General features: G+C 48.1%; 1 protein-coding gene across 1 annotated transcript; it reads right to left on the reverse strand.

Annotated features, from left to right (window-relative positions):
* Nucleotides 1-21,653: 21,653 nt before the first annotated feature.
* Nucleotides 21,654-54,477, reverse strand: LOC144180022 (uncharacterized). Its single transcript, XM_077708429.1, has 2 exons — nucleotides 54,005-54,477; nucleotides 21,654-21,868 (listed from the first exon to the last, which is right to left on the reverse strand). Exons 1-2 carry the CDS (start codon nucleotides 54,186-54,188, stop codon nucleotides 21,654-21,656), a joined length of 399 nt encoding a protein of 132 aa, XP_077564555.1. The 5' UTR covers nucleotides 54,189-54,477.
* Between the last annotated feature and the right edge of the window lie 17,612 nt (nucleotides 54,478-72,089).

Genomic DNA, 72,089 nt, shown 5'->3' on the forward strand with positions numbered 1-72,089 from the left:
ATTGACTTCAGTGCATTTTGTGTGGGAGGGTGAGAGGAGCCATCCTTCTCTCTGTATTTCAGGTAATAATGACGAGTGAGAGACTGGTGCTCTGGACGCTCAAATATCGCTCACAGCTACCACTAATGAAGCGCACCACACATTTCGGGACCCACGGTAGCACAATAATTAGGTATGATTGTTGCGGTACCAAATAAAAGAGGCAAACTGACATTCAGTGTTAAAGAATGATTTCTGGGTGGTTCGTCTACGGAGCATTTTCAAAATGCACCAGTTTTCTTCAACGTAACCCGGATGACTGTATGCCTTAGGGATAAATTCTTCCACACAGGGGAACTGAGACGCATTAGGTGTAGCGAGAATTTCAACGTGCTTTTTGCTTGTCGCAGGAAGCACACAGGTCCTATTCGATTTGTGGAAGTAGAGGTATATCACTCTTATTAGGGTAACCAATTTGCCGCTTTTATGTTGCGATTACTTTGACAAGATAATAACGGTTTACTCATCTGTTCTGATACTTTTCAGTGACGTTGTTACTAAGGAAGAAGGAAGAAGAAGGAAGAAGAAGTTGGTTACTGACTAATGAACACATACTTCTAGCGAATTTTAACAAAGGACGAAGAAAGAAACGACGAAACACACGCTAGACTTCAACTTGGTGTATGCAAAAGGGAACAGGAAAACAAGCATATATTTACATGGTTCGAAAAAACAAACAAACAAGCTCATAACTCCGCGGAAATGAAACGGCGCAATGTTTGCACTCGCTCTTATCATATTTACATATTTACATTTAGGCACAAACAACGCTTGGAAACATTAAAGGACATGATCTTTACCGACATGTGTGCACACCAGTCGCCGATTGCTCATGATCAATGGACACCCCTTCTCTCACCAAAAAGGGGATTTCTCTGTATGAAGGTGCCAAAGATGGGGCACTGACGCAGTTCTCGCCCTCCCTGTTAAGCACAAAAGCCTCGAAGACTTCCCCATCAGTTTGAGAGCGATATCTAAACAAGACGCTCATCTGCATGAATTTGGGAATGCACCAGCACCAACGGCAATGGTCAGCAAGGTGGCCAGCTCCCATCTGCGCACTCACAGCTGCGCGGTGCTCCATCAGCCTATCATTGGGGCACCTGCCGGTTTGACCGACGTAGCACCCTTTGGAGTACAGACGGATCCGGTAAACCACACCCGTCGCGCACTCCACAAACTTTGTTGCATGTTTTGTGACGCAGCAGGTCACATTGCATGGCTCATTGACATTTCGCACCATATTCTAAAGCTTCTCAGGAGCCGAGAAAAACACCTGCACACCACATTTTTCACCGACCTTGTTCAGGTGGTGGGACACCTGGCGCACGCATGGCACAGCCACGACAGGGATTTTCTCTCTCAGGCCATCCACACCTGGTGCGTTAGCGCTGTTCGCCTCCTTCAAAAGGCTCTCCGCCACGGAATCCACTATTTGTGATGAATAGCCAGCCATTTGCAATCTTTCAGTTTGATGCAGCAAGCTTGACTGCATTTTGTGCGGGCATGACCTAGTGAGTGCCGCATTCGTAGTATTATTTGCTATTCCCCGCTTCACGAGCTTCGCGTGGGCCGACCGGTAAGGTAGGATGCCCTTTTGGCTACGAGGAGAATACTGCCAACACGGCTGACCATCACCAAGGAGCAACCCGGCGCGGTGGCTCAGTAGGTAAGTCGTTGCGCTGCTGAGCACGAGGTAGCGGGTTCGATTCCCGGCCGCGGCGGCCGCTTTTCTGATGGAGGCGAAAAGCAAAAACGCCCGTGTGTACGATATATCGGCGCACGCCAAAGATCCCCAGGTGGTCAACATTAATTAGGAGCCCTCCACTACGGCGCGCCTCATCGTCTGCGTTGCGTCGGCGCGTTAAACCCTACAATCAATCAATTAACCATCCCCAAGCAGCAGGCGCACGTACAAAAACTGCAGAACACCCGATTCCGGCATCTCGTGTGTGAACTTTAGACCCTCTGCACACTCAGCGAAAATGCGGAACACATCCGCAATTATTCTTCCTCGGTCACCATGCTGAGCATGCTCCATAACAACAAGAAAATCGCATACCTTGATAACAGAGCTATTCTTACGGTGACAAGATATCTGTCGGTCGCATTTTGCCAAGAATAGGTCACTCAGGCCCGGGGCAATATATGAGTCAATGCACACGCCCCTTTTTTGCACAACTAGGCTATCTTGGGACATTACCACAGTAGATGACAGGTAGTAGTCTAACAGGGACATGAAGTTATCACAAGACATGCCAGCAGAATTCTGAAAGGAAAGAGCCCACTTTTTCATCATTGCGCTCCTGCACCGCGCACATTATGCCGTTTTTTTGGAATGGAGTAGAACAGATCTTCGCGTCAAGGGAAAAAGCAAAAATACCACCTTCTGCCGCTTGAAGCTCCTAAAAAAAACCAACCACCTCATCTGAATTACGTACCAAAAATGGATCCCTCATATGCAAGCCATTCAACTGCTCTTGTAAAAACCTCGACAACACGCCCTGCCAAGAGTTTTTCTCTGTGACAATAGCTCGAAATGGCATCTCTTCCTTGTGGGTTTTTGCAGTGTAGAACATTTCTAACGAATCACGCTTAGCTCCCACTAAGTCTTTTTTTAGGTTGGTCAGATTCAGCTCATCACACATTCGCAGAGCTTCCCTTTTTACCTGAACAAGATTGGCCTGAGTAAGCACAAAGGTTTTCTTCGGCGCATCATCAACGTTTCCCAAGAACATGCCTTTTTCTATGGCGACAAAGCCACACTCTTTGTCAGACATAGCCGAGGCCACGTCATTGTCACGCAGGAACTTTACAGTATCTTTGACACGACTGCCTCTTTGATTTGGTTTTATAATACCGCGTAGAAGGCGCTCGATCCCTTTAGCAATGCACCTCTCTTTAGCATGATGGCTAGCACAGGCCACCACTTTTCTAACCATGGATACCAAACCGACAGGGTGAGTCTTTGGTGCACAACAACATTTTGGTCCACAATTCAACACTGATTCGGCTTCCTTTTTAGGGTGACATCCCGGAGGCACTTTAGCTTCTGTGGCTGAGTCTTTTTTCCATCAGATGACCGTTTCCAGGAGCACACTGCCGGCAGACAGCTTGACCATAACAAGTCCTTGACAGTTCCGGCCACGCGGATCCAAAGTTGATATAGTATTGCACTGTCTTCAGGGCATGCCGTATGATGAGAAAGTACACGCAGTCAGTCCTTCAGGTGATGAATTTGCTTCCAAATTTCGGAATGAGCCATATTCATGAATCTTCGTGCTCTTAGCCTTAACGGTATTGCAGGCAGAAAAAAGCGCTGCACATCGGACCTGTATTTCACCTTCTTGAAGCAAAACAATTCAACCGACTTCCTTGGGCATGCTTTTCTGCGTTAGTTTTCTGCAGCCGCCTGTTATGGGCAAACGAATGGGTATACAAGTGCTCAATAGTGATACTGTTTGCACTGAAGTACGCTGCATTTAGCACTTTTCAGGTTTGCTTTTATCTTTTTGTAAACTGAATACGTGCATAAAGGTTTGGTATACACGATACCATACATTTCTTAATCCACAAACGGCTTCCAATAGAAAGTAGCAAGAAACAGGCGCTTCTTACAAAGACATCACCAGACACTACAGGGAGGGCAGACGGTGGTATCCCGAACCGCACAAATCGCTCAGCATAGCGCATCAAACGATCTATTGGCGAATACAAGCAGGATCCTTCCAGCAACCCTATCTCCAAAGCCGAATGTACCCCAAGAGATACCAGAAAGTGTGTAGCTTCTGTGGGCAATTGCGCACGCTCCGGCACGTCATCGGAGAGTGCGAGTTCACCAAGACCATCCCCCCACCCCTTACCCAACCCTCCACCACCTTTCCCACACCCCTTCACGAGCGATGGGAGACCTTGCTAACCAGCCCCGCCTTAGAAGACCAGCTTGTCCTGATCTCCAGGGGCCAGGCAGCCGCGGAAGCATATGGGTCCCGTGAAGAGGGAACCACCCCGCCCGGCACGTAGTCACCGCAAGTACGTTTGGTTCAATAAAGTTGTTCTCTCTCTCTCTCTTTTTCTCTCTCAAAGGATATAGCAACTAAGAAGGCTTACCAGTCGGTTTTCAGTGGTAAATGGCCTGTTTTCAGCCTTACGAGGCAAAATAAATCGTTTCTCGCGGCTCTCCGTTTTCTCCGTAACATAACACAGCAACCTCGCAAAAACGCCGTTATGTGCTTAAACACCTTACATAAACATTCTTGAAATCAATCAGAATTGGCGATGACATTTTTTACGATGAATGATCAGGTTTGCTTTTCATTAACAAAGCTGCTCCTGACTGAAATCCACATACCACCCAAATAGCTTTATGAAGCCTTCAGTTGATGAAAGAGTTGAAGGAGTATCTCTCTACAACTAGCTCATGAAACAAACACTATAATTAATGTTGTGCTTCCGTGCTGGCTGGCGTAATATACCGACCAGTATTTTTTTATTTCACGCACTCAACTACTTTCTTATGGCTCTCTATAGCTCTGAAGAAGAAAACCACTTTAGCAAGACCAACGGGTTTTGGAGCCAAACAATTGCCTGCAAGCATTGCACGCACAAAATTGCTGACAAAATATCTACCCTGCAAAATATGTTGTTAACCACGATCGTTAAGCAGATGTATCCGGGACTTCACAGTGTACAACTACTCAGACACACACAGCCCCTTCGAGATGAAGATCTGAAGAAACAAGAGCGTGAGTTTGTTGTGTAACGTAATCGCAAGGCTTGTGCTCGTGGAGCTACAGGCGACAGCCCGATGGAAATGCTCAGAGCCCTTGACGGCCCGGGAAGGCAGCCACGTTGCACTCAAGAGGCTCCTGATAAGGAGCTACTCTGTATGCAGCTCTGACGGCCACTTAATATGGGCGAAGATTATCTAATCCTACGTGTTCGAGGAACAGTACACGCTTTCGATGCACTTGACACCTAATCACACAATGAAGTCTGGCACTCATAGGAGCCAAAAAGGCCTGAAATGGTTCCTCATATTGCGTTAAACAACGACTTATATGTGCAGCCTTACTGCACAGGAGCACGATTGGTCTACGCTTTAATAAGACGGTGCATATTGACGTTACTGTCGATTCACCTTCGCAAAGAAAGTAGACACAGAACCTTAGTCTATTCGCGCTTTCTTTAGTTTGTGTTCTCTTTCTTCTGGAAGTGGGGCACAACAAATAAGCTCTTGTTTTTTATTTTGTGCTTGGAGGAGTATCGCCCGCATTGATATGCAGAGCCCTAGTTCAAAAGGCGACTCTGAAGCAGTGTCCAAACCGCGCGCACAAAATCACTGAAAGGTACACTTTCGGCCGCCGTTAAAATGCGATTATGGGTGTGTACGCGCAACTAAATTTCAAGTACACTTATCGCACTGTATTAGGCTACGACGACCTGCCTTGCGCCGGTTCAGTGACTTCAGCCGTTTGAAGCCGGGAAAAGGCACCTGTTAATAGATAGCTTTGGAGGAGCTCGGAAAAACGCACTACTAAAGTAGTGGCATCTATACGTGCCCCGTGTGTAATTGTTAAGCTCACTATACCATGCAGCACTTTTTTTCATCTTTTTAAAAGGTCTTAACTTCTCACAGACCATAGCCAACCAACAGATCCAGTGCTTAGACCACGGGTTCGAGAAGTGCGTCAGCCAAGAATTACAGCTTTATGCCCATCAGGTAACACAGACACTCTTTCCCGATGTTGGCGTTTTTCAGCCGCTGGAACTATGTCATTGCCGTGCTATAGCGGTTTTTGGTGGCTTTGCTTCTGATGTAGGAATGAACTCCTTCGATAGACACATTAAAATGACGGCCACAAAAGCAAAGCACGAACGGAATGAATATCTCCTGGTACAAGAAAATAATGCGGCGCAGCGATGTTCTTGCGATTACTATAGCTTTTGCAATGGTCCACACCGAGGGCAATTCTTCCGTTGCAGAGTGCCTTTAAACAAAGCACGTCTTAGCTCCACTGCCGCGAACGAGGCATTGGTTTGTGTGCTTATATTTTTGTTATTGCCGCGCGTCCCCGGGCAGCGGTGTTGTCTCTGTGCCAAGCGCAGCGGGTGTTCCATTCTTTCTTTTTTATGTTGCATGGGTTATCTCATTTAATGGTGAGCGTGTTTGTATGCCGTTAGTGCACTAAAATAATATTTGTTGATCTGCAGTTTTCTCAATGTAATTCGACGATTCGAGAAACAATCACGCCGAAAGATAAATGACCGCAGAGCAGAGGTCTTAGTACAAAACTAGTACAAAACTAGCACAGAACGGGGTTCTCAAGCGAGTCAGCCCACGTCAGTTCGTTAAGTCCTTCTGCGCCTCTCGTATGGGCGTTGAGTTTTTGCGGAGCACAAGTTCGCTGCAAGAAACTGTTCTTTGAAGAAAACCTGCATCATCCTCGGATACGTGTCCTAAGGTGGAGGTGCGGTATACACGCACCCTAAACCATCTTCAAGTCTCTAACAAAGAACAATTCGTCCCAGCCGCCTACAGGAAGTCCCCTAACCAGACCTTGCGTTAATAACAGATAAAGTAAAGAAGGGAGATCTCGCGACCAGCGCCATGAACAATATAACCACGATGGCCAAAGTTGCCAGCACTCCTGTATTTCTGCAACGACCCAGGAAACCCGTCCAGTTTCACGGGTCTCCTTCAATAGAACATCCGGACGAATGACTGGAGCACCTGGAGCGGGTAGGAACATTAGACGACGACGCAGCATTGAGGCAAGTGTACTTCTATCTTGAAGAATCGACTCTAATTTGGTTCGATGACCGCGAGCGCCCCTTGCCCACCTGGTAATTATTCAAGTCAGAGTTTTCAAAAACCTTCACTTCTCTGGTACGCACCGAAAAGGCCGAGCAGTTGCTGCAGGCATGCACGCAGCATTCCAATGAAACTGTTCTGTTCATTGAGGAAATGAAGCGACGTACTTGCTGTGCGGACCCAGAAATTACAGGGGAAAAGAAACGAAGGTGTGAGAGGGTTAAAGCCAGAGCTCTTGGCTTGCCTTATTCGTAACCTCTGTTAAACGGTGTCCAAATTCGCGTCTGGGGCTGCCGTGGTGGGGAGGATGCTGGAAATACGTACGGGGAAGTACGGCCCCCCTATCAATTGAGTAGTTTTGAAGACCATCGGTGCTTTGTTCCATTACCTCCGATAGACTACTAGAAAGTGTCCGCGAAGTCGTCAGGGCGGAACTGCTGAAACCTTTCCCAACGACGCCGCTAACTAAAGTCGCCCCCCTGAGTGAAGAGACCCGGGAAAAAATTCAGCAGGCACGGGTACTTCCACGACGCCGGAAATATCTTTCGAGCCGTAAGCCATGGCCTACGTGGCTGTTGTAGGTCATTCTACACCCCCCTTGCACCTCTTCGCCAGAGGCTCCGTACTACCCTCCCTCGTCGCCTGTTCGACGAACTACGGCGCAACCCTCCACTCCGAGGAAGACAGACCGATGTGGGGCGAAAACCAGACCATCATCCGACAGACGCTGAACGTACAAGCTACACGGTCTTCAATTTTCCCTATCTACACACCTCGTGCATTGCCCGGATACCGCACTGACGAGATTGACGATTACCGAAAGTGCAGCACTCGAGGTCCAGCACGCTACGTTTGTTCTCTGTCGCCCTACATGTACGTATCGTTTAGCCACTGCACCAGCTGTCACGTTGCTCATGGAAGATCCCGCAGACAAGGACGTGGAAACTAAACGCAGCAACTTCTGGAAGTGAAGTTGCACTACGCCGGAAAAACGAAAACCATCTTACGACGCAACACCACAACACAGTCCAAGATCACACGAAGTGCCCTCAGCCAGACAACTCGATCTCATAATGTCGTGAGACCGGGACATGACCCAGCGCGCCTACATCGAAACAACGACAACCACGACGCGAAGTGACCGGCAGTCAACACCCGCAAGCCAAGGCACGAAGCCTCGACGCACCCGCAATTCGAAGACGAGGACGTTTGTCGTACGGCTATCCATCGACGGTCTTGAAGTGGTGGCTCTGTTAGACACGGGTGCGGAACAGTCGTTGATCAGTGGATCACTCGCGACCAAGCTAAAAAAAGTTGCGGCCAGCTGGGATGGTCCACCTATCCGCCAGCAGGAGGCAGCCGTAATGCCAAGCGGAACGTGTACACTCCGTGTCACCATAAATGGCACAACGTACCCCGCTGCTTTTGTGATACTTCAAAGCTTCTCCCACGACCTAATTCTCAGAATAAACTTTGTGACGGACAACGGGGCTACTATTGATCTTTAGGCCAAATCAGCAGGTTTCACCGTCGGTCAATCTGGGGCTCCGAAGCCAAGCCCTGGACAGCGTGCTTTTCTGGCGATTGCTGTCCGTCACCTTGCCTCCTTGTGCTAATTTTATTACCACCGCCAACGGCGAATATGCGATCCTTACACCAGAGCTGACACCAAATCGAGAGCTTGCTTCTAGATCATGGCGTCTCCGCCGCAAGAGGCATTGTGCGCTCGCTGCGAAGGAAATATCACGTTCTGGTCTCCAATTTAACAGAGAACTATCAGCATTTCGAAATTGCGTACCTGGAACAAATATCACGAAGCAAGTGGTGTGATAGCACTCGTCGAATTTGAAACCCAGACCGGCAACGCCTTTGACCCCCACCTATTCTTCTACTTGAACCTGGCGCACCCGTAAGAAAAGAGGAAGAATTAGGAATTCGTTGCTCCACTACAGTGACCGTTTTAAAGCAAAGCTATTTACCTCTGCTCCCCAAGGGTTCGGTCCCGACTGTTTGTGTCAACAGAAAACTCCCGCGAACAATTAAAAGATGTTATTGGCCCCGCCAGAAATCTAACTTGAAAAAAATACAGAAACAAAATGAGAGCCCGCAGTCTGAGCGATGAGCTAGGACCCCACATGGCGAGGGCAGAGACAGACCGTGCACTGACCGAGCACGTCTGCGGGTTTACCTCCTCCGTTCTCGCTGAGTTCCACATGAAAGCTTCATGCGACCTCTCACGCCTTTGTGCGCTCCGCCCACGCCACGTGTGGCGGCCGCGTGCGCGCCTTGGGCATGCGCTAGGAGTTAGTAAACATTAAAGTACGCTCACAATAACGCCGTGCACCTCACTTCCCCCCCGGGCTCTGCTGCCGATCTCGCCGCCTCCCTTAGCCCCGGTAGATATTGATAAGTCAGATCGTCGAACAGAGGGTTTGAGCTTTCTTTCATTTTATCAAAAAGAGATACCACTAATGTGCTTTGCCAATACAACTCAACCAACCGCCATTCATGGAGCATGCATTAATTTAGCATTAGCAAGGAATATCTTTTCAAAGTAATTAAGGGTGTGGTTAAGTGCATTTCTCTTGTGTCTGGTTTCGCTCTTTGTAGAGGCACGTGTGTGAATTCAAGTGACGCCACATTGGTTATCGTTGTGGGGGTCGTTTACAGCTTCGCTTTCTAACCACCTTCGCAGGGTGGATTGGCGCGCATTTGTTTCATGTACCTCGAAGCTGCAACAGATGCCTCTGGCGAAGCACCGAATTATAATGGAAGATAGAGCCCCTCCTTCACGACAGCCAATGTACCAATTATCTTCGAAGGATCGCGAAGCTATAGGGATGCAAGTTGGGCATGGTCGACAACGACATCGTAGAACCACCTCAAAGCTCCTCGCCAGCCAAACTTGTGCTCATACAAAATACTCTGAGGTTTTTCATTCACTACCCATGACTGAAGAAAATCACAAAGCAACGCCCTTCCCTACCTCTGTCGCGCGAAGTAGTTCTCTTCGATGGAGCTGAGAACAGGCTACTGGAAAATCCAAGTGGTCGAGCGGGACCCTCAGAAGCCAGCGTTTATAACACCGAACGGACTCTACGAGTTCAAGTTCAATCACTTCGTCATTGCTTCATTCTCAAGCATAAGTACAAAATATTTGCAAGCAGTGCTTGGACTCATAGGCAAGGGCTAGCTGTGGGTCGTAATTTCCAAATGCATACCTACAAGCTGCCATATTATTAACAATCAGTGTACAAACATGCTGTGGTATAACCATGTTAGATAACAGTAATTACAGATTCGATATCATACATGAGATGTAATATCTACTACAAAAGAAGGCCGCAATCTTTGAAATTAGACACAAATAATCGTACTGCGATCGAAAAAAAACGAAGAAGAAGATGTATGCTTCCAATAGAAGGGACAGTCTTTCGCATATAACGAAATAAAACGGTATTTCCGTAGTTTACATAGGTTTTCATTGTTCTTTAGGTCAACAGGGATTTTATTCCCTACGTTTGTACCAACATACTGTATACGTCACTCGCGGTAAACATTATGAGCATGAAGAAGACTGAAATTGTTGAAGCTAAAGCTTTAAAAATTACAGCTGGAGTTTATACCATTACAAACTGTAAACGTGCCCAGTCACGCACATATGCAGGTATATTGCGAGACGTTCCCTACAGGGCCGTGTATGGGGCCCCAGGGTATGGGGCGTATTAGAAGATACCAGAGCGTGTGCCCGCTATGGAGCATATCTTCTATACGTGTTGTTCTCTAACAGAAACGCAGCAGAGATACGCTCAGATACAAAAAAGAGATGCTGGCTATCGTTCACGGTTGCGAAACATTCCAGGACTACTTATTTGTGCAGCCACTAGTTGTAGTGGAATCGGCTCCAAAACCAGTAGAAGTGATTTTCGACAAACTGTTGTATCATTGCGTACTCGGACTGCAGCGCATGCGCCTCGACCTGCAAAATTACGATAAAGTAGTCATGTACACGTTGGGGAAAGGTCTCCTCATTTTCGCTGAGTTATCGCGATTTCCAAATGTTTCCGTTCTAAACGAGCAGGACAAACACATTCATGCCAACAACATCGCAAACCTGTCCCTTTGAGACAGGCGCCCGATACAAGTACGGGAAGGGAAGGCAAGAGACCCAACTATGCTGCAACTTCCTCATTACGCAAACAAGAGTAGTTGGTTGTCGTTGATTTGTACTCCTTTGAAATCTGCGCAGTGCACTTGACCTCCGCTAAAAATGGGATTTTTGCTTTCGCAGACATATTTGTAACTCGCGGATTTCAGCACCAATTCTACACCGATAATAGCCCTCTATTCACCAGCCAGTAGTTTCAGGACTTCATTGGTAAGTTTGGTACCAACCAAGGTTTCTCTAATCCACATCACCCACGCTGAAACGGTGAGACCGGAGGAGCGGTAAGAGACGTCAATAAACTGCTAGAGGAGTACCCATTTGGCTTTCATTGGGAAATTGGCTTTCAAAAAGCATTGCTGGAATGAAGGAACTCTCTTGGTGAACCCTGTTTGCAGTTTCCTATGCAATGACTCATGGGAAGGGTGACCAGGACCACACTGTAGTCCACCCCCTTCTGCGGGTCATACCAACTAAAGAAGTGCAGCAGCGAGTACACCAGATAAGACAGAAAGAACTGACTTTCTAGGACCAAACCTCCACGCCCCCGCCAGAGTTACAAAGTGGATCTAGTGTCACAGTATACGCCGCTATAGCAAGAACATGGTGTCCCGCTGAAGTCCTCTAGACCGCTGGTACTTCATGTGCTTCATGTGCTGGTACTTCATGTCCTGGTAACTGAGGACGGACGTCAAGTTCAAAGCGCCCTGGAACACCTGACACCATCGTATCTGCCATCCGCACCAGTGTGCGCGCATATCAAAGTGTCTGTTCCTGCGTCTGTGTCTTCGCAACAATCCATTCCTAACCCCTGCGGAGCAGGCAGCGAGAACATTTTCCACGGAAAAGATAAACACGAAAAACATTTTAACACCCCTAAACCAAGAGGACTAGAAAATGTGAGATGTAACCATGCGAAGTCACGCACACGTGCCGGTATCTCGCGAAACGCGCCCCACCGGGCCGTGTGTACAAGTGCCCGTGTTTGTCAATAACCGCTGATTGCCAGACCCGCCCTCGGGCGAGCTACATGGTGGCATCAGTGGGTTAGGTAGCACGGAATGAAGGCTGGGCTGGCAATCTGAGTATATTCATAGAGACGGGGGCTTATATACAAGGCCCGGGAGGGGGCGTATCGCAAGATACCGGCATGTGTGCGTGACTGTGCTTGGTTACACAACCATTGCAGATTCCAAAGTTGATGCCATTTGGACTGCGCATGGCACCAGCGATGTTACAAAGAGTCATACATGGTGGTAGCCGATCTAAAGGGGAACACCTGCCTTGTGTATCTCGGCGACGTTGTCATAGTTACACGGGTCTTCGACGAGCACCTTTCAAAGTTGGAGCCGGAATTTGAGGCATACCGGACATCAGAATTAACGCTGAAGCCCGAAGCTGAAACAAAGCAGGCGCCAGAAAAGTGCCGCTTTGCGTACGAGAAACTAAAGAATGTGGGCCACGTCGTCTACGCCGATGGATGCCTTTCTGACTCAGCAAGAACGTTAGCCATAGTGATCTTCCGATGGGCGAAGGGCATTTCTCGGGCTGTTTGAGTACTATCGGCCTTGCGTGTCAATCTTCGCATGCATTGCAGAGTCACTCGCGGAAGACGACGGAAAGCACCTCTTTCTGCTGGGAATACTGCCAATGGGAAGCATCCCTCGAGCTTCAACGATGCCTACAGCGCCAGCCAGTGCTCGCTCACCTCGACGAAAACTCCAAAACAGAAATCCGTATACACGCCAATTATGGAGACACGGCTTCCGTCCTCGTTCAAAAGCAGAGCGGTTGCAAAAAAGTAGTGGCATATGCCGGGCGTGACCTTTCAAAGGAAGGGAAACAGTTCCCAGCCTCGAAGAAGCTATCATAAGAATAATTTCTAAATTCCGCTAGTGCATGTAGGGCCGACCAGTTTAAGTGGTGACGGACCATTATGCGCTGTGTTGGCTCACCCATAAGAAGGGCCCCTCTGGCCATCTTGGGCGCTGAAGCCTCTGCCTATAAGAATTCGGCGTAACCATAGTGTATGAATCGGGAAGGAAGCATTCGGACGCCAGCTGCCTTTCACGAATTACTCTTGGGAGGCCTCCACCGGACTCCCACGAATATGCCTCGTTGCTTAGCAACGCCACCGAGAGCGACCTAGCCGCCGAGCAGCGTGCCGACCCAGAGTTGCGCGTCATCATCGGCCATCTCGAAGGACGCAATGTCGCCGTACGAAGGGCGTTTAGGCACTACTATGCTGAATTTGGATTAAAAAAAATTCTGCTAATCAAGAAAAAATTAACGGAAGCTTACACTCCTGCGCAAAACTTCAATTGCGACGCTGCTGTAGGTGAACATTGTCGGACACACAGTTAAGGTACAGCATTATTGTTTATTCGCCTAGTTGCGGTGCTTTTCCTCGTCATCATATGCATGGAAGAGGTCGTCGTCTTCTCCTGGGCGAGTTTTGAATGCAGAGTTAGCATAGGAGACTTTCGCCAGCTCTTCTTCATTGAATTGAGACAGCTGTGTCGGGATCTGCAAGACGTCTTAGGAATAATTTTGAAACATTTTGTTATGTGGAGTAGGTTTTGATGAGAGCGCTCAAGATTTTTTTGCTAATACAACTGCATGAGCAGCGGACTCGGCGGTCGCCTCGAGGCCGGCGCTCGTTGGCGCTCGCCATTTTCTCACTCCTGGGGGGGGTCTCACGAAATTAATTTCTAAAGCCGCTACGTGCGCCGAGGATGCTCTGTGGTTGTCTCGAGGCATGCACTCTCGAGGTATTTATTCAACAACAGTAAAATTATGGACAGCTGTAAAGGTGTTTTTACCACCTTTAAGGACAGGTCCGGTGCTAAAACGTGGCCCCACAGCGAGGACGAACTACTTCTCGTCATGCTCCGTGGCTTGCGCAACGAAATCTTGGCCCCATGTCATGAAGTACTACTATCAGAGCACCTCGGCATGGAACGTACGCTCGGAAAGGTTAAGGCGAAGTATCAGTGGCCCCAGCTTACGGCTGACGTCTCCCGCTACATTCAGATCTGCCGCAACGGCCAGAGGGGCAAAACTGAGCGGACAAGACCCGCCGGACTTCTGCAGCCTATCGCGGTCCCGTAGAGACCCTTCAAAAAGGCTCTAATGGACCTTCTGGACGTGCTCTCTACGTCACGAGCTGTGAATAAGTGGATTGTCGTAGCGACCGACTACATGACGCGCTATGCAGAGTCCGGAGATCACCCGACGGGACCACACGCAGAGTCGCGAAGTTCTTCAGAAACCACTATGTTCTGCACATGGAACCCATGAAGTCCTAGTCATGGACCGCAGAACGGCCTTTGCGGCGAAGCTCATGAGAGAAATCTTACGCGACCACTGCATCGATTACGGATGAACGACTGAGTACCACTCCCAAACGAAAGGTGTAAAGGAAAGTTTGAAAAAGATAATCGGGAATAAGCTGTCTATGTACGTCTCGACGTTGAACATAGGACGTGGGACAAAGTCCTCCGCTGGGTCACGTTTGCTTACAACACCACTATCCAGGAAACTATTCAGATTCCATCGTTGGAACTTGTCCACCGAAGACGCTACGATGCTTGGCGCCATGCTGTCGCGCTTACAAGACGACGACCTCAACGCTTACGTCCAGGAAACCTTCAGCTTGGTGACGAGCCCCGCCTTCCCCCACCGCTTTCTCGAATTCGTGCAATTGTCCAGCTGCTGGATGATGCCGGGCGCTAGAGCACCGACGCAACATGCCGAGTACTACTTCAAAGAGTCTTGTGTGGGCTTGGATTCCCAACCGACGAACTTCGGCGCTCGTATTTTAGACCCTACTGGATTTACCAACGTGTTGACAAACATGCTTGCGAGATAATCCCCGACGACGCATGCTGCCCCAAATTGTCCCCGTCATTCGAACCCCGCCTCACTACGCAGCATAGCGAAAGTTTTGCGGGTTGCCGTACTGTTGTTTTTTAAATGCAGAGCATTTCAGTAACTCACGATATCACCCGCGTTGAAGTCCGTAGTCCGCACCGTCGTTGTCCCTACTATATAAAAAAAATACTATCCGGCGCCCGGTTTCGATCCCTCGACCCTGAGGGCCGAACGCAATGTACATGGTGCTCTACCCACTGCGCCACAAAGTGGACACAGAATGGGACGCTACGAACGCGCCTTATATTATTGACTCATTCAAATTACTGCTGACGAGCGCTCTCTCCTCAGCAGTTGCCACAAGTGCAACATCATTAACGTAACGCAAACTACTTAACGCCATGCGCCCCCGGAAATGCTCTGCATTTGATCGTGCCCCTCGCGAGGGGGATGTTTCACTGCGTCTTCTCTCGGTCGCGGGACCCGTGGCGCCATCTGGCGGAGGCGCGGCACACCTCGTAGCACTTTGACAAGATGCGGCGCCAGCCAGCTGTGTGTGTGCGTGCCGCACTTGTACAAATGGCGAGTGCATTGGCTGTCCACAGAGCAAAGCATTCGTGCAAGTAAGCCGTTGCAGTCAGTCAGTCAGTTTCAAGGCATCAGGGTTCATCTCTGACACACTTTTTTGTTTACTAAATTCAGCTCAAATGCGCATTTTTTTGCTTTTAAAGTCCATCTGTAAGGTCCCTTTTCGCCAATGTAGTTGGTTTAATTCCAGATTAAGCATGCTGGGGCGCTTACTTCACCCACGATCATTCATCATCGCGGTCAGATAAAGTTGGCTTTCCAACAGGGCGTATTTATGCTGTAAAGAATACCTATTTGCCCAGTAATTACGAAAATCGAACCGAAAGCCGCCAGCCGCCAACACAGAATTAATTATAGCACATTTATTGCAACCAATGTCAAATTTGGTCGCCGCGCGGGAAAATGGCCGTTCGAAGGCCAGGAAGGCCAGCCTACAAGCGGGCGAGCCTTACGTCACGGTCTAACCCGTGACGTCAGGGACGTTTTTCTTTCATCCATGCGTTCGCCGCATCGTCTGCTACGATTGCACATGGTCCGCACTCGCCCGCGCAGTCGACATGTCGTCTGAATCGTCAGACTCGGATGAGTCGCTGCCACCCGACAGACAGAACAACTTTATTTGGCCAGGCGATTAGGCTGGCGATGTCTTCGCCGTCGTCCGTTTTTTTATTTTGGCATCGGGGGGATCGGCTTTCAGGGGGGGGGGGGGGGGGGGAATCGTGCATTGGGTTTGTTTGCTTATGTGTTTATAACTAGAGCACTATTCTAGTGAGGAGAAGGTCTTGGCACTTCACTGTGTATGCTTAAGATCCTGCAGCCAGTGTGTCCCCAGCCTTGAATTACGGAGGAGGCGGGTCCATGTGCCCCCGCCGGAGAAATCAACCAGGACATGGCGTTGCCGGCCGAAGCATGCATCTATCTAGCGCCCCGAGCCTCTCCGCCAACGCGACCCCTGCATTTCCCTGCCCCGACAATAACGACAAAAGGACTGGGTCCCCCCCTTGCCAAAGGGTGAGAACTCACAAAGCACGGGATGATGAAATAAAACTTAATGGCGTAGCGAAATTCTCCGATCTACTTTGAGAACTTCTGGTTTTGTAACCACGAAATTGACGTACAAACTTGGTCCATTCTTGAAGGCCAGTGTACGAAAAATGTGTTCAACCCGCTGTGTTGTTCAGCTTCCGGCTGAACGACTACGGGTGAGATCACAGAAAAACAAGACATAGGGACGCTAGGTCGAGGAAGTCGTGAATATATGCAAACAACAAGTAGACCATAATATGACCGAAGATGCAACGTCTGGCACATTCGAACTAACATTGAGGATTGTTGGTTTAAAATACTGCACCGAAACAACCCGGAAATTGTTAGAGAAATCATGAATACGGTACTGAGTACGACGGCCAGTGATAGCAACGCTTTTTTACTGGCCAGCGCTTGCGCAGATAGAAGGCTTCTCACGGGAATTCATTTGGTGATTAGCGTTTTCTCGCGAACTTCCTTGCCATCTAGCTCACATCGAGCAGTACCCGTTGAAGTTATTCTGATGACTCACCGGCGGCCAGCCGACTGAGTCTGTGTGATAAGAAACGGGGCAGAGAGGAAAGCACATTTGTATGGGTTTTTGTAATAAATAACATCGTGTAAACGCACCCAGAGTGGTAAAAACATGGCCAATGGACTCGACACTACAGTTTCCGCAAGTCATCCCACAATGTTTACGAATCCTTTGATTGTCCCTTTAATGCGGAGGCTATCGTTCTCATAAAAATTAGTTTCGACAAATTTAGATGAAACTACAATTTTTTCACAAACTACTCTTTTATACGCCGAACGGATAAGATTTTAGAACTAAACCATTGCGACAAAATAACAATGAGTGCCGTGAGCTGGTATTAACTTACCTCTAACAAAGAGAACAAGGCGGGTAAATATCAGATAAAAATATAATGACCAATCTCCCAAAATCAGCGTCACGTTTATGCAAACGCCAGCTTTGTTACAGTAAAAACTTTATTAACTCACAAATTTTCTAAGGAAGTGTATCTTGAAAGGTGCAACTTATTCTTTGAAGCAAAAAGCACTCATTTACTAGGAGTCCGGAACTTTAGGCGTATTTTATTTTAGTTTCCATTACAATTATTAATTCTACTAATATCAATACTGCATATTAGCAGATGGAGTATACAAGGATTAGTTATGCAATGTTTGAATATAGAAGCGTATGCATTAGGGAAGAGCATCGTATACATGAAACCATCCTGTAGGCCGCAGCAGCAACTAGCACACACGGTCGTGCATCTCTTGAAAACTCAATTTTGTACCATCTCCCAATCTGATGCCACGATATCCGAGTCACTGGTCCAACACATACCGAATTCTCCAGGAGGTACTTGTGTTATAGTATGGCCAATGGGATTGACACAAGGATATATTTATACGAATGAAAATAGGTTCTGATGCGCGTACACTTAGCTCCTGAGATTACATGACGTTCGATAAGGTTGGCAAGTTATGATCGGTAAACCGCCTCTCAGAGTAATGGATTGCCTATGGGCAACGTGCAGCCTAACAATAAGTGCTGGTATTGCACTGAATCGTCAAAGATGTGCTCGTATTTGAAAGGCCAGTTTCAAAGAAAACATTTACCGCTTTTAGACATGGCGTGGGAGTATGACAATGCCGTTGAAATGATTGTCAAGACCTCAATATTCATTTAGGTTACTGTGTTGTGCTACCGGATTCAAGGATTCAAGGACATGTTAAGGACTAGTTGACGCTGCAGTACATTGTAAAATCTTCCGTCAGATGACTAACAAAGAATGCAGACTTCAGAATATTTAAGGTCTTTTTACCACGTTTTATTAAAATTTTAGCCCATTGAGTAGGTTCAGGTTTAAAGGCAATAGTTCAAAACGCATAAGTTTGAGGATTAATGGTTGACAATAGAAAAAACATCGATCTTCATTTTGGACAAATCATAGTGCATATCTCAACAGTTGGAGCGGTAAACTTTATTATAGGAGCCAGAAATATATATGAACGTGTAGCAGAACGCTGCAGTTGTTTTCGCGTACGGACGTGGAGGGGAGGGCGTTTTATCCGAGAGTATCTTCAAGAGCCACAGGGATCGGACCGACCTCGCTAACAAGGCCAGTGTAGATTTTGGTGTACTTGTGGACGACAGAAGCCCTGAAGAGACACCAAAAAAATCAATTTTGGAACCATTAGCCAAAAATTACGTCATTTGGTATTTATTGATAAAACGACACAAGGGTATTTCTTGAAATTGCTAGGGTAGTCTAAAAGTACGTGACGTAAGATTCTATTGACTACTTAACGCATTTATAGTGCAATGGAGTCGCCGTCAGCTTTCGTATCTTGTTGAGTTCAGCGACGTCAAGACAGGCATCGATGGTTTTCGTACAGGTAGGAAAATGAATAAATATTTCAGAGTCCAAAAAAGTAAGAGCTGATCATTTATTAGGTTACGAAAAATGCACAGCACATCTCGTCACTGATCGAAATAAAATATTAGATTAATGCGCGGAGCAGGATCAACATTTTCCTAGCTGTATTTTTTCCTACTGCATGATGCTTCTTGATGTGGTTTTGCTACGTGATATTGAAAAGTGCTCTTGCTGTTTTTGCGACTAGAACTATGCCAGAACCTGTATGTGAAAATGTTAATATACGGATATAGGTCGTGCTCACTTTTTACTGATTTAACATAATATTTAACTTACACTGGCTGAATAAGGTATAACTTGCCACGTGCCCGGCAGCATAAGAATTCTTCCCTCCCTATAATTATAAGCAACCAGTCCACAGAAAACGAGAGTTAACGAGGAAGTTCCTGCTGAATTTTGGTTAGATGGAGCAAGAACGGAGAAACAGCCGGAGGGATAGGGGCCTAAGATACCGCGCTACGTGCTGTCTCTTCTGTCTCGGTCCAGTGAGTTTCCCGATTTTCCTATATGCAAACAAATTCAGCAATTTAAATTAGATTTCGGTTTAACTGCCATAAACAGATCATCCCCTTCATTGATTCTACGATCCTTGGAAAAGCAGTGCCAGTTTCTCTAAATGTTATGTAATGCCTGAACGCAATGAGACAAGAACATTGCAGCCAGAAATAAATAGGGGAACGGTGCTAGTGCATGCAGCAAAAACAATTAATAACAAATCCTGCACTTCAGTGCTTTTGTATAATGTAGTTGATATACTGGAGGTGGGGGCGCTCAACAAATAAGTAAGATGCGATATTTGCTTAAGTGAACAAAAAAACCCAAATTTTTTGCTTTAGCTTGAGTTTTAGTTTTGTATTACACTGCAGCTTTTCTTATATTTAATTCGAAATACCATAGACGGAGGCGTGAAATAAATATCCCGTGGGACGTTTGACAGGGTCCTAGAGAAGAAACATAAGAAATCTTTGTTGCTTTCTTTCAGTAATATTTTTTGGGTGGTAATTGCTAATGCATGGTGTTGGCTCTTGGTTTAATAATGAAAAACGTCCTGTCAGACAGTAGAACAAATATCATAAATAATATATGTACCCTCAATTATTTCTCACTTTGTGTACACCGGTGTTATATTTCTTTTTCAACCCGTTTGATTTTGTGGCAAAAGAAAAGCATTGCGAAAGCATGTTTATCACAGGGCAGCCAAGGAGGGGGCCCTCTTGCTACAGCGCTTGCTTGGCCTATTGCCGAACTTTCAGAGGTAAGAAAAGAGATGCATGATGACAGTAATGACGGTCAAGCTTTATGATATAGCCTTCCAAGCGTTCAATTTTAGAAGTCTGAATTCACATGTGCTTGTGAGCGAGCAGAAAATTAGCACCAACTTTTATAAGCACTGGTAGGCAGTACCAAACGGAGGTCATCTCTATTGGTTCATTCCAAGACAATAAAGACGCCACATGCGCATGAAGGACAAAACCACCTTACGTGACTTCATTGCTGAATTGATTTAAAACAGTTTACGTGGAATATTTAGGTCGCCATGGGGCCTGCAGCAGAAACGCAATCAAGAAGTGCAGAGTTTCGCTGCAATAAATGCCGAAATCAAAGAAGTTAGAGGGGTATTGATGAGATATGCTGTACTAGTTAAAAAATATTAAAACCTTGATGGTGGCATAACTGTCGGGTCATTTTACAGCAGCAAAAAGGGCCTAGTAAGCTGACTGTTTGGTTGGTGCGAAAGAAGGTCATATTCCAAAAGTATAAATTCCCAGTGGCTCAAACATGTTTTTTTATCGAAAGCACGTGTTTGGAGCAGTGGACTTCCAATGGTGGACTTTCTTGTTCTAGTTTTTCGTGTAGAAGAAAACTGCTCGTATGCACATTCTCTTACTACATTCTCGGTCACCCCTGCGCGGCAGGAAGAAACGAATGGGGTTCTGTTGGAATTCATAACATTCATTTTTTATACTATTACCAATACGTTTTAGCACAGCAACTGCAATATTTGCATTAACTGTAGCTGATGCTTGTCCTGAAGACTTTTTATTGGTTTTGAGAGAACGAGGACTGACTAGCTATATTTTTGAGAGGAGAGCGCTTTCCACTTAAAGGGACAAAGATAAAAACGTTGAGCTTACGGACACGTGAAGGACAGATAACCACTCAAGCCTATTTGATTGTTTGCAGTGTTTAACGCGCCGACGCAACGCAACTCGAACTTATTTATAAGATCGAAAAAATATATACATGAGCCACTATTTTTGCCAACCCCTGTGAACATACGTCAAATCCATTAGATATTCCAGCAAAACTCTGCTTCCCTCACTTACAAGGTTAAAAATTCTCCCGTTGCCACGAAAAAAACGCCACCCAAAATTATCTGGCTCCTTATCTTCTGATTTAAAAAGTACCGTGGCTATGTGAATCGCAGAAACACATTTACAATGGATCCAGTGCATCGCAAGAAGACTGTCCAAATCTGTTTATTGGCAAAGCGTGTGGTGCTCTATACGCTGCTTATAATGAGCGAGATCGTACGGAAACCACCTGGCCCAATATTAGCCGAAGTGTAGCTACATTTCTCTGCAGAGCGGACGCTGCCCTCGCCTGCATATCATGCATTGTTCTCACTTCTTTTTCCTTGAAGACTGGGTCATACACCAAAACACCTCCCAGTGAGCCTAGCACAAATAATCATGAGTGCTCAGAGAAAGTGCACTTCGCCAGACGTGTCGGACGGTGCCTGCCACCGCATCGTCACAAACGTCTTCTCCTGGCGGTCTACATGGGTGGCGGCCGTGCACATTTTCAGCGGCTGGTAGAGATCACCAGGCAAGAAGTGGCCCGTCTCTTTACCATGTTGGTCCACGGCCTTTACGACGAATCCCTTAAAGGTCAGCCCTTTCGTTGACAGTCGCACTGGGTAGCAGAATGAGAGAATGGTTCAATAAATTTGGATTCATAGGCATTACGCAGGGATATTCGACTTCATTTTTTTTCTCCATCAACCAGTACGGCAGAAACAGCAAAAGATAAGCCAAATGCGGCTGTGGATATTTATATGCAAAGATTTTTTCTTTTTCGTAAATATCGCCGTCTATAGAAATCTCAGGTAAAGAAGTTCTAAAGTGTGTAAAAACTGCATAATAAAATATCTTCAAGTGTTTGGAACCCGATGGGCTCTGAATATATCTTGGATCCCCCGCAGTCACCTACTCAGGTGGGGACGAAAACCCACACGACCAAGCACGTGCATTCATTTACATTTACAATATACTTTTCGTACAATATACGTTTCATCATATTTGTAATCATCATCATTAGCATCGCCAGCCTGCCAGTGTGCACTCCACGACGAAATGCCCCTCTTAAAGATTCTTAGCCACGTCTATAGAGGGCTAGCTGAGCGCTAACTGAGTCCTTCCTGTCCCTTCTCAATTTTCGCAGATGATTCTTCCATAGATAACTTGGCCGACCCTTATTTAGAAAACCACTGCAGCCATTTCACTACCCTTATGGTCGACTCGTCTTTCCTCGTGCGTATGATGGGACCCGCCCATGCCCATTTTCTTCGCCTAATTTGAGCTATGATGTATTGCAGACCAGTCCGTTGCCAAATCCACCGAACTGTTTTCTACTCCCAAAGCGTGACCCCTAACAAAGTTTACTTTAAAGTCGCTTAGAGAGACCCCATGTAACTGCGACATAAGTCATTACTGGAAGAACGCATTGGATATACCCCAGCTTGCTGAGTAACAGACGAAGCTTACTAATCAGGATATTAGAATTCCTAACAAAAGCTGGTCGCCCCAATCTTATTCTGCGCGTAACTTCCTTCTCATTATTGGTATCGGAGCCGATGACTTACCCAATAGAGACATAATCGCTTGCTGTTTCCAAATATTTTCTTTGCTACCATGAAGTAACGTTCGTTGCAATGCTTATTTAACGTCACATTGGATGTTTTCTGTTTATTTTTATTACTGCAAACGCGTTGGTTATACCCCAGCTTGGTGCGTAACACCGAAAGGATACGAATCAGGATACCAGAATTCCTAACACCTAGCGACTCTAACCTTCTTCTGCGCGCAATTTACGTCTCATTATTGCTATAGGTACTGATGACTTGCGCAAGAGCGACGTATTTGCTTACTGTTTCCAAATATTTCGTTTGCTAACTTGAAGTAATGTTCCTTGCCATGCTTATCGAACGTCACATATGACTTTTTCTGTTTATTTCTAATCCTTCAACCACACTTTCCGAGCATAATCGGCGACGCATGCTCGTCTTTATCGAACTGGTTTTCCTGAACAATGCAATGTCGTCTGAAACCTTAGGTGGCTCAAGTATTCCCCACTTATTCGCACCTCTGTTTTTTTTCCCACTTCAGATTTCTACCTCAGACTGGCTGTAAATAATTACGGAGATATGTTGCTACCTTGCCGTGCAGCCTTTGGTTTAGGAAAGTTTCGAGTTCTTTCAAACAACCGTATAGTTGACCCGCATGCGTCGTATATATCGTTGAAGAGTTCAATGTACGGCCTGTCGACTCCGTGATCACATGACGGAAAATTACTTCTGAAGTGGGCACGGAGGGAAATACTTTTTTTACAAATTGTAACTGTCATGTACAACGGTTTATTATACGCTGTATTTTACATTCCCCTGTTAAGAGCGTGAATACAGCCTAAAGTTGAGACCCCTTCCGGAAAACAGACCTGAATTCATGGCCGTTGAAGATCAGAGTACAGTTACTTAGTATTACTATTATTGCTATGTAACTGTGCACTGCCAAAGGCAATCTCCTTTGGCGCTACATCAGTAAAACTTTTCTGTGAGTGCTATTGTCGTGTATCCGACTGTACGCTTCTTGTTTGTTTGGTTTTAATTCATTTCATTTAGGTTCAGTACCGTTATGAATAAATCAGGTAGCAAATCGGCTCGCTAACCAGCTTGCGACCCGGTTCGATAAGTTGAGTTATCAGCTAACTAATAGGTGGTGTTGGAGATTTAGGAGAGTGTGCACACAAGAGAGAAACAAAGTTCGAAATACAACTTTCTACCAATAATAGCGGTGTAACTTCAAAAAAAAAACCTTTAAATATTTTGATCACGTATTAGGGAAAAGAGACGAAGTAGTGTATAGCCCAAGTCAGTTTCTCACCCAGTCCTTATGTCGTCCAAAGTATTAGTTCGGTGTGCTCTCACTAGAAATAGTACAGCTGTGTCTGGTCGATATCTTTAGTTTTGTCGAATATGTGTGTGTCGTTTCACGTGCACAGGCAGAGAAATATGTGAAGTTGTTTTGTAAAAAAAAAGTTTCCTTTTATGAAAAAATCTTAAAGCTGGCTGGGGTCAGAGACACGAGTTTGCCCATTCGGCGAAAATATACTTTTATCTCTGTTAATAAAAAGACATTGCAGCAGTTGTCGCAGATTCTTTTTTCCGACAAGACTTTGGGCACTTTTAAACGAAATAACGCATTTGATTTTGCTTTCAGAACAAAATAACCGGAATAAAAATTGGAATAAGACACATTTTCAAGAACTGCCGGCGTGTCAGGTTCTGTTTTTTTGCATCTAAACAAGCTACGGAGTTCTCTTTTTGAAGCATTGGTCATGATTTCTTAATACTAGTGCAAAATTTGGCGCTGTAGAAAAATATTTCAATTTCAAGAAGGCCTTCCACAGCAGAGAGAGAGAGAGAAAACATGTATTGCCCAGTCACCGACCTAAGTCCAGGTCAGCTAAACGACGGATCCTGAGGCGTCACTGTCTTCATAGTAGTTCAGAATGTCCTTGGAGATCTTCTGGATATGAAGGCAGAGAGCCTCCTGGGCGGCCCGAACGTCTGTTCTGGGCTGGGGAGCCAGCCAAGTGTCCCAAGAGGTGAGGCGGGAGAGGGAGGGGGGAGCTTCTGGGGGTAGCAGTCCCAGTAGGAGTGGGGAATAGAGGCGTATGCGCTGCAAGAAGGGCAGGTTGGGGGACCGGAGCACTTGCGAATGCGATGTAGAATGTGGTGAGATGGGAGGGAGCGGGTATGAGCCTGGCGGAGAAGAACGGTTTGGGCGCGAGTGAGGCACGGGTCTGGAGAAGGGTAGACTTGACGGGCGAGGCGACAGGAAAGTAAAGTGAATTTACCGGTCTCGCGATCATGAAGACGTGTGGAAGGAGGATGGTATGAGGTCGGCCAGAGCATAGACGGTCCCGGGGATAGATCTCGGGAAAGCGCGTTTACTCTTGCGTTGCCGTCCATGTTAGCGTGGCCAGTTACCCATACCAGGACAAAGAGGTGAGAAGGATATCTGTTGAGAGTGTCAGTCACTAAGTTAGAAGAAGAGGGGTTGACGGTATAGCGTAAATAATTTCGGATGGCGGATTGCGAATCTGTGAAGATATAAGTGGGGTGTTCGGTGGAGGTTGTGAGAGCAGCTTGCTCTATGGCAAGAGCGATGGAGTGCTCTTCTAGGGAGGTGGCATCTGGCGGGCAGAAAAAAGGCGTTTGGGCGGAAACCAATGACGAGTGGAGTAAAAAGGCTGCGCTTCCTATTTGCGTAGAGGGAAAATGACTGGCGTCTGTAAAATATACCGCTGATCCTTGCTTTTCTAGAAAGGAGACACGTTTGGTGAGGGCTTTACAGCGTAGAAAGCGGCGGGTGGCATGCCTTGAGGGGTTCATATTCTTAGGCAGGGGTTCTATGCGGATACGAGGGAATGTGGCCCAATGAGGGGAGAGAGAGAGAGAGAATAAACTTTATTTAATGAGAGGAGTCAAGCGGGCGGTTTCCTCAGTTCAGGACCCCGTTGGAGCGTCCAGCCGCCTCAGCTCGGTGGATCAGCCGAAGCTGCTCTTCGAGGCTAGAGCTGGCCAGCACTTCCTCCCACTGCTCAATCGAGGGATTAGATATCGGGGAAAGTGAGGGGTTAAGCTGGCACTCCCACACCATGTGATACAAGGGGCAGGGCGCGTTGCAGAATTGGCACTGTGAGTAGTATATTGTTGGCCAGAATAAGTGGAGTTTGGTCGGGTGGGGGAACGTGTTGGTTTGGAGGAGACGCCAGGAGCGCTCCTCTGCCTTGCTGAGGGAGGGGTGGCCAGCGGGTAGCATAAGCCTGGTGAGCCTGTAGAATTGGGTCACCTCCTGGTATGACGTTACAGGGATCGCTGTCTCAAGCCAACTTTCTCGCGGCGCTCGGTTGGTCAGACCTCGAGCAGTCTCATGAGCAAAGACATTACCGCAGAGGGAAGCGTGAGCTGGTGTCCAGACAATCGACACCCTTTTCCTCGGAGGGTTCTGGCCGAGGATCTTCATCGCGATGCACGAGATGCGGCCTTGGAGGTAGCTCCTACACGCTGACTGTGAATCTGTGATTATCACTTCCGCTGGGGTCTGCGTTATTGCCAGCGCAATAGCTACCTCTTCGGCCTGTAGCGTCGAGACGTTGTTGAGAGTGAGGCTCGAGGCGTGGCTATCTTTCTTCGTCACAGTCGCTACCATGGCTCCTCGTCTGGCATAATCGGCGGCGTCCGTATAATAAACCATATCGTTTGAGCCGTAGTTTTTCTCCAGGGCTCTAACTCGCGCCTCTCCCCGACCCCCGTGGAACTGCGGGTGCATGTTTCTGGGCAGCGGGGCCACTCTGATGTTTTGGCGTAGTTCGCGAGGGATGTCTACTGTGGTTTCAAGAGGGCGATCAGGGATGCTTACGCCCAGTCTTAGCAGAAGGGCCCTGCCTGCATCCGTCCCTGCTAGCCGCTAACGTTGACTGAGCAGGTGGCCCTCAATCAGCTCGTCCACAGTGTTGTGCACCCCAAGCTTGAGGAGACGATCCGTGGAGGTGTAGGGGGGCAGACCCAGGTCTTGTTTATACGCCTTTCGCAAGAGCGTATCTAACTTGTTCTTCTCTGCCTTGTTTAGTAGTGCATAGGGCGTCACATAGCAGATTCTCGATACGACGAACGCCTGAACGAGGCGAAGCGTATCCGTCTCCTTCATGCCTCTTCCCTTGGTCGTGATCCGACGGAGCATGTGGGCAATCTGACAAGTCGTGTGTTCCAATTTCCTTATCATCCTGGTGTTTGCGCAATCAGCTTGAATTACCATACCTAGAATCTTCACTTGCGGGGACGGGGTGATGGTAGCACCATCCAGCGTGATCTCCATCGAAGGGACATCTGTTTGCCTACCGCCCTTTCTGCGCACTAGAAGCAGCTCAGATTTTTCTGGGGCGCACGAGGGTCCACAGTTCTTAGCATACTCATTCACGGTATCAGCCGCCATTTGGAGACAGTCCTGCATCTCCCCGACCGAGCCCATACCGGTCCACACCGTGATAGCATCGGCGTAAAGACCGTGGTGTAAGCCCGGAATCGACGCCAGTTGTTTAGGCAGGCCGATGAGGGCAATGTTGAATAGGAGGGGGGACAGGACCGCTCCTTGGGGCGTGCCGCGTCCGCCCGTGCGAGTCGGTTGTGTCTGAATGTCTCCAATCTTGAGGGTAGCTTGGCGCCCGGAGAGAAAGTCTCTGACGTAGGTGTATGTGCGACTACCACACCCGAGCTCGTTCAGATTAGTGAGTATGGCTTCATGGCTGACGTTGTCAAAGGCTCCTTTTAAGTCTAGAGCCAGGATGGCCTTAGGTGTGTGGGTGTTGGCCCGTTCTATGATGTCCTCCTTCAGTTGCAGCAACACATCTTGCGTCGACAGGTGCTGTCGGAACCCGTACATGGTCGGTGGGAACTGTTTTGTGTCTTCGAGGAAGTTCTGCAGGCGGTTGTGCACGACGTGTTCGAGCAGCTTCCCGATACACGACGTGAGGGATATTGGCCGTAGGTTTTCGATGCCGAGATGTTTGTTTGGTTTAGGTATTAGGCGCACCTCAGCAGATTTCCATTCAAGTGGGATGGCTCCTCTCTCCCAGCACTGGTTGTAGTAGGCTGTGAGGGATGCTATAGAGGGTTCGTCGAGGTTGGCCAATGCTTTGTTTGTGATTTGGTCCTGACCTGGCGCGGTATTTCGGCGGATCTTCTGAAGCGCAGCTTTCACCTCAGCCGTGGTAATGGGTGCATCCAATTGCGGGTTTGGATCTCCCTTGTAGTCAGGGGCCGCATAAGGTGGGTGTATGGGCAGGTATTTCTGCTGCAGTTTTTTGAGCAGATCCTCTTAGGATCCCTCAAACTTGTGAATAATGGTGTTAATTTTCTTGCAGGCTGCGCTTTTGTAATTTGTCGGATCAATGAGGTATCTGAGCAGTTTCCATGTTTTCGATGCGCTGAGGGTACCGCGGAGCCCGTCGCAGAGCTGCAGCCAGTTCTAACTACATAGCTCCGCTGCGTATTTTGCGGCCTGCTCAGAGAGTTTGGCTATTCTCTTCTTGAGTTTTCTGTTGTGGCGCTGACGCTTCCACCTCCTGACGAGGCTGCGGCGAGCCTCCCACAGGTGTAACAGCTTGGGATCGACACTTGGAGTCTGAACAGTGGTCTTGACTTCTTGTGTTGCCGACTTAATGTCTGTTAGTATCGTAGAAGCCCAGTCACTAATGTCGTTGATTTCTGAGGCGGATTGGATCTCTCGCTGCTCTCGGAACTTAGCCCAGTCCACGATGCGGGCTACGCCATTATGTGCTCTGTACTCCTCCCCAACGATAGTGGTAGCTATAATTGCGTGGTCGCTACCTAGGTATTCCCCGGTGTTTTCCCACGTGGCTTGAGAGACGTTTCGCCCAAACGTGAGATCCGGGCACGTGTCTCTGGAAACACTATTTCCCATTCTGGTAGGTGCAGTCCAGTCGGTGAGGAGCGTGAGCTCGTGCTCTTCAGAGGAGGCTATTAGTTCGTTTCCGCGCTTATTTGAGTAGTGGTATCCCCATACAGGGTGGGCCGCATTGAAATCACCCAACACAAGCAAGGGACAGACATCAGCCACCTGTACTGCTTGCTGTATCAGACTCCTTAATTCCGACTGCTTCCTCTTAGGCCTGCAGTACACGTTAAGGATAAAAACGCTCTTTCCTTTCCCAGGTTTCCGAGGTATCAGCTCTGTGAGTGTCCCTTCTGTTCTCGGTAGCTGTAGCGTGTGTTGCACTGCTGTTACTCTCTTGCTGATGAGCGTGGTAGTGTCTCCGCATTCCGGGTCACCGTGTGTGATGTAGCCAGGTAGTCGTGCATAGGAGTTTACCTCCTGTAGCGCGAGTACATCCGGTTTGTCCGTGCACGAATCAATATATTGTGAGAGTGACCCAAGTTTCCATTTGATGCTTCTTGCGTTCCATTGCCACACTATTAGCTTTTTCTCTTGCTTCCCCCGGCGGCTAGCCATGGTTAGCTCGGGTGGGGTCTGCCTGGTCGTGGTTATCTAGCGAGGACGGCCGAAGGTATGGCTTGTCCCTACGTGGTGTTCTGCCAACTGCCGCATTTTGGCTTTCGAGTGCATCTAGTCTGCCTAACATAAGGGTGACAGACTGTTCGAGTTGAGCTATGCCAGCCGTCATGTTTTGCGCCATTGCATTTAGCTGTTCCGTCAGCTTGTCCTCTGCCTCCTTTGTCCGCGTCTCTAGGGCCTCAGTACGCCTTGGGGAGTCAGTCTGCTCATTTGTATCGTTTATTTTACGCCGTTTCTCTGTTCCCCCGTTCGTTTGCGGAGGGTTTAGCTTCGCCTGCGAGGCAACCTGCGCGATTGTAGATTTCAGGAGGGCCATTTCTTTCTTTAGGTCTTCGATCTGCGATTGTAGCTTGTTGCATTCCTCGCATCGGGATTTAGGGGGTTGAGCAGTGGGAAGGAGAACTTGAGACCAGCTCACCTGTGGCGCCCCGGAAGACGGGGTCCTCACTTTGCCTCCGCCGCTGCTTGCGTCCGCACCTAGACCGGACCGGTAGCTGGGTGTGGAGCGGGACCTGGAACGAGCTCGGGTTTCGCATTTGGCTTCCGATTCGGAGCCATTAGGTCTCAGGTCGGTTCGCGATCTGGAGCGGGACCTGGATCGCCTCTTAGCTGCCCCCGTACATCTCTGTAGAGACGGCCAGCGGCTGCAGGAATTGGAGCGAGATGATCGTTTTCGTCTTGACCCGTCGTCCCAGGAGGTCAAGTGTTCAGCCGAGCGGTTCAATCTGTCCCTGGATGGTTCTCTTGTGCCACTTGAGTGTTCTTTACTTTTTTCCCAAGCCTTGCGGCGGATGATGTACGGTTCCCGAAAACGTTTTGGACATTCTCTACATGCCGTGATGTGCTTGCCATTGCAGAGATCGCATTTCGGATCGCATGGATGGTCTGGCGCTGGGTCTCTCACGCCGCACTTCTCACAGGCGCGGATTCCGACGTTCATGCAGACGTCCGCCCTGTGTCCCGTACAGTGGCAGTTGGTGCAGTATGGGATGGTCTTCTTATAGATGAAACATTTCATCTCAACGCCCTTATAATAAATGTAGAAGGGTACCTTGTGACCTTGTATCGTAACGAGAACAGAGCCTGACATTCCCAGGCGGCGGCAGCTTAGGAATTCATATCCTGGGAGCCAAATGTCCTCCAACACTTGCTCCATCGTGTAATGCGTCGGGATGCCATGAATAACTCCTTTGCACGAGTCGTAAGGTGAGAGTCCGTAGAGACTCACCGGGTGGACCTTTCCTTGGACGTTAAGCTGAGTAATTTGGCTGAGGGCTCTCGCTGCTTGTTCGTGTGGCGTGCTGACGGTGAGGATGTTCTGCATCGCGTCAATGCGGACACGGATTTCAGCGTCCCTCCATGACAGGCGGGCCGCGTTGAGGATGCTCTCGGCCAGAAGTGCCGGACTGACCGAGCCGAGTCCGAGCCCGTTCTTTGGTCGCATCACCAGCTTGTAGTCTTCTTCCGGCAGTGGCGGCGGCTTAGGTCTAGACTCTTCCCGCCGTGGTTTCAAGGTTGACTTCTTTGGGATTGAGTCCAGCGGTTGCTCAGCAGCCGATGTGTTCGCCTTGTTTCGTCGTCTCGCCGACTTGCTCATTACTTGTATCCACTTATCCCACCTTTCATCGTAATTGGAATTCTCTCCTCCGTCGCAGCGGTCTTGCGTCTCCATCTCGTCGTCTTGGGTCCTGTCTTCGCCGGGGATAGAGCTAACAGCTTCTGCTGTCGCGCCCGTCGCCGCTCCGCGCTCCATACCCGTGGTAAGCGCCGACCACGGGGGCTAGGGTTAGCGCGGCGGCGTCCGCTTCGGATTTTTAAATCGTTGTTAAACGGCAAATAATGCACTCACGAACTTCAGAATTTGTTCTGCGTGATCCTTGCCGCTTCGCGAAAACCTTCTTCTTGTCTTCGCTGCCGAAAACTGGGAATTTCCGTCCACTTGCGAAGAAATCCGAGGAGCTCATATGAGACACGCCTGTTCTCTTGAAGCTTCTTCTTCTTCCCAAGGAGGGGAAGTTGTGGTGATTGGAGGAAGCGAAGAAGTAGGGTAGGTCATCGTCTGCAACAGTGCCCGACCCTGGTGAGATGTCTGAAGGCGCTGAAGTTGGGCTTGTTTGTGTATCTGAATACGTTCTTCTATAGTGTTATGTGTGCCGGTCGCGATAAGATTGTTAGTAGGAGCGTAGCGGGGCACGCCGAGGGCTATGCAGTAGAGCTTACGGAGAGCTGCCTCTAGTTTGGTTAGTTGGGTGGCTGTAGGATGTAGGTATGGCACTGTGTGCAGAATGCGGGACATGGTAAAATCATCTATAATACGTAGGAGGTGTTGTTCGTGTAAGCCAGAGTGGCGATTTGTGACGCGGTGAGGAACCACCGGAGTAGTGATAAGTAAGACCTAGAATTTTCAGTGAGTTTGTTTTGGGAATTGGGGTGTTATCAATGGAGATGTTGATGAGGTCACGATCAGGGGCTCTGCCTTTCTTGTTCGTTATGATTGTCACGTGAACGGATGGTGGGGTGGTCTTACCAGCTCGGAGCAATGGACACAGGGAAGCCGTTGACTTGGTTAACAACATACATTTAATGCACACACAAAAAAACCTCAGGCAAAGCACTCAATAATTAAACTACACACAACCGATAAACACTCAAACCTCTACAATCCCAAAATACAACTTACATACAAACCCCTAACTCAACAGCTCAATGTACAATTCCAATCAAACCCCAAAAGACTCTACAATAAAGTTCTACACCTTTAGTCCAAATTCACTCATTACGTCAAGTCCTACTTCATCTCTTTCTCACTAAAGCTCCCTAGTTGTATCCTACGAATATGTCCCTAATGGACTGGCCTACCCCGGTCGTCGGCGCTGACGTGTCGCACCCTTGCGTGGCCGTGGCTCGGTGGTAGCCGTCGTCTCGCTTCGTCGGTGCCGGCGTTCGATGCGCGCGGTCACTCGTTGGACGGCGTGGGCTCCGCGCGTCTTGACTTCTTTCCTCTGCGGCTACCCCCTGGTGGCCGCCCTCGCTGGAGGTCCTCGATGCCGGCGTTCGACGCTCGCGGTCAACCCTTCGGCGGCGCGCTTCCTCGGTGGCTACGCCCTGGTAGCCGCTGCCGCTGGAGGTCTCAGGTAGGCTTGGCACGAACGTCGCCTTTCGGGGCCGTCGAGACGAACGTCGACGGAGCGTGGACGCTGGCCGCTGGTGCCCGACCGATGCCGCTGGGGCCACGAAGACACAGGTTCGTGGTGCACCGAGGATGACGGTGCCGATGCGCAGTCGGCCCGCTCCCGCCCAGGCTCAGATGGCATGGTCGATGGCCTGGCCACGTCCCCCTGGCTCGTTCGTTGAAGCGCACGTACTCCGGCCGCCTCCTGGTTGTCTTCCGTTTCTTGCCTCCCCCGCTCTCTTCGTGCGCCCCGCTTTTATATCCTCCGGGCTCTCCCGTGGCGCACTCGCATTGGCTTCTCGCCTCTGCTAGGTCCTTATATGGCCATCTCGCCACTTGTCCCCTGCGTGGCCTCCCCTGATTGGCCGAACAGTGTGCTGCCACCTTTTCCCAGGATTCCTTGGTGCGTCGGCGCTGGCGCTTGCTGATTGGCGCGTTCATGGCGCGCACTTCAAAATTCTCGTTCTTTTGTTCTTCCCTTCTATTTTTTCGGGGGGTTTTGATGCATCCCTCTAGGGGGTGCCCTTGATACATGACAATGATCATGAGAGCCGATTTGGACCTAAGCCGATTTGGCCGATCGAGACCTAAGGTGCGAACATGGCTGTTTATTACGACACATGATTCTTGGAGGGTTTCTTCGAGTTCGGCTGGGCTACCATGGAAGGACTAGAGGGTAATATAATCGGCATAGATGGAGTAGGAGAGGTGAGGGATAGAGTCTAGGAGGGGAGGCAGTTGGGCTTGTGCCAGGTTGAAAAGGGTTGGAGACAGGAGTGATCCCTGTGGGGTGCCAGAGGTTAAATAAAAAGATGGAGCCGACGATCCCGGGATGCTTGAAGAGGCTGTGCTGACTGAGAGAAAGGATTTGATATAGTTATACATTCGGCTCCCGCAGTTTGTTCGGGCAAGGTTAGCGAGGATGGCCTGGTGTGAAACTGTGTCAAATGTTTTGTGAATGTCGAGGGCTAGGAGGCCGCGAAGTTGGGAGAAGCTTGGGAATTCGTAAAGATCTTGAGAGATGCGGAGCAGTGTGTCCTGTGTCGAAATGTCGTGACGGAAGCCGGTTTGGGTGTAGGGGAGGGGGCAGTTGTGTTCCATGTGCCATTCGAGGCGGGTAAGCACCATGCGTTCGAGAAGTTTGCCTACGCACGAGGTAAGCGAAATGGGTAGAATATTGTCTTTAGATGCAGGTTTTCCGGGTTTGGGGATAAGAACGATGTCAGAATGTTTCCAGGATGAAGGTATCGTTCCAGTCTCCCAGACATGGTTAAAAAGAGTGAGGAGAGATTGTTGAGAGTCTGAGCTAAGATTTCTCAGGATTTTATACGTGATTTTATCCGGGCCGGGGGTGGTGTTGCGGTGTAGGGAGTCCAGTGCTCGTTGTAGTTCCTGGAAAGTGAAGGCGGTGTCCATGGGCAACGCTGGAAACGACTGCTCGCGAAGTTTGCTTGTAGGGTGGTCTGCACTATTAGGGAACAGAAAGCTGCGGATAGAGTTGGCGAGGTCGGTAGGGGACTCTTGTGTGGTAAGTAAGAGCTTCAGAATCGGATCCATGCGTTGTGTTGGCTGAATGAGAGTTTTAAGGAGGGATCAAGCGTGCTTTGTGCTCATATGGGAGTTTAGTGAATCGCAGAGTGTCCACCAGTTCGTGCTGGCCAATCGATTGGCATATTCTTCTGCCTCCTGAGTGAGTAGGTTTATGCGGCGCGAAAACGGTGGTTAGATTTATTTCTGCGCCAGCGCCGCATAAGAGATCGGCGAGCGTCCCATATGTGGGTCTACGTACGTGGCTGCGAGTGTGGGGGCAATGAGTTTGGTGTGTTTTTTATAGTTTTCACGAAGGGAGGATAGCCAAGCGTCAGGATTTCTGGGGTCCAGAGTGTAAGTATTGTCGTCGCGAAACCTTGTCCAATTAGTGATTGAAGTGCGGGCTTGTGACCTCGGGGGTGACTTATGAGAGGGGAGAGTGATTGAAATGATTGCGTGGTCGCTCCCGAGGTTTTCCTGTAGGTGCCCCCATAGGGGTGTGAGAGTGGCCTGGTAAAATGCAAGGTCAGAGTTCGTATCTCGCTCGACAGAGTTGCCTATACGCGTGGGATAGGAAGTGTCGTTGAGGAGAGAGTAACGGCCTTGGAGAAATGCATCTACGAGCTTTGGACCCTGGGGAAGTATGGATGAGTAGCCCCACATGGTATGATGACAGTTGAAGCCGCCAAGGAGGAGGGAGTCCTGGTGGGGATCGCGAGAGCGGGTGAAGAGTGATTTAAGAGGAGGTGTTGGTTTCCGCGGGTGGTGGTATACGTTGACAATTCTGAGGGTAGCAGATGATTGAAGGTTCGGTTTCACAAGAATGCCATGAGTGTGAAAATAGGGTGTGTTAAAATGTGAGGTGTCAAGTGCCGGGTACGTGAGGTGTTTCGCTATTAAAGTGACAAGATTAATGGAATGGCGGTCTTCAGGGTCACCTGTGTGATACGTGTTGTAACGCGATACAGCTGGGACGTGACAGGCTTCCTGAAGGAGGATGATTTTTTTTTTTTTGGGGGGGGGGGGGGGGTTATCGTGAGCGTTGATATACGCTTTGAGGGAGTTAAGTTTCTTGCGGAGGCCGCGACAGTTCCATTGCCAGATTATTAAAGGATTCCGCGAGTTCATGGTTTGCGAGCAGTACGGACGGAGCTTGCATTTCGAGGGCGGGGCCTAGCTGATAGCGAACGGGCGCGTTTGTTAGGGTTGTGGAAGGAGTGACCTAGTGCTTCTTCTAAGGCGCCAACTCGCCGTTCGAGAGCATCAAATTTGGCGCTTATGTAGAGGAATAGATCTTGGATGGTGGCGGGGATAGGTAGAGGGGGTTGGTTAGTTGCATTTGTTACTACAGTTGGGGCAAGTGCATCGCGGTATGAAGCTGAGGCAGTGATAGGTGTAGAGGCAGGCTTCAGGCTTCGGGGAGGAGGGGAGGGGGAGAGTGGCTGGCTCACGGTTTGATATCGCGGGGCCTGTGCTGCTGGTGAGTGCGATGCATCTTGGCGTTCGGTAGGCCTGGTCTCGTTGTGCTTCGAATTTTGTCGTTGATGGTGGATTGTGACCGTGGTGTTTGGATGGCGATGGCGAGACTGGGATCTGGAACGGTGGTTGTCCGGTGCTTGCGAAGCAGGAGATGATTGGTTATCTGTATTGCGGGTAGCGAGTCGGCGGCGGTAGGCTTGTTGGGTGACCTTGGCGTCGGCTTTAAGTTTCTCGGGGCACTCTGCCCAGGTGCTGGAATGAGAGCCTTTGCAGTTGCGGCAGGTGGCGTAGCAGTCGTGCTCTTTGCCGGGCGGAAGCTTGGTAAGGTCTTCGGAGCACGTCTGGCAGAGCTCTGTAGAAGGGGGCAAAGTGCACACGTCCTTGCGGTGGTCTATCTTATGGCACCGTTGGCAGAATTGAGCTTTTGGGCGTTCTGGGTGGCATCGGTATTCGGCCTGGTAGTACAGAACGTAGCGGGGGACGAAGGATCCTCCGAAAGTGATGAGGGCGGTTTCCGTGCTGCCCATCATGCGAGCCTTGATGATGGGAGCCCCAGTGGAGATGAGATGGGATAGTAGCTCTTGTGGAGAGGTTCCAGCTGGGACGCCGTGAATGACACCCCGGCAGGAATCTGTGGGAGCTGCTTCGTACGTTGTGACAGGGACTTCCATTGAGGCAAGGAGAAAGGAGCGAATGGCTAGGAGGTTCTGTTGAGCTGATGGGCGGAAGGTTTTGACGGCGATCAAATTCTGCTGTGGTCTTGGCTGAAGAATTGAGTCGTTAATTTCGCTCGGGGTAGGTGGGCGCCGGCCGCAAGGGCTTGCATGAGTTCAGTGGGTTTGATGTTCGCAAGTGGGATGCCCGAAGGGTGGATTACAATTGTTGCGAGGTCTTGGCTGCGTCGGCGGGAGTGGTATACGGTTTGCCAGCGGGAATCGGTCTCGGAGGACATGGCGTGTTTTTGGGGGAGGGATGGGTGAGCAACGCAGGGGCACTCTACCGTTGCCATGGCGCTCGTGTTCGCCGAAGCGCCAGTTAGGCCTAGCTGGCCGTGCCGGCGTGGTCGATGTTTGGAGTGAGATTCATTAAAAACGGGGGCTCACCGGAGGTTGAAACTTGGACTGGAGGGTCCCTGCGTGTTCCGGCGTCGGTGGCCGTGCTTGTATAGCTGCTGAAAGGTGCAGTGACGGTTGTAGAAGGAAACAGCGCCAGAGCTCAGCGGAGGTGCGACCGACGGAGTTCGAAGAAGCACGTGCGTCTCCACAGCAGAAAGTTGGCTTTTTTACTGTCTGGGGATCCTGACGCCCAAGCCATTGCGCGATCACTGGGTTTGTGGCGTTGCGCGGCGCTTTTCCCCTCTCTTCCCGAAATGCCGGCTCGTCTCGGCGCCACTGTGCACAGCCGAGCCGTCTTCCCACACTCCTGCCTGAGGTGAAGGCTGCAGCGACCGTTGCGGCTATAAAACACTGTCGCGCAGCGGGCGCTCCGCCCTGGTAGTCGAGCTAACCTCCCCTTATTGTTCCTTTTGAACGATTCCCGAACCCCACTCTCGCCGAGACGGGAACGCGCGCCCTGCGCTGGGGTCCGTTCGGGGGGGACGCTTCCAGGACGCTGAAAGGAGCCATGAAGAGAAAACACAAGTTTGGTTCATTCGAAAGATTGCCTCGTTAGAACCATAACGATACCACTTATAACGAAAACTTCGCTCAAATAAGCTAAATAATTAGAAAAAAAGGAAATGACCATGCGACCCACCAGCTCATTTTCCTAAACAGAAGCTATGATGTCACTCGAGAATGCTCTGCGATTGGCGGAGGCCGGCAAAAGCAAACGCATGTTAGGCAGGGATTACAGTTTGCATAGCGAGCTAAATGCCCGTGAAACATACTGCACATTCTTTTTATAACAAAGAATGGTGGAGTAAACGGTTGAAGTTCCGAACGAACATGCAAGCGTGTGCGCCAATGAGTACGAAACTACCGCCGGCCGAGCTCGACATCTCGCTGTCGCGCAGACGAATTTTCGTGTTCGAGGCTCTTAGGGGCCAACGAACCGTCCCAGCACGCACAGCCGCGACCTTGCTTGGTATCGTAATCCCTTCACAGGAGGTTGGCCGTCATATCGCCAACCAGCAAAGGTAAAAATAGAAACGAGGGGAGTAAGGAACAGCAAGCAGCGACGAGATAGTGACAGTCGTCGCAGTTTCGGAATGGTGTTGGCTTGCTGCTATTGTTGGAGCTCGTTTCCAGTTTACAACCACTGAAAACTTCAGTTTGTTCGAGTACTTTACAATGAAATTTAGTTGCTACGTTTTGAAATGCCCATGTAGTACGGGCAAATCACCGAGGGAGTGCGAAATCCCCGGTGAGGAGATCTCCTTTCATGTGCTGCCCAACGACGAACCTCGGCGAAGCAAGTGGCTACGTTTTGTGAACTTTGCAAACGGAGCAGAAAGAGAGCTAAAGGAAGTACGAGTGTGCTCGCTTCATTTCCGAGGAAGTGATTACGGCAGGGACCCTTACGTTAGCTCACTCCTGGGACATGCTGGCGCTCGTCGCTGACTTCGTAAAATGGTCAAAGCGCTCTGACCTTGGGGGAAAAAATTCCTTAAACACCGCGCATTGACGCTCGTATCTTTCTGCTCGAAGCAGAGAGCTCGCGCGAACGGCTTTCCATACACTACACCGGCCAAGTGGCATAAGCGATACTGCTACTGAAATTGAACTATTAATAACCATAATAAAAATACGGCACATACGTACCAGTCTGTATTCGTCCGTCGCGACGGGGCTGACGAGGCAGTGGTGCCGACGGCAGGGCGTTTATCTATTGTGGCTATCACGGAATGGTCGCATTCCCGTCCACCGCGTATCCCACAACTCTTCCCGCTCGTGCACTTAAAAGCATTGAGCGTTCAAGTGGTGTGAGGTTGTTAAATGCAAGCTCGAGCTCCTCGGCGAGAGTTTTGTTCTCCGGATCAGGCGATTCCATGACTAGGGCTGCGGGTGCACTAGGTTTTACTAGTATTTTTAAAATGGCCGCCGTCTCGGTCGACTCCCGCGTGTGGGTGATATATGGAGTCGACATACTAAGTACCTGTTTCATGGACCGACTCGGATGACGCCATGGTTCTCGTCACGGAATGTGCAATTTTAGCGGGAGATTTAAAATTTTGGCTTAAATTGCCTTATTTCTCAGTGAATAAAGCATCATTTGCTTCCGGGAAAGCGCTTGGGGTAGTATGAAACACCTAATCTTTCGAATAAAACAGACTTTTGTTTTCTCTTCATGGCTCCTTTAAGGCGTTGGCCGAAGGTATGTGACGCTTTCTTTACCAGCCGGCTGCAACTCTGTTGCGCGGGCGAAAGCCCACCAGCCCGTCCGGCTGCCGGCCCGTACCTTAAGGCTGCTCCTATTGTCCCTACGCTTGCATATAGTAGGCCGTACCTACCACTCGACGAACACGTCGTGCGGTACGCGCCTGTGAGCGAATGGGCCGCGTCTTCCTCGCTGCTGCGAGCCGATCTGGCCAGCACGGCGATGCGCGCGCGCACAATGGTAGCGGCGCGCCCCGGATTTTGCCCCGACCGAAGAGCCCAGAGGCTTTGCGCCGACGAAGCGCGCACACTTGCGCGTGGCGCCCCATCACCCCTATCACCTAAAGGGAAGTGCGTACCGCTACTGTAAATTATGTAACCGGGACGTTAATGTAAAATAAACGTCTTCCCTCCGTTCCCTGGGCATATTCCTTTGTCGCCCCGTTCTCCACCTGCCCAACAGAGGCGGTGTTGATTTGGCGCGACGGCGTTTCAGTATCGTGAGCGTGCTCAACTAGCTCGAATCCACGGTGGTTCCTCGCAGTGTGCGTGAATGCCTGCCTTGTGCAATGCTAGGGTTATGCATATTGTGAGGTAGAGAGACCACAACTGTAATAGGATAAACAAAGTAAAAGAGTGATTTTCACTTGTCTTTACTTTCAACTTTCCCAAATGGAAGCCAAGGTTGTTATCACAGGCTTCAAAAACTACAAAGCATGAAACATGACCTTGTCGTTTTATGTAGTGACATACTAGCGTGGCTTGTAACAAAGTTCTGGCGTCAATGTGAGCGAGTAATGACAAGTAAAAAATTTCCAGTTTTGCGCGCCCTGATAAACTAACGATTTACCGGGCATTATAAAGAGTGCTGCTCCTACGCTGCTCCTACCCGGAGTTGCGTGAGCAATTGCTGCCGTGCGCCCGCAGGCGATCTGCGCCGCCCGTCCTCCTCAGGACACACAGAAGCGACGTAATCCACATTTTCAGACGTATGTGCAGAGAGTGAGGGAATGTTAGGGGGAAAAAGCAGAAAAAGACGAAGGCAAAAGAAAAGGATAAAAGATGAGAAATTTAAGGAACTACGTTGAACCCAAGAAAGCGGTACTTTATAGATGTCACAGCTTACGCGCATCAATTCAGCGTATCAAAACTTCTCAGCTCACCGATGCTCAGCAACCGCCCTCTATTACATTTCTTGGTCTTAAATGCTGCCTGGTCTGGTCATAAGAATTGCCGGAAACCATGGGAGGCTGTACTACAGTCCAGTCCACTTATAACAATATTGAGGTGCCATGAAAATATCATTGTTATAACCGATTATTGTTATAAGCGGGTTATGCCGAAAATAACAAAGAAAACGTGACAACCAAAAGCATTTAACTTAACTCAACTTCCTTAAAACTTAACGCTTAGCGCTACGCTTAACTTCCCACGGTAGTGCCGTTCGCTTCCTCTTCACTGGGGTGTCGCTTTCTGACGACGGTCTGCCATCGTTGTGCGCGCAACGATGTCCGCGCGTGCGTGGACAGGAGGATCGAGGCGACAGTGACCACAGAACAGGAACAGTGACAACAGGCAAGGAAAACGACGCTGGTAAGCACCAGACTCGGAACACGTGCAAACGGCGGAGCTGGAGACGTGGCCAAATTAGCGAAGAATAGGGGAGGTCGGCACAGTGCACACAGCGCTGCTGCTGCGGCGGCTTAGGCGCCCCGGTGGTTTTTCTACAGGCGGCGCACCCTCAGAATGGACTGCCCCACTGCCCGTAGAGGCGCCCATCCAGCCCTCCTCGGCCTCCTCCGCGTCGCCGCGGCAGGCGAAAGCAGCGGTGGCATGCGAGCCTCTTCGGCGCGCACTCGCCGCGTGCGAGGCCAAGTACGCTATCGCCTGGCCGCCGCGCGTATGCTCTCATGCCCTTTTGCGTAATAGGCGGGGTTGGGGTGGCATTGTCGCAGCGTTTTTGCATTTTTGTTTCGTTCAGGGTTGGTTGCAGTGCCCACAATTAATTGTTATAACCGATATTGCATCATGACAGCATTGTTATAAGCGGTTTATTTTGCCATAGAATACAATGAAAAGCTGACGGTGCCGCGGCTGTCCATTGTTATATCCAATATACTGTTAAAACTGGTATTGTTATAAGTGGACTCGACTGTATATAGTTTCAACCATTACTACGTGAGGCTCCTGAGACACAAACAGCATTTATTTACCAGACAAGTATTTGGCAACCCTGGTTGCGTATACTTGCCAGAAATCTCCTAATGATTTTACAATTACACTACTGGGCTTCAGTCTCCAGCAGCTGCATTGCCCCTACCAAAGGCGGCGGGAAGACAAGCAATACAGCAAAAGGTACTAAGAATCTCTTGGTCCGGGTAGGCCGCCAGTAGGGACTATATTTTTGTACATTTATTGCTCGAAGTCTATCGAACCAAGATAGTTTATTGGTCCTTTTACCCGAGTTATCCGATATTTGATGGGATATAGCAGGGTTATGCAAGGTAAGAAGGGTTGCAAAGGGATTTGTGGTGCTTCATACTGGTGGTATTTTCTGTTATCGCGGGCATTTGGAAACGTATCACTTAGGTGTAGGCTTTCTTGTTCATTGGGCTATAGCAGAAAATGTAGTAGAATTTCACAGTATAATGAACGTGTAGCTTCTGTCGGTACTAGGCTGAACCACAAGCACACGTTGCATGTGGTGCAGGTCTTTGTGCAGGTCTAATTAGCAATTAGACAAGTAAAACCTCCGTATAGAGTATTGTGGGTGACTGCAATGAAAAAATATGACCACAGCAAGTAGGGCAGCATGCGTTAGACAAATTTGGCCTAGGTTCTCGAAACAACCGCAGAGACATGCTCGTTACATTTGCAGAGAGGAATAATCTGCGCATTATGAATATGTTCTTTTCTTCTCGTAGGGGAACCCTGAGTAGTATGCGAAGCAGCCATGCCGCCGACTCAAGTTCCCATTAGTTTTCAGTTCGATCGCGGCGTTGCTGGAGGAGAATGAGGGAAGCGGAGGGCGCGCGCGCGTGACTTATACCATGGAGTTACAGTGGCGCCCCCAGCGGAGTATGCAGCGGCTGCCGTCGCGTCTCTAACCCTAAGCTGCTTCGCATTATCGCGCGCGGAGCCGCAATGTTGCCATTCGTTGCGCAATCCCGAAGAAGAGAGAAGCTTCGGAGAGGAGAGGAGGAATGCCGGAGAGGAGGAGAGAAGGAACGTCTCGCATACTACTCAGGGTTCCCCTACGGGAAGATGACAACGGTGGTTGAACGCGAAGCTATGTCGTGATGAATTATTTGGTTGGCCAATCTCTAGGGGCATCCTGCCACAATCATCATCAGCGGGAACTACTCAGGGGTTCCCCTACGGGAAGATGACGATGGTGGTTGAACGCGAAGCCATCTCGTGATGGATTCTTTGGTTGGCCAATCCCTAGGGGCATCCTGCCACAATCATCACCAGCGGGAAGCCTGATTACTATACGCAGCAGCCATGGGGTCGACTCAAGTTCCCATTAGTTTTCAGTTCGATCGCGGCGTTGCGGGAGGAGAATGAGGGGAGGGAAGCGCACGCGCGCGTCATTTATACCACGGAGCTACAGTGGCGCCCCCAGTGGAGTATGCAGCGGCTACCGTCGCGTCTCTAACCCTAAGCTGCTTCGCATTATCGCGCGCGGAGCTGCACGTGTTGCCATTCGTTGCGCAATCTCGGAGAGGAGCTTCGGGGAGGAGAGCAGGAATGCCGGAGAGGAGAGGAGGAATGCCTCGCATACTACTCAGGGTTCCTCTGCGGGAAGATGACGACTGTGGTTGAACGCCATGCTATCTCGCGATGGATTCTTTGGTTGGCCAATCCCAAGGGGCATCCTGCCACAATCATCATTTAGCGGTGCCTGGTCAGGCATGTGTAGTGGAGGTGTGGACGCGGCACAACGGCGATCACACAACGGTGGAAGGAACAAGTTCGACCATAAGCTGCTTCGCTTCTAAAATTAAAGGCCCATTAGCCTCCTCTCAGACCTACACATTGTTTACTAAGTTAATACTTTGGACTCTGAACAGCAAGGAGAAGAGGCCAGTTTCCGGAAGGGTTTCCAATGTTAGATCATATTCACGCTATCAAACAGGGAATCGAAAAGTGCTCAGAGTATAATGCACCGCTGTATATAGCATTCACAGATAATGAAAAGACATTTAAATCAATGCATACCTCAGCAGTAATAGATGCGTTACGTGATCACGGCGTCGAGGAGGCATACATTGCGATATTCAATTATATTCATACGACGGATTTACAGGAACAATACGGCTCCATCACAGAACTTGCAAATTGTCTATACAAAAGGGGGTCCGGCAAGAAGATAAAATTTCACCACAGTTATTTACAGCCTGTCTGGAGGTGTGTTCAGAATGCTTATGTGGAGGAAAGCCGGGGTGAGAATTAATGGGGAATATCTGAGCCAGCTATGGTTTGCAGATGTTCAGTCGTGTTCAGTCAGATCAGGACGGATGTGCAGCGCATGCTTTGCCAATTGCGCTCAGCAAGTGTGATTTCAGGCTTAAAAATAAACATGAAAAGTCCAAGGCAATGTCGAATGGGCACGTTAGGTAACGCCACTTTCAGGTAGGCAATAAGGTTCTGGAAACGGTCACCCAATACGTAAACTTAAGCAAGTCATAGCTGCAGATCCAAACCATGAACGGCAAATTACCCGCAGCATAACCGTGGGGTGCGCTGCGTTTGGTAAGAGCTCTGACTTCTCACTGGTAAGCTTCCCCTGTCACTCGGAAAGCTTGTATTTAATCAATGCGTCCATCCAGTAATGACTTATTGGGCAGAAACTTGGGGTCTCACCAAACGACTTGAAACCAAACTTCGATCCGCACAACGGGCCATAGAATACCGAATGCTAGGGGTCACGTTGAGGGACAGGAAAACAGCAGCATGGATTAGGGAACAGACCAAGGTGGAGGACATTCTAGTTCAAATTGGGCGAAGGAAATGGACATGGGCTGGTCAAGTAATGCGAATGAGGGACAACAGGTGGACCAGCCGTTTGACAGACTGGCTGCCAATAGACCGTAAACGAACTAGGGCTCGGCCGAGAACTCGTTGGCGAGATGAGGTACGAAAATTTGGGAGGAAAACATGGACTCAGCTGGCACTCGATAGTCGTGGCTGGAAAACTTTGGGAAAGGCTCTTGTGCTGCAGTGGACACAAATAGGCTCATGATGACGATGATACACAGTGATCGCAAGTTTGTTTAGGCGAAAGGTCAGACCAAAAAAGAAACGTCTAGGAAATTCTTCCTCGGTTTTAAGTGCGAATGCACTTCTTAAGCGAGCCTGAATCGTCCGCCGCCGTAGTCCGCATAGCAACAGCTGCGGGTGCGCGCGCTCCTCGTCTTCCCTAGCAACGGGGGGAGATGGGCGCGCGCTGCCTGGCCGCTGACATGGCACATACCCACGTGGGGGATTGGCCAGGAATCGGGTGTGAGAAGGGCTAATGCACCCGCTTAAAGGAGTACTGACACGAAATTTCAAAGCTGAGATCCGCTCTAGCAATCAAGTACAACGACAACACAAATAGGTGTCTGTGAATAAATGCATCTTTCTTTCTTTCTAGTTGTGTGTGTGTGTGTGTGATCTCTCTTTCGCGAACATTACCGAACCGCGCAAATTCAACTCGTGCATTCGCACTTTCACATTCTTCCCCTCGGGAAAATGCGGGGAATTTTTTTGCTTATTCGAAGGTTGAAGGCGGTGCGAAAATTCCGAACTATTCGTGTATAAACTCTGCGCAAAATAAGTCACTCAAGTCATTGGCCTTGTTTTTTTTTTTTTTTCCGCGGAAAGACTTTTTTAAAAAATATTGAGGCTTTTAATGTTATTTGCTTTCTTGTATATTGCAGAGCGGAAGAAAAAAAATTAACCATGTAAATGTTTTACGAACGACAAAAACGTAACACATAAACGTTTTCGTTTCTCCCCTGCATAAGAAAAATGGACGCTGGTCGTGGTGATCGAAAATGCATACATTCCAGTTCCATAGGCAGTGCACCAGAGCTGCGGATAACACTAGGCTAGTATTTGCACTGCCACGGAATTAGGAACATTTATTATTTCGTTTTCTTCGCCTCAACATAGTTATTGCCAGGAGTGCAGCATTTAAGCAAATTAGGAAATGGAAGGAGGAGGCACGTTGACAGTCTGGGACTTCTCGATAGCGCTATGCAGCAATCTTGCAGCCTTATACCAAAGGCGGGAGTGGTTGCTGTCGCCGAAAGATCGCTAAGCGTTTTGTACTTGCACAGGATTTCGGGCCCCAGATCGCACCTACGCAGTACTGCTTGGTCAGCTGCCGATTCAACCCTTTGCAAGGAAGTGTTCATCAAAGGAATCTTTGCAACGCCTGCCTCGCCCCTGCGATAACCCTGGGAGCCTGCTTCGACTGTCTAAGTGTGTCTTAAAGGCTTCATGGGAAAGCCGGCAGCTTCATTGCAGCAGTGGTTTATGCCACGGAAAGATCTCTAAGCGTCTTCTCGTATTTGCACAAGTTGGTACTTTGTATTGATTTTTTGGTGGTCTTGAAAAGGCCGAACCTGTGCCGGAACCACTGCTGCTCCAGCGCTCTCGATATATTTTTGTACCATGCCTGAGCGTATCCTAGTTTCATGGTGTGTAAGATTTAAGATTCTGACCAACGCTGAAGGAGCTAAAACATCGAGGTACTTGAGCGGCAGTTTGCAGAAAAATTGGCTGCGTTTGTTTAAAACCTGGTCGAAAGCGCCAAAGTTAAACTTCTTGACAGTGGTGTTGACCCCAGTGCCTTCACCACTAATGTCTCTTACACGGAGAATAGCATGGGCCTTCTAAACGAGTTGGTCTAAGGCGTACGCTATAATCAAAAGGAGCTCCTTGAACCCTACAAGGCTCAGAAACTTAAGAACACGTCTTCAGAAGGAGGGTGTCTGCCCTATAGAGTTAAATAAAAGCATAAAAATGTCGAAGTGAAAGAGGTACCTGTACCTCAGGGGGAAGATTGCGTCGCGATCATTCCCTTGATTGGTGAACAAGTGAAATGCCCTGTCTCGGCTACCGACACAGAAATTGTGCAGCACTGTTCCAACCAAATCCGGTGAACAGAAACGAATCACCACTTTCTACTTTCGCAAGTACAAAAAGAACATTGTGAAGAAACCCGCCGCGGTGGCTAAGTGGCTAAGGTGTTGTGCTACTGATCAAGAGGACCCGGGATCGATTCCCGTCCGCGGCGGCCGCTTTTTTCATAGACGCGAAAAGCAAAAACGCCCGTGCGTACGAGTTTTCGGCGCGCGTAAAAATCTCCAGGTGGTCGAAAGCAATCCGGAGCCCTTCCCTACGGCGCACCTCGGCGTCGGCGCGTTAGACCCTACAAACGATCAATCACGACTTAGTGAAGAAGGTGCAGAAGGCTCGGCTGAATATTGGCAGCTTAAGTTATTTGGGTGGAGACAATCAAGCCATTTTTATGCACGAGCACCTACTCCAGGAGAATACACGACTCTCAGCTCAAGCCAAAGTACAGAAACAGAAAAAAGAAAGGGATGGCTGTTTTTTTCAGACAGAAAACTGCCAAATAAAAGCCATTCAAACTGAAGACAGGCGAGCCTTCCGTATCACCTCTGAACCCGAATTGGCTATCTTCACTTTAATCTTGCCGTTTGTGCTGATTGACTGCCCTCACATTCCTGGAGAACAATTTCCGCCCTCCTGAACTTGCAACGCGCCTATCTTTTCCTCGTACTTACATTATTGACATCAACAGTTCTAGTTAAGAAGACACTTTGATAAAATAACAGATCTCTTATCAACCATTCGTGCCATTTTTCTCTTACCTGCTTGAGTGAACGTTGGTTGAAACCGAGTAATGGAAATCTATTCGTGTTTGATGGGTACGCCTCGGAATTCTTTCATCCTAAAAGTAGCGCCCATGGTGGGGCAGCAGCTTGTATCTCTGCCACTTTGTCTTATCACCGTCGGTTTGACTTCTCCGTATACGTACTTCAGTGCGAATCTGTTTGCATTAAATTTTCTGACGCATTCCTCCCGAAAGACAGCCAGCAATTTGTTTTCGGCTGTATTCATCATTCGCCCTCATCATGTCTTACTGATTCCTGTAAACCGATAAATAGGGTCCTGCACACCTTATCATGGGAACAGAAAAATCGTCATTAAAATAAGGGACGTCAACGTCAACCCAGTTGGCTCTAGCTCTTCTTGCATCGAAGAGATTAATTTTTTAAATTGGTATGGTTTTGAATGCCTTATTACAGTTCCCAGTAGGTGCACTAAAATCTGACCTAGGACGTTGGGAGATCCCGCTTTATTTATTAATTCCTCAGTGCCCTCACCTGGAGTGATTGAAGTAGAAATATTCTTCTCAGCACGATGCAAACTAAAGTTTCGTCTATTCACCTCTACTTTGTCTAAATTTATAGAAAGTCATGTACCACTGTCAAATGCAAAAAAAGATTTGCGTCTCCACATAATTTATGGTTAACAGGTAGTCTTCTCAAATGCCCTAGAAATAAAAATAGGAAAACTGCAAAAACAGCCATTTACCTCACTTCGAATAGCTCGCTATAAAAAAGTACTCTAAAATCTCTAAAATATTATGTAACCTGTTTAAAGGCGCCTAAAGAGAGCGAAGTGCGGGGAATGACGTGAGAGAGCAATGGGCAGTTACAACCTTACCCTAAATAAAACTTCGGTGAATCCTTTCATGACAAAAAAATTTCAGAAAAAAGTACATTGAACAACCTATAAGACATCGCAAGTGCTTTTCTAGAATGTTTTACATCGAATCTATAGGTTCCTCGTGAATCACTTAACGCGACTTTCCCACGTTTTGCCGCGAAGTTCTTTTCGTTTTTAAAACTTTGCCTGCAAAAGTCTATGGGGTATTCAAAACTTGAGTGACAAGGGTTCTCGATTACGGAATTTTAAGCCAATATACATCCAGTTGATGGCGCATCTCGTTTCTGGAGCATACCCCAGCATCCATCGTCGTATCTTTAAGACTGGTGTATTCCCATCCAGAGGAAAAAAACTCGAACGTAACACCCGTGTTGAAGAAACAGGGCAAACTTTACATATCAAACTACTGCCCCATAGCCGCATTATTTTTGTTTAGCAAAATTATAGAAAAAAATACTTGTGTTGCGGCTGAGAATTTATATAACAAAATTTAACATAATATCGGCGCATCAGTTCGAGTTCAGGGTAAAGACGAAGGCAGGGAAGGGTAAGCAGAAACACGGCGCTGTGAGTGTTCATAGTGAAAACAGCGCGTAAGAGTCGAAGACAGAGAATTGTACACACAAACACGGCGCTGAAATGTTCATGTTGAAAACAGCGCATAAAAGACGAAGACAGAGATGGGTAAACACAAACACAGGGCTGCTTTTGGATTTTGTACACTCCCCAGCGTCCTTTTTTGTCCAGCCATGGCCTACGTACAAGCGTCCACAGGTGGTGTTTGTACAGTCCTTGCTCGCACCTTTAAATATCAGCATACCTGTGCCTACGTTTGACTATTGCAATGCGAAGGTGAACATTTATTTAGACAACATTTTCCCCTCCAATGCCAAATGCATGCCGGAGAGAACGATATCTGGCTTTTTAGCAAACCACCTAGAAGAGTTCCCGACACATGTGGTTATGCCCACAGATGCTTTTTTTTGGACAAAAAAGCCGGTGTAGCTATATTTTCACGTGCACTTGACTAGACATTTCTCCTGCGTCTTCCAAATTTCACGTCAATGTATTTAGCAGAATTTTTGGTAATCACGCTTGCTCTTCAAAAGTTCAACGAGGAGAATTCCCGGGTGATCATTATGACGGATCCTTTTTCGGTATTCTCCGCTTTATCTTCTGCAACCGTTACTCCACTTCGCCGATCGCTGTCGATGCTTATACCGGTAAATGTCAGGGAAATCTCTCTGGTTTCGGTGCAGGGCACAGAGGTGTTGAACTTAATGAAACCGCTGATTATTTCGCAGCTGAAACCGCAGCTGAAACCGCTGATCTTTAACACCAGTTTGCTCCCTGACCCACTCCGCTCTCTTCCTGTCCCTTAATGTTACACCTATCATTTTCCGCTCCATTGCCCGCTGAGTTGTTCTCAATTTAAGTTGAACCCTCTTAGTGAGCCTCCAAGTTTCTGCCCCGTAGGTGAGTACCGGTAAGATGCAGCTGTCATACACTTTCTTCTTCAGCGACAATGGTAGGCTGCTATTCATTATCTGAAAATGTTTGCCATATGCACCCCACCCCATTCTGACCCTTCTAATTATCTCTGCCTCATGGTTGGGATCTGGGGTCTCAACTTGGCATAAGTAGATATATTCGCTTACCACTTCCACTGCCTCGCCACCTATCCCAAACTGCTGTGCTCTCCCGAGGTTATTGATCATTACTTTATTTTTCTGCATATTAATTTTCAGGCCCACGGTTCTACTCTGTTCGCACAGTGCGGAAAGCATGCTTTGCAATTCGTCACCCGAGTTACTTAGCAAGGCAACGTCATCAGCAAATCTGAGGTTACTGAGGTATTCTCCATTAACCTTTACTCCCACCTGTTCCCAATCCAACGTTCTGAATACTTCTTGTAAGCATGCTGTGAATAACATTGGAGAGATTGTGTCTCCTTGCCTGACCCCCTTCCTTATAGGTATTTTGCTGCTCTCCCTATGGAGCATGATGGTAGCTGTAGACCCATTGTAGATATCCTCTAGTATTCTTACATAATGCTCACCTACTCCCTGGTTCCGTAATGCCTGAATGACTGCTAGGGTTTCGACCGAGTCAAATGCTTTCTCATAATTTATGAAGGCTATATATAGAGGTTCAGTATACTCAGAGCAGTTCTCTATCACTTGATTGATCGTGTGAATATGGTCCATTGTTGAATAACCTTTACGGAACCCGGCTTGTTCTTTAGGTTGACTGAAATCTAAGGTTGCAGAGATTCGGTTAGCGATTCCCTTGGTAAATACCTTGTAGACGACTGACAGTAAGCTGATCGGCCTGTAATTTTTCAAGTCCTTCATGTCGCCTTTCTTATGGATTAGGATGATGTTCGCGTTCTTCCAAGATTCCGGCACCATTGCGGTCATTAGGCATTGCGTATACAGGTTTGCCAGTTTTGCAAGTACAATTTCTCCGCCATCCTTCAAGAGGTCTGCTGTTATCTGATCCTCACCAGGTGCTTTGCCCCCTTTCATTTCTTTCAAAGCCTTCCTTACTTCTTGGGTCGTTACCGGTGGGATGTCTATCTCCGCTGAACTACTGTCTCGTTCGGCATTATCCTGTATGTCCCGGCTACTGTACAGATCCCAATAGAACTCCTCGGCCACTGTGACTATTAAATCCCTGTTTGTGATGTCATTGCCTTGCTTATCCTTAAGTGCATACATCTGATTTTTCCCCACGCCAAGACGTCTCTTCACTGCTTTCAGGCTACCTCCGTTCTTTACAGCGTATTCGATCCTCTCCATATTATACTTCCGTATGTCACCTGTCTTACGCTTATTGAGTAACTTCGAGAGCTCGGCTAGTTCTATTCTGTCAGCTGCGGTAGAGATTCTCATGGTTTGCCGTTTCCTGATTAGATCTTTCGTCTCCTGTGAAAGTTTACCAATATCCTGTCTAGCCATAGTGCCCCCGACTTCTACTGCAGATTCCGTGATAATGCGTGTAAGGTTGTTGCTGGCTTCCTGTGTCGTAAGCTCGGCTTCCTCGTTAAGGGCGAAATATCGGTTCTGCAGCGCGATCCTGAATTCTCCTACTTTACGTCTTACTGTTAGCTCATTTATCGGCTTCTTTCGTACTAGCTTGTTGCGGTCCCTCCTCAAATCTAGCCTAATTCGAGATCTTTACATACGGTGGTCACTACACCTTACCCTTCCGAGCACTTCCACATCCTGCACGACGCCAGGGTTATCGCATAATATGAAGTCTATTTCATTTTTGTGCTCCCCATTCGGGCTCCTCCAGGTCCACTTCCGACTCTCACTTATGAAACTAATTCATAAGGTTCTTCAACAATGAAACCACGATCAGACTTGGCCAGTCCACCTGAGTGGGTACGTGCCATTTTTGTTTTGGCTCCAACCAAGCGACCATTTGGAGAGCTTCGGGTGAGGTAGAGGGAAATGCTGTCAGTAGAGTCTATAGTACTGTGTAATGTCATGAAATAATGTAAGGCTAACTCGTTTCCCATTTGTTGAACGCATAACGTACCATTTGCGACTGATACTTAAGGCAAATGATGCCACTAGGGGTCTTAGTAAATTCAAAGAAGATTCCTTTCAGGGCGCAGCAAGGCACGGGCGCACAAGCCACTACGAGCAGATGAAGAAGTCGGAGTAGGCCACTCGCCATTTTCACTGTTCGCCCCCACGGTTACAGACATCCTCCCAGACCACTCCTGCAGGCTTAGCCATGGCGGCAATAGCCGTATACCCTCCTGGAGACCACTGGGTCCCGCAACCCGAGGTAAGCCATGCAGTGACGCGATTGCCGCGTTATTCCAGCACTGGCGTGCCGGGTGTCCATAACTTGTTTCGGCGACACGATAGGCGTGTCTCCATTCATTCTCTCCCAAGCTGGGGCACCAGACTGGCGTTTGAATTTTTATTACAACGAAGCTTTCTTTGTTTGTTTTCCCTGCTTTACGGGGGCTGCTGCTGCTGCTCCGTTTTGGATGGGTGCACTGGTTGGTTTTATTTCAGGCCATAGAACACTGGCCTTGGGGTATAGCGCCTGTCGGGATCGCTAAGAGACTAGCGAGATTGGAGTGAGGAGTGCCCGGGGAAGCTACACAAGATAACGCTGGCGTTCTTAGATTGAGGCAGTGGGGCGACTTGCCTGGGCGAGGGGCGGGGGGGGGGGGGGGGTTCCACCTGTGGAAACCTCAGTTCATGCGCCTACCTCGTATTTAATTTTAGATTGAAGCCCAAGAATTGGGCTCTGAACGTTTCTAGTTACGGGTCCTAGTTCTCTGTGCAATCGCCACTAGTCGCCGTTACAGAAATTCAGCAAATACGCCAATCGCACTTACTCTTAATTAACAGCCGCACGCAAGTTCACTTCAGCCCAGCAACGCTAGCAACTACCTGTTACGTCGAGTTCGACCAATGCTAGGAATCCGCTAATTGTTTTAACATACAACGAACAGCTTTGAAAAGGTGGTTCTCGCAGAATCAGCACTATTATCCTGGCTATATTAAGAGACAGTCTGTAATAGCGAGAAAATTTCTAATTCAGAATACGGCGCTTCAGAATTAATGTGAAAGATCGCTTTTGTCAGTGACAAAAAGCGACTAAGTGGACTTGGGTTCCATGCCCGTCACTTGGCGGCAGTTTTTCTGATGTCGGAGAAAGAAGAAAAACGCCCGTGTGTCGAGATTTCTCTGCACGTTTTGAGCAATTCAGCTGGGCTTAGCGCTGAAGCTTACTTTAAGAAGACCGATGTGCGCTCGTTTTTTGAAAGCTGGTTTTACCACATTGCGTGCTGCACAGTCAAGCATGCCAATGTACCGAAGGAGTAAGATTACAGAAAATGGGTCTAATTCTTGTCTTACCTAAATTATCTCAAGAAAAACTCGATGATAATCAGCCGCAACAAATTGTGACAATTAGCCGCTAAGACGATTCTACCATTACGGCGAGTTTTATTTCCTTGTCGCAGTTGTAAACATTACAAAATTACTTTCTTCTATAAGTACATGATCATACGTAGGGAGTATTGTTGCAAAAAACGGCTGTTACTTGTGTCACCCGACCTACCCGGGACCTTTTTTTATGCCAATTATCCGCTAAGATCATCGTCCTTCAGGGAGGAGGGGCACTAAATATTTATTTAAATAATTGCAGCTTGAATCTGCTGGTCGCGAAGACAACTAATATTGCGGCATTTATGCTTAGTATTAAAACAGGTCCCACCAGAAGGAACGCTGGTTGAAAAGCTGAAATTCCACATACGAGAAGCATAACCCAAGTTTATACGTAGTCACTCTATAAGCTCTATTAATCTAATGTACCTATATATCAGGTGTTTAAAATTAAGCTTTATGGTTTTCTTAAAATTTGCACTGGGAGGCACGGGAACACCTTCTGTGCAAATAAGCTATGTGGCCAGGGGGCACAAAGTGAGATAATTATCACGGTCTGCATCCATCCAATTAACTAACATTGAATAATTAACTTTTTGTTGACAGCAGTAAGTGGGTCTGTTTGTATTGAAAAGTTAGAGGCAATGGTGTTTCTGCACAGTATCAGTTGGAATAATTCTTCTAGCGTGTCTGGGCTCCAAGATATCTGACTCCAAATTGTAATTGTCGTTCGCGTGATCACCAATGCAAGAGAGTTCGGATCGCCGCAAAGCTCCTCCCTGATGTGACGTTTACTCTAGCAATGAAGCGGAATTGTCGGCAAAGATAACTGTCCCCCTATACCTCTCGGCTGGCGAAATCAAGATATGACGGCGCAACAACCTCTACAGCCGCGTCACATCAGAGAGGAGCTTTGCGCCGATGCAAACTCTTTTGCGTGGGTAATCACGAACGACAATTAAAATTTGGAGTCAGATATCTGGGAGACAGACACGAGAGAATTCCCACAAGTGATACTGCGCAGATACACGGCTGCCTCTAACTTTTCTAAACAAACATAACCCACTTACTGCAGTCAACGAAACTTTAGTTATTGAATTTTAGTTAATTGGGCAGCTGAAAGCAATAATTATCATCCCACTTCCCCCTAGCCACATAACTTATCTGCACAGGTGATCTTGGTGTGCCTACCAGTGCCTAATTTAAGTAAACCATAAAGCTTAAGAGGGACTCACTTGTTAACATTCCTATGGCACTAATTCTTGACCCACGGGCTTAAAAACCATCGTGCACGAATATAAAACTTTTTGCTACTACATACAAATGTTCACGAAGGCCTAGTTTGCTTTTTCAAAACTTTGGCTTTACTGAAATAAGTTTACAAACATCTCACCTGCTAGACAGCTAGAGCCATCTATAGTGACAAACAGATAACCTAAAAAATCCTCCGTCGCATGCCCCCGCGCGAGGGACACGAGTAAATGCAGAGCATTGGGGTCGTTTACGTGGCGTAGGGTTGGTGGTGGTGGTGGTGGTACTGTCGTACGGGCCGTACTGCCCCGTCGCCCGCGTCAACCGCCGGATGCTTATGAACGGCAGTCGAGGCGAGATCAGCCGCTCTTCCACCGCGTTGAGCTCGGGCAGGTGCGCAGGACGCGGAGGGTACCTGTAGCCGTAGGCGACGCGCATCGATGGGACGACTCCGCGGACCAACGAGTCCTTGCATGACGCGCACACCGCGAACGCCCGGAACCGTTCCAGCGAAGCGGCGTCCGCGTCATCGATGTCGCTCACCACGGGGATGACGCGCGCCAACGCGACGGTGCCGTCCAGGCAGCCGCCGCCGGCGTTGTTGTTGCCGGTGCCATTGTCACCGCCGCCGTTGACGACGAAGCCGTCGAAGCCACCATTATCGTTGACGCCGTCGTTGACGCTGGCGTTATCGGCTTATCAACTGCGACCGCCGACGAACGCAAGAGAAGAGAGCGCAGGAGTTGACTGGAGTGGAGCCCGCGCCAACCCGCTTTATAAGGGGTGGTTGTATTGCGGCAACGTTTAGTGTTTGGGGGGTTGGTGCTATCACGTGTACACCACGCAGCTATGACGCCGCTAGCACGCTGCTGAGTCGCCAACGCAAGCCGCTGACGACGTAGTTTGAATGAGTCAAGGATATAAGGCGCGTTCGTAGCCTTTGATTCTGTGTCGTTTTGTGGCGCAGTGGGTAGAGCACCATGTACCTTGCGTTCCGCCCGCAGGGTCGTGGGATCGAAACCAGGAGCCGGTATCTGTTATTTCTTTTTCTTTGTATAGTATAGGGGGAGGCTGGCTGCTGCGGACGCCGACGCACGGGTGACATCGTGAGTTATACAAATGCTCTGCATTTAAAATGTGTTTCGTGAGTTTTTTTTATTTCATTAATGTGATATATGTCTGAAGGAAAAAAACTGGGCCGTTGTGAAAATTTCTATGGATATGTAAAGGTTTTCGTATCTTGGGTTTTTTAAACCCAAAGGTCATAAATTAGTATTTCCCATAGGAACGTGACTGTGTGAGTCGTCCCCGGTATAAGCGCCCGCTGTTGTTGTGTTGGTGAATACATTTTTTCTTTATTACTAAATGCAGTTGTACAGCCAGGTGGAGACCGGGACATCGACGTCGACCTCAGGGACCACGGTACGCCCTGCGGAGTGAAAGAATTTATCATATTTATTTACAAGCACCTCACAGTCCCTTGAACAGAGCATTCAGTAATAGGGGGGTGGCACAAAAAAAAAGGCACCAGTGCAAGGTTTAGCGTGAAAAACAAGTAATACCGGGAAGGTGCATATGAAAAAAAAGCGCTAAACATACTGAACGTAGAACACAAAACTAGATATACAGGGTGATCAAAACTAAGTCGACAGGTTTTTTTTAATTAGGCGCTTAGGTTTACGTGAAGACCACCTATACAGTGAGGTTATGCGACCAGGAGGACACATAATTGGCTGGTAATGATTGATGTTCAATTACCTTAGTAAGCAGGCATGTTTGTATTGAAAAGTTAGATGCAATCATGTTTCTACGCAGTGTCATTTGGCAGAATTCTTCTAGCGCGTCTGCACTCCTATATATATAACTGCGAAGTTTAATTGCCGTTCGCATAATTACGCATGCCAGAGAGTGAATACCGGCGCGAAGCTCCTCCCTTCTGTGACGTGGCTGCTGTGTACGCTGTTTAGTTTGAGAAGAGGGCGGAGGCACAGGCAAAAGTGATAACTGGCACCCTTTCAGTCTTGGCTGGTGTTATCGCAGTCTGATGTACTCAGAACGCCTATCGAAGCACAGAACAAAAGGGAGGAGCTTTGCGCAGGTCTTCACTGTCAAGCATGCGAAATCATACGAACGACAGTTAAAGTTCGCAGTTCTATATCTCGGATACAGATGCGCTAGAAGAATACTGATAAATGACACTGCGTAGAAACGCGATTATGTCCAACTTTCCAATATAACCCCGCCTGCTTACTGCAGCCATTAAAAAAATAATTATTCAATTTTAGTTATTTAACCCACCGACACCACTCATTACCACCCAATTATACCCCCCTGGGCGCATAACCTCACTGTAGAGGTGGTCTTCACGTAAATCTAAGCACCTAATGTAAAAAAAACTTAAAGAAACAACCGCAGCCCAAGTGCATGTAGTCTGAAACCCTTTTAGTTATACGTACGCGACGCATTCCGCGCGTGGGGCCTTTGGATGCACGCCCTTCCACGCATAGCCACGCATTACTCCTAGCGAGATCTACTCGAAGGCACAGATACTGCTCGTGATCTCGCGAGCCTGTTGCTATGGCGATGTCAAATTTCACTTCGTCTGGCTTCACAGATGAAAAACAACAAAAACATCCCCCTCGCGAGGGGCACGATCAAATGCAGAGCATTTCTGCGGGGGGGCGCGCCTGCAAGTCGTATGGATTACGTATTGGTTGTTGTTGTACTTGTTGTCTTCCAGCGTAGACATTGTCGATGAAGTCGATGGTGAAACGTGCCGTGAACCCCCTGCCGCGGCTATGACGCAACGTGGAGCGGCTATGACGCAACACAATCCAACACAATCCACTTTAATCCAATCCAATCCAAATCCAAGCCAATCCAAGCCAATCCAATCGAATCCAATCCAATGCCCCTCGCGAGAGAGTGTTATAGCGCCGAAATCGCCGCCACGCGAACGCGTGATGCTGACGTCACGATCACGCCACAGATGTTAGCGACCGCAGCGCGCGCGAACGACATATGTGGTTTAAGCGCGAACCGACCGCGGCGAGAGAGCGCGATGCGAGCGCCCCACCTGTTCTTGCGCGCGAACCTAACGCGGCGAGAGAGGGTGTTGCGCTCGTCCCCACCTGTTGTGCGCCCGAACCGAACGCGGCGAGAGAGGGCGTTGCGAGCGGAGAGAAGGCGAGGAGGACGCGGGGGAGAGGGCACACCTCTGGCCGACGGTTGAATGAGTCAAGGATATAAGGCACATTCGTAACCTTCCGCTCTGTGTCGGCTTTGTGGCTCAGTTGGTAGAGTACCGTGCACCTTGCGTTCCGCCCGCAGAGTCGTAGGATCGAAACCTGGCGCCGGCAAGTATTCTTTCTTTATATAGTGTAGGGGGAGCGATGCGGACGCGGACTACGGACGCCAACGCGGGTGACATCGTGAGTTACCGAAATTCTCTGCATTTAAAAAAACCTGTCCCCTTTATTTTGCGTAATTTAAAAAAAGACCCCGTCGACTTAATTTTGATCGCCCTGTGTAAATGAGCCTCACACATCAAGCCCGGACATAAAGAAAGGCACAATTCACGCCTAATTGGAGTTTGAAAATTATGCAAGACGAGTAAATAAAATTAGCGACAGTATTGGGCGTACTATACTGACAATGTCAAAACAGCGCTTCCTGGAACTCTTAACAGTGCGCGCGGAATTCCGGTTATGTTCGCGTGCCCCTGTGGCGCCGAAGAAAAACGTTGTTTAAAACGGAACTTGTCTTCAGTCGTTACAAAGCTTTATGAATTCCAAAATATAAAATGCATACCTATTTGTAATTACAGTGGCATCTTTATGTTCCTTCCTCCTTGCTCTTTCTGGCACCCTATAGACTAGCACGGCTGCACAACACGTGCTCCCCTTGCTCTCTTCCAAGAGCACAAAAAAATCTGCATTCTGCAGACATTCAGAGAATTACTTACTAATCCGTAGCATTCTTATGTCGCCTGTCAACAGTGTGAGCTTTCTCTATCCAAATTTGCTTTTTTTTTCTAAATCCTGTCCGACCAATTATCTGCAATTATGCTATTTTAAAGCATTACAGGGGAATATTTTACGAAATCTTCATAATTATGGAAATGCAGGGTGTTACACGGTTCGTGATTTTCCGTAATTCATTTATTTTTTATATTTCCTTAGTTTTTCAAAATTTTGTTCAACCAATTATGTCAATTTACGCTATTACAACGAATACAGGTGGAAGTTTCTCGAAATCTGCATTATTGTGGAAATGTCATGCGGTATACGTTTTGACATATTCCGTGATTTTCAAATATTTTTGTTATTGTTTAGTTGTTCAAAATTTCGTTCTACCAATTATCTCCATATATATTATTACAACAATTACACTTTGAACTTCCGCAAAATCTGCAGTATTGTAGAAATGCAGGGCATTACACGGTTCGCAATTTTTCATAATTATTTTATATATTATTATTTTTTATTTTTTCAAAATTTCGCGCGACCAGTTATCTCCCTTTACGCCATTATAGCGATTACATGTAGAACTTCTGCGCTATGTTCATTTTTGTGGAAATGCAGGGCGTTACATGTTCCTCCTGGCTGTGGGGGTACTCGGCAAAGAATGCTGCGCATTAAAATTGACCATTCCCACGCAGAGGTGGTACGGATGTGAAGCAAATTCGTCCCGCACAAAGTGCTTATCGATATGCGTTAACAAATGACACGCGCTGCTCTCGCAAGGCACGATAAGTGTTTCGATTGTCGCTTGTGGTGGGAATGCTCGCCACTCTGCTCGTGTCCCATGGCGTCACATACGTAGCCAGCATGCTGCTTAAAGCGACCCCGCAACACTTTCGATAAACGCTTTCACTCTTTCCTTCGCGCTTGGAAACACTGCAAAAGGTGTAGTTATCGCCAGCACGGAGCGTCACTGCGTGATTTGCTCGTCGCAGCAGATACGCCTTCCGTTCCTGATTTGTTTTTGTGGGTTTATTTTTAAAGGTGCGGTTGAATGCGTTCATTGCTCCAACTGAAGAAAAACCGGCCAACAGCCGCTACATGGCCATGATGACGGAATTCGAGCGATCGAAGAACGCCAAGACAGGGAAAGAGAGAAAAGTCTTCTTGAGCGAGTTTCCAAGTTATGTTATGGGCATAGAGCAGTAATTTTTTGACTGAGGTACATTGAGACCACCTAATCTAAATACTGGATTTGTTGGCTTACCACCTTGTGCAAGCGCATAGATTAAAAAAAAAGCTGAGATAATTATTACAGGGTCTCTTTAAATGCAAGGTCCACGCACTGTCCTCAATTTTGCTTCGGCCGTGCGCACTTCAGTCGATGCAGCAATTGTCATGTCTCGTCACATCAGCTATCCAGTAAAAAAAAATGCAAGTTCCAGGCGACTCAATGGGTTGTGACGTCCGCCTTAGATTCTGCTGAACGTCTCCTTAAGGGACTCTTGCGTACACTGTGAAGAACTTGTACTGCAGGCTACCGAATGTTCTTTCGCGTGAGCGTTAACTAGCCTCATTAAAAATGGCATTCCAATTAACGACTCTACTGTGGGGTTACCATCACGTCGCTTTGTAAAGATCTCGTACGGGGTGCTTCGCGTCTGAAGCGGTGCCTGATACGTAGGTGTGCGGAACTGGAAATGGTTTTAATACTAGGATGAAGGGGCTGTGCTAAGGGCGCCAGATTAACAGGACATGGCGTATAGGCGTAGTTTCCGGAAGATATATGGATGTGTTATCCTGTAGGCTGTAGCGTTGAAGGAAGCGGCCATTTGTAAACCTGGCGGAAACCAGGCGAAGGAAGCGGCCATTTGGAAACCAGTAACAGCTCGTAAATTTTCTTACTGGTTTGAATTTATTTCTAGCGATTGAATTCAAAAGACGGTCTAAGCAGTCGGTTATTAAAAAATTTCTAGGTGCACCAAAGTCTGCTAGCGTGCCTTGAAGGCGAAAGCGTGGCGATATCTATTAACAACTTGTTTGCCGCTACATCGTATTCGCAGATCTTTATTTGCTTTTGCTTATTTGTATTTTAGCGCCAATTACTTGCACAACCTTTTCTGCTGCAAAATGTATCGTCTCTCTCTCCGCTTTCGTTTCTTCATCTTACGGCGCGATTTCAGGTGATTCGCGAAGTCAGGCCTGGAGGCTTAATCCGCTTAATTTTATTTGCGAGTACGCTTACCGTGGTCTACCAACGCCGCTTATTATAATTGCCGCAGCTTGCGCGCTGGTTAAGTCATTCGCGAAAAACCCCAGATCACGGGAGCCGGATGCTGTCCACGAAATTACCACTGAATACTATCGTCAGAACTCCAACTGGTTGCCTTTCGGCCAACAACAACATCTCTATATTCTGCGGCGGCTAGCCAGCGACAATGCCCGCGGTCGATGGCCGAAGCCGTCAAAAGCTTACAACCAATTACGCAATTCCCACGTAACTGTGAATTGAGGTCCGCGAAGGAGTCGTGGTAAGAGCCGACAAGCCAATGGTGGCCACAGCGCCCCACAACTTCGCCTTCGTTGTTTTCGTTCTCTCTCTCTTCCTCGCCGTTCGCCGCGAGTGCTGGAAGCTTGGCTGGTATTGAAGACGATAGTCTCTTGGGCTACTTCAACCCAGAAATTTTGCTCTGTCTGTCTGTCTGTATGTGTGTGTATGACTTGATTCAGCCAGCCGTCCAAACTGAAGCAAAATCTGTGCATTAGTCTTATATACCCACAGCCAAATCTAAACGTCTAGTCAGGTTTTAATGTTCACACTTGTCAACACTGTTGAAGAAGAACAAGCCATTACATAAATATAACACAAAAAAACAATACATGCGCGATATCTGCAGCGTTCCTTTATAAAAAAATCGTCGATCCTTGATTTTTGTGAAATCGTATACTACATCCACTGCAGAAAAGAAAATAATTACGCCCACCTCCCCTCGCGGGAACCCTGGTGTGATGCGACGCTGAGGGTAGTTCAAGCGCTAGCGGAGAGCAACCGTAGACCGCAAGGCCGCCGGATAGCGGCGCACCGGTTATATGCGCAGCGCGCCCGAAGGAGAGGAGACCGCGGAGAGAGAGAGAGAGTACTGCACAGGCGCAGCACCGCGCGCAGCGCCGCCCACCGGCGAAGTGAGAGCGCGCTGGGCCACACACCCGTATATGTTGAGAGAGAGAGAGTGTTCGCTCTCACCTGGGCACGCTCCGGCGCCAGTGCGTCTGCCACGGCTATGAAGCAACACAATCCACTTTAATCCAATCCAAGCCAAGCCAAGCCAAGCCAAGCCAATCCAAGCCAATCTAATGCCCCTCGCGAGAGAGTGTTCGCTATCGGAGAGGAGAGGGGGTGAGCGGAGGAGAGTGCGGACGCCGACGACGACGGACGCACGCAGGAAGGACAGGTCCGCCGACAAGAGATGCTCTCAGCGTCGCATCTAAAATCACTCCGTCGACTGCTGTCGCCCGCCCAACTAAAGCTTCTGGCAGCATTTTCAGAAATCACGCGGCAACAGTTACGGAAGTTTCCACTAGATAGGTTCCATGCTTCGAACGCACGTGAAGTAGAGGAACGTGGTTCTATAAACGTTGAAGTAGGGCACCTCGATTGACGCGCGCCTCTGCCGTTCGGCAGCGCTGGAATCGAGGCACCCGGCCTGGAGCAGTGGAACGCGGTAAACTTAAATTTACTTGAGCAAACCTGTAGCGTGTTTACCTTAAAATGAGCGTGACGGAAGAGGAACAGCATGAGATGTGAGCGGGAAAGGGAAGGCAGGGATTCAATTGGCAAATGTTGACAAACACTTTCGTCTTTTGTCGACATTTGCAACGGAAGGAGCAGGTACGCGGCCAATTTTTTAACTTGGACCATAGCCCCGCAGTAACCCCAGATTGCACTTTTGGCGTTGGCCTTATTCTGTTCTCAGCTTGTCTCCAAGTGAAACATATTTTCTCACAAACCCACCGGAAGGTCTATCCTAGCCCAACTCAACCAGATGTGATGCCCACACATTCCGCCATGGTAAAAAGAACATTAGGTGCCTCTAATTTTTCCTGGCTCTGCTAATACCACGTGTCTGGAATTAAGGGCGCGAAAACATAAACGTATTGTGCTCCCTAAACATTTGTGGGGACGCTCCTTCATGCTGGCGATAACAGGGACGTTTAAACGAACGCAGCCGTCCGGTTCCACTACCCAGCCCGAAACATGGACCTCTTCAGAGCCAACTGACATTCAGGTACTTTTTCATTCTTACGTACTCGAATGTTGCGAAGTTGTATGGTTTCTAGTTGAAAATGCGGCATCTGGAGCGCGTGTTTGCATGGGCGTCTGAGTTCCGCCGATTGACGCTATCTTGTTAGCTCAGTGATGGGATATTGAGTTTCTAGGCGGCGTTTTGCAGACTCAGTCTAAGCTGTTATCGTTAATAAACTGAATGTGATCTAAAGAGAAATTCCAAATACCGAGACCTAAAAATGCTATCTTGCCCTCCACTCCGCATCTACGGTGCATAGACAACCTAAAAGTCAGTTGCGAGTGCATAAATTGTGCGTCTCTTGAAACGCCAACAACACAAAAGGTGCACGAATACTCGTCTACAGATGTCGCTGTAAGCAAGTACCCTCGACAATAACGTACATGTTCGTTTTTGTGGTCATCATACAGAACATCGCTGCGGGAGTACGGAAGTGGGTCATAGTTCTCCCTCGATCGCTCTTGCTGTGTGCGCAGTACGGCAAAATCTGCGTTAGCCGCTTCCCAAACTGTTGTCGATACTGTCAAGACCTCCTGTGTCGCGAATATTCCAACTCGCAACACCATTGTCTTGTGTCTCCAGTGACTACTCGCGCCACCGGGCGTTAACGAGAGACAATGTAACGCCGTAGCGATCCTTTGTACCGGTGCAAAGCGCTAGTATATTCGCCTAAGCTTAATTTGGCGTGAAAATAGGTATCCGATTAGGCTTATTTACTCCCCCCATCTCTCCCCACCGTAGCAGTTTAAGGTAGGCTAACATCCTTCCGTGTTAATTAGAGGATGCTGCGGTGAAGGTTGCAGGTAGAGGGGCTTGATGTCTCAATACGTGTTCCATATGGCAATCTTGAACGCTTGCATACAAGTGCACCGATCTATAGACATTTGTTCTAAGGCCTGCGGAAGGGCTTTGATGCGATCGTGTACCGCATGTATAAATGATTCCTTCTCTAAAACGCAGGGCCCTACTGGCATCGAAGGAGTCCTCCTACCCACTACAGCAGTTTCTCGGCCCGGGGGTAGGCGCCTGGGGTTGAGGGTGCTCATTTTAGCGTGGATCTGGGGACTGTTCCCCGGAGTGGTAGCAGGCACCTTGCTCACCTACTCTTTGTACACCTTGATCGACACCGAGGTACGTGCCCTTGTTCGAAACACGCACCATACACGGACGGCTGCTTCGGTATGTCATTTATCTGAGCACTAGCGCCCTATAGTATACCCGGCGAGGCTTGGGTGGGCCAACACAAAAATGGGCTTAACAAATATCGAGTTATTCGACTTGCCGAAATTCAGTTCTCCGGGAAATTGTTCACAACTAGCAATACCCGTTTGCTACGGACACAAGGGTTTTTACCATAGCCGTATGGTCATAGAAGACGGCTGATACTGCGTTTTTTTTCTACCATCCCGAAATTGTACGACGTCGGTGTGCTAACACGACTACGAACACCTATAGGAACTGTTATCACAGCAGGCGTGATTGATAACTATCAGTTTTATAACATATATATAAGAAGACCCGTACGGGGCCGTTGTGGAGGCAGAAAACGCCTCGCTGTGTTCCAGCAAATAGCGCGCGAGCATTCCCACAGCAGGAGTTTGAATTAAATTGAACAAACCTCAACTGAATTTAGGCTGTAACCCGGTCAATAGAGTTTTTTTTTTGTCGAGTACTCTGTAGTTTCACTGTCTAACACGTTCACACCGTATGTTGACAGCATTTTTATGGAAAAAAGTGTTTGTTGAGCTAAATAAACCCGCTAGAGCAACAAAATCCTCTTTGTAAAAATACACGCATGAGTGGTTTTTACCAAATGGAAACAAAAAAAAAAGCCGTTCATTCGTAAAGAAAGTTGAGGGAAGCACGAAAGAGAAAAGTGCGTCAAACCTACGCAGAATGTGCGTCCAGTCGACCATCGTCAAACCTCCAAAATCCAAATCGCAAACAAAGAATGAACCCGTGGGACGATTTTTCGAGCACAAAGTAACGGCATCTGCGAATGGTCTAAATGGTTATCGATACGCGGTTTATGAGATAAAGGTTTGTTATTGTACTCCTTCTTCACTATCGATGACTGTATTGTCTTATCCAGAACCATTTCCTCTTCGCGATTTTCAAGCAAGCGTTTTGACACATGGAAGCCCGGTTTCACGAACTCGCCGTGTGTCCAGTGATTCTATACCAGCTTTTCGGTCGACCAACCACCGGTCCCACTAGGAACGCTTTCGCTTTAAAAAACAATCTGTTTGAGGGAAGCGTCAAACAGCTGCCAGCAGCCTCGAGATGGCTCGCGAGCCATGTAACACGAAAATTTCATTTGAATTGAGCAAAACTCTATTCATCAGGGTGATTGCGAGACGGTAAGAAAACATCGCGGTTGTAGAAACAAGAGAGAGAAGGGCTACACTTACGTGGCAGGGACGAATAAAATATCTTTTGCAGAAAATTTCAGCGAAGCACCCCGATACCCGGCCAATTATTTTCACTCCCTTACGGCTGTAAAAATAAAATGAAGCTTCATCGAGCTTTAAGCCCCTCCATTTCGGGTTGAGGGTAGTTGTAATTTCGGCATCCCGCATCCCGCTACCCCTTTTACCTATTTTTTTAGGACGAAATCGTGAAATTGGTTTTGGGGCGATTGTGTACGTGGGCTGCATTTGCATAGCAAAAACTAATTGGATGTATCAACATGCCGAACAAACGGATAATTCCTCGAGAACACGTGATCTACCCCAAATTCAAATTATTATTAGGCGTCGGTTAGGCGTAATAAGGTAAATTAGTTTTTATATATTGGAACGTGTTTCCCATATTAGCAAAAGCTAAGGCAATATCTGAACAAGCCTGCGATGTAGTAGAAGAATCATGGAGAAAATATTTCACCTCTTTTCTGTCTATCAGGTGTGTAATCTTCACTGCGGAGCAGTATGTCTAACCCCGTCCGTCCCACAGCGAGTTAAAACCTGGAAGGACTGGAGCTTTATAGGCTAGCGACCAAACATGTGGCTGTCCAGTTCCTTCCCTCGTCGTAAACATTGTACTGTCCCTGTAACACACCATCCCGGACCGAAATCGCGAGATTACAGAGGACAGCAGGCAGGCTGCATTGAGCCAAGAGGCTTCCACGTTTAAAGCTCGCGTTAGCACAACGGCCACCGGCACCGGCATGAAGGCCAGCTGTGTATACACGCAATCCTCATTTCTACCCCAGCGCATAACCGGTGATGAGTGCATACTTATTCGTGATATGCATCGGTGAACATTTCGCTCAGAAAGCCTTTCAAGTTGAAGAATTAAAGGGGTACTGACACAAAATTTTGAAGGCGAGATAACTTTGGAGATAGATGGGTGTGAACACATATACATCACCTGCGAAATATCAGCTGCGAATACCGCCTAGAACATATTTAAATTCGATTTTAAAGTATGCGAAATGCAACCGAGCAGCCAGCAGAGGACCACGGGAAATCGACATCCCGAGGATATTTTGTAAATAAACAACATCCAAACCCGTCACGAGTTTGTGCTTGCTGCTTCCGCACGGCCGGCGTTTTTCGCCGGCTAGCCCGGCTCGGCGCTCCAATCGGAGGGCCGGAGGGCGGAGCTTCTGCTCTTGAGAACGAACGACCCGATCGTTGGCAGCGGAGGCGCCGTGATTTCGACAGCTCATCGGGCAGCTGGCCGCGACCAAAGTTCTACAGCGATTCCAGGCACTCTGTTTCTATTACTTTTTATTTACATTGGACGCGAAAACGCGCCGGAGACGCTTTTTTTTTGCGATAGAATGTCCGTTGGCATAAAAATAACTTATTTACAAATATACATGGGCCCCCGTCTCTCGAAGGAAGTCAAGAAGGGCGCGGTGGTGGGGTTCCCAGAGCCACCGCTGAAGGTCGGGGGGTCTTCCAGGATGAAGGCCTGTGCCTCTCAGGTGTCGCTTTCTGGCTGAGGCCAGTGAAAGACACGTCCATATGAGATGGTCCGCGTCAGCTTGTGCGGCCGGATCTGTGCAGAAGGGGCAGGTGTGGTCGAACGGGGCATGGTAGCGTGGTGGCCACGCCCGGGTCACAGAAGGTGAAAGCGCCACTCCAACGCGAAGTCTGCGCAGCAAAACCTCTTCCCAGCGAGCAAGTCTACTGGGGAGGTCTGTTTCACACAGGGGGATGAGGGCACGTGTGGCGCGACGCAGATCGTCCTTCCGTTGGAGAAAGGCCGGAGACATGAAAAGCCCACTGAGCGAGCCGCACGGTCGCTGTGCAGGCGGCGGCCACGGACGCCAATTGGCCCAGGCCGGCGCAGGAAGCTCGAGCGATAGCTTGTTATCGCTGCAGTCCCAACCATGGCAGCTTATATGAGAAAAGAGTTAATGATGCGATGCGGGTTGCATGAAAAATTGTCATCTGCACCGCTTACGAGAGCGTCAATCGAATATCCGCCGCAGTGCTAAGCCGAACACATCTTGTTGCGAGGTAGGCCAGACTGCGGACCGGTGACGATGAAAGGACTTATATTCCGGGCTACATCCTAACGAAGGAGGCCCCAGGCCATTTGTTGTTCGGAAGAGCGTTCTGTGGACAGCCGTTCTCTGCCGCTGCCCAAAGACGATTGTCCCGTTGCTCTCTCCTCCGGAGGTCCCGAGTCGCTGGCACCGCCCTGGCCCCGCGGTTCCGAGAAGCCGGCCTTCGCTCTCCACTATCACTACCACTACCACTGGGAAGACACGAAGGCATAACTCGAATTTACTGACGGCCGTAGCCCTTTACCATCGTCATTGTGACGTGTTATTTAGCTATCTTTGTGGTTTAAACTAAGAGCTTACAGTCGTGTCTATTACTGACTTTTCAGCGCTTACCAATATAATATAGATAATGGTACCAGATATTGATTTCGCATAGTTGGCTCTTGTTGACGTCGGCTGATTTTTACACACGCACACGCGCTCTATTTTTTCCCCTCGGTCACACGGGAATTGTGCTTTAGCGTACGTAAGTTTAAACGCTGCGATCCTTTTCATGGTTTCAATTATAATTTGACCCATTTTTAAGAATGTACAGTACGAATCTACTCGCGTAGACAGTCGTTATTGTACACACCATACGTTTGTGCAGACACGAATATGCTTTAATTGTTTGTGCTGAGAGCAATGTTTTAACGAAAGGTACTTGGGAAAAATTTGAAACACTGCAGCTCTTCCCTTTGACCAGGTTGACGAGAAATATTTTAGGGGCGGAGTGTTAAGAAACTAGACCCACGCCTGAGAAATATTTTAGGGGCGGAGTGTTAAGAAACTAGACCCACGCCTGGGCTCTGCTGAGAATAACCGTTTAATCTTCTTTCCTTCCGTAGCTCCTGATGATGATCTGTAATTTGGCAAGCGGTCTTCTTCCTTTTCCGCAACATCCTCCCGCCCGCGACAGGGATGCATCAACGCATAAAAAGACTTGAGGAGAGAAAACGTGCTAGAAAAATAAAATTATACTAACTTCAGCAGCCTGCTTCGAATCTGTCTAGCCGTTCGGGTAGCGTTCGTCAGCAGCTTGACGTTCCATTGGTGCTTTGACATCCGATGTTGCTCTTAATGACGGCCTTCGTTAGTATCGGAGATGAAGGTACAGCGGCGCTCTGTTTTGTTGCAGGGAAGAACACTCGGGCTCTCTCGCGTCTAGCTGGTCTCTCACGTCTTCTTGGTCGGGATCGCACTTGTCTGGACCGAACCTCCCGTGTCTGAACACGCCTTGTAAATGTGGAGGAACTAGACGCACTCCGCCTGACGGAATTGGGTCGCAGCTTTGGCGAATGTCCACGAACTCTGCATGTCGTCTTTAGTTTGGCAGTGCCTTTCTGTTTGCTAGGCTTGTCCCCAAATCTTCGCCTCTTGCGCCGGTTCATGTCGGTGTTCATGGCATCAGTGTTGGTTATCAGATGCATTGAAAGAACGGGCTTCTGATGATCGGGAACGGCCTCAAGAGGTTGTGCTAGAGTTCTTCACTCTGTGCGAAATCTATCCGTGAGCACCGCGTAGCATTTGTGAAAGTTCTCAAGTCACCTACTGGCAGTGGGGTGGTTTCCACGGTTGGCGTATATTTTATGAGTAATGGGTCTTCCAACTCAAATACCTGGATACGGGCACCTGCAGAAGTAACTAACGAGCTCTACGATGTTTGGACGCATACCACTTGAGTGGTTGCCAAATTCGTGACATGCTGCGTGATTATCTTCTTCCGGGTGAACCTCATCTTTGACATCTTGTCACAAAGCAGCACTTCGCGCTGAAAATCATATATAAGGATTTGCAAGGTGCTTCGTAATCCTTTTCGTAATCTTCGATATCTAGGAGATCTCGTATCTGTATGTCAAGGTTATGTATGTCGTCCAGCACTTCGGAAGAGATTCAAGAAAGATTTTAAGCGTACTTATTCTCGGAGTTAGTGATTGCACAAAACTGTTTGTTGTTTTGACGAGTTCGGATATCTTTCCCGGAGGGTGTCCCTCAACCCTTTCACTTCACTCACGGCCTCCCTGTCCTCAGTAGGATGAATGTCTTCAGGGGGGTGGCCTGGATGCGGTGCTGCTGCTGGACACTTCCGGGTTCGAGGTGGTCGGTGCGGTGCGTCCAGCAGCCAGCCATGGGGGGGGGGGGGGGGGGGGGGCGTTTGAGGGAAAGGCTCACGGGATCAGGGCCAAACAGTTTCCGGGGCCTCGCGTGCCTCACAGTCGCTCTCCGCCGTAATCTGGTCCGCATTAGTCCGTTTCGCCAGGGTTTCAAGGCAGCAAACATGTTGAGGGACTATACGCACGCCATGGCTTTGCTGAGAACTCCCGCTTAATCTGCACTTTTTTTTATTTTTTTTATTCAGATACCCTAAAGGCCCTGAAGGGCATTACATAGGGGGGGGGGTGAACAATGTGTGGGATACATTTCAATTCAAGAGCAAACAGTCAAGAGCGGGGATGTAACATGAAAAGGTAGAAAAGCAAAAAAACAAAACAGTAAATGGAAAATAAATACAAAGCAAGCGCACAAAATACATGGTTCATGACTCTGATAATTTTAGCTATCTATACATAAAAAGCGCTTCAAACGGCTTACATACAAATTGTGATTATGAATTGTGGCAATATCTTCTGGTAATCGATTCCAATGAAAGATGGCCAAGAACAACGGCGATGTACGAAAAAGATTAGTACGGGCAAACAAGGGGAGGACTTTGAAAGGGTGATCTAGACGTGGAAAAATGCGATGGGTAGGTTTGATATGCGATGCAGCAAATGACGACGCACTATGATAAAGCCGGTGGAAGTGAGATAGTAATGCTAGTATTCTTCGTTTTTCGAGGGAGGGCAGCAGTAGAGATTGTTTAATGGCAGTAATGCTAGATGTGTGGGAATAGTTCTTAGTAATGAAACGTGCCGCTTTATTTTGCAAGGCCTCCAGTCTGTCTGTTAAGTATGCCTGGTTTGGGTTCCAAATAATAGACGCGTACTCAAGTTTGGATCGAACTAATGTAGTATAAGCTAAAAGTTTAGTTGATTGTCTAGCTAAATACAAATCTCGTCTGATGAAAGCGAGTGTTTTACTTGCCTTGGAAATTATAGCATCAATATGTTCATTCCACGTAAGGTTGGGCGACAAATAGACGCCCCGATATTTTAGCGTAGAAACGTTTTCTATCACTGTGTTAATAATAGAATACGAATTTAGGTACATGTTAGTAGACCTGGTAAATGTCATAGCTTTTGTTTTGGAAGCATTTATTTGCATTTGCCAATCCTCGCACCAGTTAACAATATTACCCAGGTCGGCCTGTAAAGCATTAGAATCTTCATAGCTGTTAATTTTTCTGTAAATTACGCAATCGTCGGCGAATAACCGAACACTAGAACTTAAGTGATTGCTTACGTCTATAATGTAAACCAAAAATAAAATTGGTCCCAGTACAGAGCCCTGAGGCACTCCTGGTTTGACTTCTGTTAAGGGGGAATTGTGGTCATTTACTGAAACGTATTGATAGCGCTTGGTTAAAAATGTTGTAATCCAATTGAGAACGCTGCTGTTTATGTTTAGCCGGGCAAGTTTCATCATCAGGCGTTTATGAGGTACTTTATCAAATGCTTTTGCAAAGTCGATGAATATGGCATCAATTTGGGATGAGTCATGAACGGCCTGATGTAGGTCGGTTACAAGCTCAAATAATTGGGTTTCGCACGAGCGCCCTCGAAGAAATCCATGCTGATGAATATAAAAAAAAGTTTTGCTTTGTAAGATATGTCATAACGGCTGATGATATGATATGTTCTAGAATTTTGCATGGTACGCTTGTTAAGGAGATCGGTCTGTAATTTGAAAGTTCTGATCGGTTGCCGGATTTAAATACAGGAACAACGCGTGCGATTTTCCAGTCATCTGGTATGATACCGGTGTCGAGTGACTGTTGAAAAATGGCGGCTAAGATACAAGATATATTTGGTTTACTCATTTTGAGCAGTTTTGGACAAATGCCATCGGGTTCTCGGGAGGAATTATTCGAAAGTCGATCAATGGCACATTCAATTCCTTCCGGTGTGATGGTAATGCCATTCATAAAAGCCGAAATAGAAGTTGGTTGGAGTTCAAGTGGTAGTGGGCTTTCATCTGTGAAAGCAGAGCTAAAAAAAGAGTCAAGTTCGGTCGCAACCTCGCATGGTGAAAGTAATTCGCCTTCTTTGACTATATCTATACTAACTTGTGAGTTCCGTTTGGGATTCATTATATTCCAGACTTTTTTGTGTTATTTTTAACATGCTGACAATATCATTATTGTAGATTTTTTCTTTGGAATTTTGAATTACAGATTTGCACTTTTTTCATTCTTCGCGATAGCGTTTCCAATCACCATCCGAGTTTGAGGACTTGGCTTTTGAATACATGCGTTTCTTCTTATTTATTGCTCTTTTTACGTGTGACGTGAACCATGTGCTTTGAGCTGATGAAACGATTTCGACCTTGGGGATGTGCTTGTGCTTAATTCGATTAATTTGTTTTTACACAGATCTAGTTATCATTAACACTGCGATTACGCATTGTGCATACAAATTCAACACAAAAAGATGACAACTTTTGGAGGATTAGATAAACATTTGCACGTGCGTAATTGTAGATAGTTTTGTTTGGCTGCCCAGGTTTGTTATGTTTTAAGGCATATTCACAGGGTAGAACATTGTGATCACTTATAGATTCCAAAACACGAACAGACATTTTTTTCCGGCTCGGTTGTTAATACCAGATCCAAAATGGCATCGCGACGTGTGTATTCACAAACCATTTGTTGCAAATCAAATAAAGAAAGCACATCTAAACATTCCTTGCATTCTTTCTTTCTTGTGCCGCCCAGGGGTGTGTAGGATTGCCAATCGATTGCAGGATAATTAAAATCACCACCTAGAATGATTGGTGACGCTGGGTATTTGTCCTGGATAGCGCTTAAAGAATGATTCAAAATTTCCACGAATTCCTGAAGGGAATCGGAGGGGGGGGGGGGGCGGAAGCACACCCCGATGGCACAAGTTACAGAAGGGCACATATCAATCAGAACCCACAAAATTTCTACATCGGAACTCGTTGGAACAACGCGTGCACGAAACGTATTTTTTACGGCCACTACCACTCCACCACCGCGTGCGGCCACTCGGTCTCTCCTGAATATCGTAAATGCTTTAGAGAGTGACAGTTGGCTATTGCTAATGACGGGAGTCAACCACATCTCTGTGCCCAGAACAATGTCTGCCGAACATGATTCTACAAATGCGCATAACTGATCTTGCTTTGGGAGCGTACTACGAAAATTGCACACTAAAATTGATAATTTCTTTTCTAGATTAACGGTTTTATGTCAGTCCCCATTAGCATCCCTTTCCCCTTCTGGACTAGCCACTGTGTGTGTAGGTGGCATGCTTGCGGTAGCTTCTTCGTGCCTTGGAAGACAGACTATCTCATTTTTTGCCGCGTCGAATGAATAACACTTGTTTCCGAGAAGTTTATCAAAGACAACCCTGTACTTCTCATCTTGGGTACGGTTCTCCCGAACGAAGTCTCG

This window comes from Haemaphysalis longicornis, unplaced genomic scaffold, assembly GCF_048455015.1.
Source record: "Haemaphysalis longicornis isolate Haplotype H1 unplaced genomic scaffold, Haemaphysalis longicornis Haplotype H1 scaffold_4, whole genome shotgun sequence".
NCBI lineage: Eukaryota > Metazoa > Arthropoda > Arachnida > Ixodida > Ixodidae > Haemaphysalis > Haemaphysalis longicornis.

Excerpts from the sequence above, each read along its gene's own strand:
- LOC144180022 (XM_077708429.1), bottom strand. The coding sequence starts at position 54,188 with ATGCGCGTCGCCTACGGCTACAGGTACCCTCCGCGTCCTGCGCACCTG. Across the intron at positions 21,869-54,004 it reads CACCACCAACCCTACGCCAC|TGCGACTGTCAACGAAAGGG; the intron begins GTAAACGACCCC and ends TCTGCTACCCAG.